At 42.1% G+C, this 72,089-nt stretch overlaps 1 protein-coding gene across 1 annotated transcript; it reads right to left on the bottom strand.

Moving 5' to 3' along the window:
* Positions 1-20,453: 20,453 nt before the first annotated feature.
* On the bottom strand, positions 20,454-62,612 carry LOC134226028 (putative odorant-binding protein A10). The gene is made up of 4 exons (XM_062706538.1): positions 62,135-62,612; positions 61,583-61,693; positions 24,909-25,197; positions 20,454-20,937 (listed from the first exon to the last, which is right to left on the bottom strand). Exons 2-4 carry the CDS (start codon positions 61,592-61,594, stop codon positions 20,798-20,800), a joined length of 441 nt encoding a protein of 146 aa, XP_062562522.1. The 5' UTR covers positions 61,595-61,693; positions 62,135-62,612; the 3' UTR covers positions 20,454-20,797.
* Positions 62,613-72,089: the final 9,477 nt, after the last annotated feature.

The following is a 72,089-nucleotide window of genomic DNA, read 5'->3' as shown; positions in this document are numbered from 1 at the left end:
ATACCATTCGTAGGATCTGGTTAGCTTTGAGTTCTGCGAATGTCGCTGCATTTTCGAGTGATATTAAGATCTGTATTGGCGACTTGAATGTGAAGATCGGATCCGACAACTCGAACCATGTGCACATTTTGGGACGCCATGGTCTCGGAGAAATGAGCGAAAACGAAGAGCTTTTCGCAGAATTCAGTGGTAATAACGACAAGGTGATCGGGGGATCGCTCGTTCCTCATCGACCGGTTCACAAGGTCACGTGGTTCTCCCGTGACCGCTTTACAGAAAATCAAATTGACCACATCTGCAACAGCCGAAAATGGAAACTAAGCCTTCTTGATGTACGTGCCGATATCACGCCTAATCATCATCTCCTCATTGGCGAAATATGCCTGCGCATTGCGCGGATTCGTCGGCTGGAGGGAACAGTTGTACGACACGACGGTTCAACACACGCCGACTGGAAGATGCCACGGTAAAACGATCCTTCGTTGATGAACTGGAGACGCGTGCTGCAGATATTCCAGAAGGTGGCAGCGTGGAAGGCCAATGGATCAAGCATGGCTTCATCGCCACCAGCGAGAACAATCTGGGCAAACTGCGCACCCAGAGAAAACAATGGATCACCGATGAGACCGGGAGGAAGATAAAGGAGCGAAGAGAAGCCAAAGCCGCGATAGAGCGATCAAAAACCAGAGGAGCCAAAATCTTAGCCCGTCAACGATAATCGGCTCTGGAGAAGGAAGTAAAACGCTCTTGTCGACAGGACAAGCGAGAATGGGCGGACTCTCTGCACACTTAACTCATTTCACAGTATTCGGTAAATTTTACCGAAATCTCAACAGCAGAACTGTTCGGATAATATTTCACAGATTTTTTGTATTTTTTTCCATTGTTCAACTGTCAAAATCACCGAAAATCAGTAAAAATATTTACCGAACAGTTCTGCGGTTGAGAATTCGGTAACATTTTACCGAATTCGGCGATTTATTTTAAGTGTGGACAGACGAAGGAGAGAGAGGTGCCGTAACCGGAAACATTCGCCTCCTCTACGATATCTCACGACGCTTAAGCGGGGCGAAGATGAATGCAACGGTGCCTGACCAGCTGAAACACTGGTTCAAGCACTTCGTACAACTTTTTCAAGTGCCAGCCAGGCCACCACTACCTCGGCATGATCTGCATAGAATCCGCGTCACGGCCAAAGCTCTAACACTGCTAGAGATCCAAACAACTATCCAAAGCATGAAATCGTATAAAGCCCCAGTTGTCGATCTCATCGACATAGGCGCTGTTATACGCTAGAGAAACATGGTGTGTATCAGTTGGAGAACACTCAACGGCTGCAGGTGTTCATCAACAGATGCCAGTGTATAAGTCGGGTCTGGTGGCCTCACCAGAGGCCGATAGCAACAGAAATTCGTGATCCGAAGTGGGGCTGGGTCGGCCACACTCTACGTAGGGGAGGAAACGAAATCTGTAAACAAGCATTAGACTGGAACCCAGCGGGACATCTCAGCAGAGGCAGACCCAGAGGCTCATGGCGGCGAAGCCTAAATAAAGGAATAAAAGAAGTCGACCAAAATCTGGCAACAGGTTAAAGCGATAGCTGGACAACGCTCAGGATGGAGATCTTTCATGTCGGCCTTTTGCAGGAACCATAAGTAAGGAAGCAAGTTGAAAATCGTACCCCGGCGGTTACACCCGGCTCTCCGCATGACACCTTCTAGCGCAATGTTGAACAACAGGCACGAAAGTCCATTACCTTGCCCGGCGCGATTCGAACGAACTGGAGTGTTTGCCCGAAATCATCACACAGTTGTGCACACCATCCACCGTTGCCGCCTTAAAATCAATGAACAGATGGTGCTTTGGGACCTGATATTCACGGCATTTTTGAAGGATATGCCGTACAGTAAAGATCTGGTCCGTTGTCGAGCGGCCGTCAACGAAGTCGGCTTGATAACTTCGCACGAACTCATTCACTAATGGTGACAGACGTAGCTACGATTTAAATTGAACTTCTTTGCTATTTGATATAAAATGAATCACACATCTCCAGTGCATTTGCTGAGTTCAAATTTTGTTTGAAACAATCGAGGCATGAAGGGTTATACATCGCGAGGGCTTACTTCATTAACCCATTGTATCTCATCCCTTAGAGTGCAATAAACCATGATTACAAAATTGAATAGCACTTCGCTTCACCCGGGCGGAAAAGCAGCTCCACATTGTTTTCCACCGCAAATAGTTAACGGGGTTCTTTTTCAAAAATCGTTTCATAAATTATAGTCCCCCCGCGGATGATATTCCTGTTCTGCTGTTGACGACGCCGATGCCATGGGAGACAACAGCTTTTCCCGGCAGTCGCGCGAAAACACAAAAAGCCACCACACAAAACCAAACGAAACAAAGAACAATATTCACCAAACCCGGCAACGATGCCGGCGACGAACATGCAGCGCGCCTTGTTCCCACATGTGTGTCACGCGTCGTTGGCACCTCGGAAGGACCTCCGAAGCAAGCATGGATATAGCTACAGGTCCTAGTTGCTGTTGCTGCGAACAAAAGAACCAGCGTGTGTCATTCCGATTGTAATGCTTTTTAGGGCGCTGCGGTGTGGTTGTACTGCGAGCTGAGAGTAACTAACCCTTCTTTGTATCGGCAACAAACAGAAGGGGTTTGTTACATTTTAGAAACCCGTCAGCCGCCACACTGCTGAATATGTGCCCACCAAGTTGCGCTGTTCGGTTTTCGTGTTTTCATGCATTATGTGTTGCTGCACATTTAAGGGAAAACTTTAGATCCATGGTTCAACATTAGAATCTTGATAGGTTAGATGAACTCATATGAATTTTTGAAAATTAAGGCAATATCTATTTCTTTAGGGTTGTCATGATCAGTGAATCAAAACTCGACCGATACGAACGTAAAACAATAAACGAGAGCATCCGACAAGGCTTATAATATTCCATGTGTTATATGTGTTTGTCTGTGCTATGAATATAACATGAGTAAATTAGTGATTATATTAGGTAAGTTGGGAAAAATATTTATGGAACAAATCTCAATAGATATATACTGCCGCTAACCGCAAGTCGAGCGCATCTGTATATGGCGTCCATATCCAGATGTGCTCGACTTGCGGTTAGCGGCAGTATAGCTTTCATTTTTTTTTCCATATCTTATCTGTTTGAAAGAACTTATTTAGTTGTTAACATGTTTCATAAAAACAGAACCATTTTATTCAAAGACAGTATGCGACACCCGGCTACCGCTCCACTACTGGTTGTGCCGCCTTCGAAAAACTCCTCCTTCACTTACGAATGATTGCCATAGCCTAATGAAGGAAGCACATGTTGACTGTTTTGCTTGTGCGCTGATGGTTTGAGAATGGGAACAAAATACTCTCAAGATGCAAAAGTTAAATTACTTCGTAGCCCGAGGTTGCATTCTTGCTTTTTGTTTCGAGAAGCTATGGCAAAACTATAGTCACGACTCGTTGGCTTCGCCTTGTTGGCTGCCTGAGTAGCGAGCTTTCCCCGCTGTGTTATGGCTTACAATGTTGCCCGAGGGAGTGCTTTTCAACTTTTTTTTCTCCAGGTGAAGCAAAAGAACAATATCTCCTTTTTGCTCACTGTGATGTGACATTGTTGTTGGTACTACCAGCATAGTTCGTTGTGATGGTAAGTATTTGTAGCGTGCCGTCAGAAAACAATTACATGTCATTTTCAATTTAACAACTGGTGCCGAGGGGTTTTCAGATTGAAATAACTAATTTGGAAAGTCAAGCATACAGACCTTTAGCTAGAAGAAGAACGATCGGCATAGATATTTGAAATATTGTTTTTAAAACTGATCCCAGTAAATATGCTTAACTTGACAACCCCACAATCATCCACCATTGAAATCGTAACTCGTTGGCCTTAAAACCACTGTTCACAGAAAACATCAAGACTGTATTCTTTCAGGTTTTCCATTGTACCAGCCGTGGAAGAATCCTAACGCTCTGTCCCATTGCACAATCCGTTGTTCAGAGAAGAAAAAAAAACCCGGTGGTGAAATGGCAAATGGATCCTCCTTTTACAGGTGTTCCTCGCTTGACTGACGGTTGGCTCATCTGCTATTCAGTGTTATAGTAGTACGTCGTACCACATCACCCTCATCGTTATCCCGGAAATCGTGTTCCCACGATGTACCTACCGAATGCTGTGGAATGAATTTTTAATGAAGAATGTTGCCTCTGTCTTTCGAAGTGGCACACGGTGACCGGGTTCCACGCGAAACACGGAATGAAATTCTAGAACAAGATTACGAAGCCGTGGCTACAGTTAAATATTGCGCATCAACCGATGCTGCTGAAGTACTCGGAAGCATTTTGTTGTTAAAATACCTCGCAAGACGCCTTCAAGATTTCTTGTAAATGACATGTGATGCGTACACGTGCTGCCGAGCAAAGCAACTTCTAGGAATTGGGTTGTATGTCACACTTGATTTTTTTTTTGGTTTATTGGTTTATTGGTCATAGTTTAGAAATTATTCGTATTTACAAAATCTTCTTAGCAAACTAAATTTAATTTAAAAATCAAGTCTCCTACATCAATAATATTATTACTTCCATTTACATGAGATATGTATTCACAAAATGCAAGTAGAACTTGAATTCGTTTTCGCCTATTAATACCGTTCAGGACAGGTCTAATAAACTGAACGAATGAAAGTTGTCTCCAACCATTCAGGATGCTGCTTATCTTGCGCTGTAAGATTAACCACCCGAGGACTTCAAACTTGTGTTCGAGTGTTTCTATGTGTTGGTTGTTGCAATGGATACAGTTCTCGTTATCTACTATTGTTGACTCCGTCTCGCTGATGTGATCTGCTTGTCTGCAATGTTTTTCCAAATGCGGGGCCAGTTGCTCCTAGTGTGATTTCGCTCAATTTTTGGGTGCTCTGTACGCTGCACAAAGTATCGATGGATTTGATACGCCGAAGGGTTCTCCCGAACGAGGTCTGGTAATTGTGATATGCTTGCTACAATTTGTCTGATATCGGGATGATCAATTGGAATCGGTCGGCGAGGGTTTGTTTGTATGATAAGAGAGCTGTAGAAAGGAATCGATTCCAGTTCCTGCAGGTGTCTGTTAGTTGCTAATGACGGACTTTTCAAGGCAACCACATGTAGATCAAGCCTTCCTTCCTCTTTGCTACGTGCTAATTGCATGATAGATACTCTCGACGATCCCATTTCACAGAAAGGTGCCCATTTTGGAGGTGATTTGAAGGTGGATGAAGCCACATTTGATGGGAAAATTTACCCACTTGCGCATTCCAGTTAATGGTCGTCATAAGTCGAATCGGATTCGCAAAAGTGATTCCCAAAATTTTGATAGAATTGGTTGTCTAAAGCCATGAAATATTAATTCTACCGCTCTCAAAACATCCGACATCAATAGATAACGTTTTGCGCATACAGGTATGTTCCGTTTTTATCAACACGGTCCGTGAGTTTCAGTTGATAAAATCGGAATAATTTTCTTAGACAATTTTTTTTTACTAAAATTTTGGTAAAAATGATTTGTAGCTGGTAAAATGTGAGATTTTCAGGTTCTTACATTTTTAAATGCTAAGGGACTGTCCATAAACCACGTGAACATACTAGTGAGAGGCAAGGGTTTATGAAAAGACATTGTAACTGTATATTGATCATCAATGGTGACAGGTTGAGGCTCCTGGTAAGTAAGGATTGCACCAAGGGAACGTCCATAAATGATGTTACGAAAAATTTATCATCATCAATCCCTTCTCCATTAATTGTCCGGCTTTTCGTATATTTTTTTTTAATATTAAATTTAATATTAAATTAAATTAAATAAATTGATATGCGTAGTCACGCTTTTAGAAACCCTCTCCTTCCCACTAAAAGCGAGACGTAATTTCTAGATATTCCCTAAGATAAGGTGGCATCTGTTGATAACATAACAATAAATTTGAAAATATTTGACTTCCTTAACCCTTTCGGGACGGATGGGTCATATATGCCCAGCGTTTGAGATTGGCTGTGAAATATCACCGAAGAGATCTAGGTCCCCAGTTTCTCCAGCAAAAATGTTCATTAGGATGTCGGCTACTCAGGAAAAAATATTGGATGTCAAGTTTGACTATACCCTGAAGACCTAGATATCCACAACCTTGGGAAGATTTTGCTTCTGACAGCTTGCAGATGAATCTAAAATATTTGGATCCTATACCACATTGTTTGATAAATCTGAACACTCAATCAAGTTTAGTAATCTTGATCGTTGAGACAGTGATCAGTTTTCTGGAATACGAGATGTTCAAGGTTTTCCGAAACGTTATCGAAGTCAGCCCACGGTATCTACCAAATCAACCAAGGCTTATGCAAAGTCTTCATCATCGGCATATACCCAATCCAGTCCAACAGGCACATTCGCATCATTTAAATCCAGTTTTCTCATTTATGTTTGAGGTATTCCAAAACGTTCCCAAGTTCAACCCAAAGTATCTACCGGACAACCAAGGGTTCTTGCAATGTCCTCAACATCGATATGAACCTGGTTCAATCCAGCTTTCCACGCTCGGTAATGGCGGCTTGTCGGTGTGTAAAAATCAATCGGTCACTGTACTTTTTGACACTAGCTGGAGGAAAACTCACTGGCGAAAAGGCCTTTTTTCCCTTCCCCTCACCCAGGAACGCCAGTGAGCTTTCCTCCAGCTAGTGTCAAACAGTACAGTGACCGATTGATTTTGACAAGCCGCCATTACCGAGCGTGGAAAGCTGGATAAGCATGTGCGCACCATGTAAACTTATTTCTTTTGTATTTGAGATGTTCAAGGTACTCCAAAATATTCCCGAGTTCAGCTCAAGGTATCTACCAGGTCAATCAATCAAAGTTTTTGCAATGTCTTTGGCATATACTATATCCAATAGGAATAATGTAAACACAATTTTCTGGAATACGAGGTGTTCACGGTTAGATCTGGTCCGGTCTAGAATATTTTCGGTTGGGAAACATTCTTGATTCCCTGGGCATAATGTTCCCTTTGTTTCATAAGGCATAATTTTCCCTTTGGCACGGCAAATGCTGGGTAAAGCGTACCATTGGTACTTCGCATACCTGAAGGAATAAAATAAACTCTATCTTGCGGTCCTTAGCCTCTTACCAAGCAACTCCTATCCCTACCTCCTCGTGGTGCTGGCAGGGATACGAGCAACCTTAGAGAACATCGGGTAACCAACCCCGGTAGGAACTATGGTCGTATGCTGACAGGGAAGGGGGGGTTTGCTCCTCTCCGGGGGTGTAAATCTTACTGAATACCCATGTCAGGATCGGCTCACAACAGCGTCTATTCTCCAGGTTAGGAGCGACTGAACATCGTCCGAGTACCAGCGAGGGACTCTAAGTGAAACTGTGCACCATGGTCCACCGGAAATAAGGAGAAATGGACCTCCGGAAATTTAGGGGGTTTGGTGTCAGGCCCTGCAAGCCAGCCTTTAAAAAAAAACATACGCAACGAACAATCAACAAGAGAGTACGGACCGAAACCATCGGCGAAGACCACTGCGACGAAAAGGGACTAGCGAACTTCATCGGGAGCACTCGCATACTCGCCGATGTACTCAAGGACCGTGGATTCGGCATCGTAGCGCTGCAGGAGGTTTGTTGAAAGGGATCAATGGTGCGAACGTTTAGAGGTAAGCATACCATCTACCAGAGCTGCGGCAACACACACGAGCTGGGAACAGCTTTCATAGTGATGGGTGATATGGAAAGGCGCGTGATCGGGTGGTGGCCAATCAATGAAAGAATGTGCAGGTTGAGGATCAAAGGCCGGTTCTTCAACTTCAGCATAATCAACGTCCATAGCCCATACTCCGGAAGCACTGATGATGATAAGGACGCATTCTACGCGCAGCTGGAACGTGAGTACGACAGCTGCCCAAGCCACGACGTCAAAATCATCATAGGAGATTTGAGTTTAGACCGACTATTGGGAAGTTCAGCGCTCACCGGCTGACGAATGAAAACGGCCTACGACTAATTGATTTCGCCGCCTCCAAGAATATGGCCATTCGCAGCACCTACTTCCAACACAGCCTTCCGTATCGGTACACCTGGAGATCACCACTGCAGGCAGAATCACAAATCGATCACGTTCTGATTGATGGACGGTACTTCTCCGACATTATCGACGTCAGGACATATCGTGGCGCTAACATCGACTCTGACCACTATCTGGTGATGGTTGAACTGCGCCCAAAACTATCCGTCATCAACAATGTTCGGTACCGACGACTGCCGCGGTTCGACCTAGAGCGACTGAAGCAACCTGATGTCGCCACTGCATACGCGCAGCATCTGGAGGCAGCGTTGTCGGAAGAGGGTGAGCTCGATGGGGCCCCTCTTGAGGACTGCTGGAATACAGTCAAAGCAGCCATTAACGACGCAGCAGAGAACAACGTCGGGTATATGGGTTGCAGACAGATTCTGGAGGAGAAGGACGCAGCGCGGGCGGTCGCGCTGCAGCAAGGTACCCGGCAGAACGTGGAACGTTAAAGACGGAAGCAGAGACAGCAGATCCGCCTTTTTCAGGAGAAGAAACGCCGCCTGGAAGAAGCGGAGTGCGAGGAGATGGAACAGCTGTGCCGTTCTCAAGAAACACGCAAGTTCTACCAGAAGCTCAACGCATCCCGCAAAGGCTTCGTGCCGCGAGCCGAAATGTGCCGGGATAAGGATGGGAGCATCTTGACGGACGAACGTATGGTGATCGAAAGGTGGAAGCAGCACTACGAGGAACATTTGAATGGCGCTGAGAGTACAGGCAGTGAAAGTCAAGGCAGCGGAGGAGATGACTACGTCAGTTCAGCGGACGATGGAAGCCAACCAGCCCCCACCTTGAGGGAAGTTACCAATCAAGCAGCTGGTAAGTATGGTATTGGAGCTGAGCTCATCAAGATGGTCCCGGAAAAGCTGACCACTTGCTTGCACAAACTGATAGTCAGAATGTGGGAAACCGAACAGCTACCGGAGGAGTGGAAGGCAGGGGTTCGTTGACGGCCGCTCGACAACGGACCAGATCTTTACTGTACGGCAAATCCTTCAAAAATGCCGTGAATACCAGGTCCCAACGCACCATCTGTTCGTTGATTTTAAGGCGGCATACGACAGTATAGACCGCGTAGAGCTATGGAAAATTATGGACGAGAACAGCTTTCTTGGGAAGCTTACCAGACTGATGAAAGCAACGGTGGATAGTGTGCAAAACTGTGTGAAGATCTCGGGCGTACACTCCAGTTCGTTCGAATCGCGCCGGGGACTAAGACAAGGTGAGAGCCGGGTGTAACAGCCGGGGTACGATTTTTAACAGATCCAGTCAATTTATTTGTTCGCGGATGACATGGACATTGTTGGCCGAACATTTGCAAAGGTGGCAGAACTGTACACCCGCCTGAAACGTGAAGAAACAAAAGTTGGACTGGTGGTGAATGTCTCAAAGACAAAGAACATGCTTGTGGGCGGAACCGAGCGCGACAGGGCCCGCCTGGGAAGCAGTGTTACGATAGACGGGGATACCTTCGAGGTGGTCGAGGAATTCGTCTACCTCGGATCCTTGCTAACGGCTGACAACAACGTTAGTCGTGAAATACGAAGGCGCATCATCTGTGGAAGTCGGGCCTACTACGGACTCCAGAAGAAACTGCGGTCGAAAAAGATTCGCCACCGCACCAAATGTGTCATGTACAAGACGCTTATAAGACCGGTTGTCCTCTACGGACATGAAACATGGACAATGCTCGTGGAGGACTTGCAAGCACTCGGAGTATTCGAGAGACGGGTGCTTAGGACCATCTTTGGCGGTGTGCAAGAAGACGGTGTGTGGCGGCGAAGAATGAACCACCAGCTCGCCCAACTCTACGGCGAACCCAGTATCCAGAAGGTAGCTAAAGCCGGAAGGGTACGATGGGCAGGACATGTTGCAAGAATGCCGGACAGCAACCCTGCAAAGATGGTGTTCGCTTTTGATCCGGCAGGTACGAGACGGCGTGGAGCGCATCGAGCGAGATGGGCAGACCAGGTGCAAAACGACTTGGCGAGCGTGGGGCGTATCCGAGGATGGAGAGATGCGGCCTCGAACCGTGCATTGTGGCGTCAAATTGTTGATTCAGTGTTATCTGTTTAGATGTTAACTAAATAAATGAATGAATCTCTCCCTATGTTGATGGTTTCATCAACCTTCAATCTATATATAGGGACACGGCAGGTATTTCCGTCCATCGTCATAGGGGCTAAAACCAACGAAAGCAACGTACATTTGCTAGAACTCTACTATAGCAGAACGTTTCTCCTGAGTTTACGATTTGGTACGTATGAGTTTTACAGAAAAGCGTCTCTTTTATTGGTTTTCGAGACTATGACGAACATACGAAAATACCTGCCGTGTCCCTATTCGAGCATTCTACATCTCAATAACCTCCCCATCTCGATGTGTTCTGATATTTTTTTCTGAAATGCGCTTGCGAAACAAACAACAAAAGAGAACCAACGACAAATCTTTGTTTTTGTCGGAGATAGTAATGACAAAGATCCGAAAATTTTTGTCAGCAACAAAAAAGAATACAATCTTGTTAACTTTTCAACCCGTTATTTTGTAGGATATTTCAAGAGCAAATTTCGGTTTTATGCTATCATAGTTTCTGCTTTTATGGAAATATTCGAAAATCGAACAATGATTACAAAATTAGCATTCTCGGAAATATCAGAGCATGCAAGGCAATTCTTGTCATATTATGTTCGGGTTCTGATAAAGGTTTGTCGCTAGGTGCGTTTGTCAGTTTTGGGTTTGGGTTTCACTCTCCTTATGTCGAAATGTTCAAATTTTAGAGCTACTAGACCATCTTTGGACAATAACAAACACATCAACAACAAGAAACGACATAGGATCTAGTGCCCATTTAAATTTCCCTTCCATTCTTTGATCTTTCCCTATCTCGATGGTCCTTTCGATATCGAGATGTGGAGAGGCGACTGTAATATCAAAAGATGAACTAAAAGCACTGTTTCAGTTTGACAGCTATTCTGGCCCACTATTGTCATGTGTAATTGAAAACGATTTGAATAAACACTAAACAGCAACGGAGATATGGGGTAACATAATTTTCGAGACATGTTGTTAAAAAAAAGGTTTTTGCAACTAGTATTTAATTACCATATACACGGTCAATCATTAAGCGTGCTGCAAAATCACAGTGCAGGTAACGCAGCTAAACCTGAACCACTGTGGTGCAGCCCAGCAACTGCTGTGTCAGACAGTTGCTGAATGGGGGATGGATATCGCCATCATAGCGGATCTTTACCGGGTACCCGCCAGGAACGATATGGACAATGGGGAAATACCCAGTTCAAGAGTTGGTGTCTTCGACACACGAGGACTTCGTCACTGCCAAAGTCAACGGGGTCTTTTTCTGCAGTTGCTATGCGCTTCTTTGATGGTCGATCAAGCAGTTCGGTCGTATGCTGGATTGTTTAACGGCTAACTTGATGGGGAAGCCATTCCACGAATCAACGGGGGCAGATCCTGCTGGAATCACTGGCCATGTTGGATGTGGATTTGGCCAATGTTGGTACCAAAAGTACCTACAGCTGGAACGGGGCCGAGTCGATTATCGACGTTACGTTCTGGAGCCCTGGCCAAACGAGTAGTTCGAACTGGAGGGTAGATGATGGCTACACTCACAGCGACCACTCACATCGACTATACGACCAGCATTCTGCGGACGGAAGAAGGGGCGAGGCCTAGCCCTCGTATGTGGAAGACATCGTACTTCGACGACGAGGTGTTTAAGGAAGCGTTCCGCCGCGAGCACAATACTCTCGGTCTGAACGGCGAGCAGCTGGTAACAGTACTCTCGCGTGCATGCGATGCCACCATGTCTTGGAAAGTCCACCCTAGGAATGGGAGGCCATCGGCTTACTGGTGGACTCAAGCAATTGCGAACCTGCGCCGCGCCTGCCTACGGGGACGGAAGCGGATGCAGCGAGCACGCACAGAAGGGGAGCGTATTGAACGACAGGTGGCGTTCGTGGCTGCTAGAGCCGCTCTGAAGACTGATACTAGATCAAGTAAAAAAGCCTGCTTCGAGGGCCTGTCTCAAAGTACCAACGCGAATCCATGGGGTGACGCCTATAAGGTCGTAATGGCCAAGACACGTGGGGCGATGGCCCCTACAGAGCGGTCTCCAGAGATGCTGGAGAGGATCATCGCGGGGCTCTTCCCACGTCATGACCCAAGTTCCTGGCCTCACTTTGTGGAGCTGCCAGGGGCCAAGGTGGCCGACGAAAGAAGAGTAACTGTGACGGAACTTGCGGGGATTGCACAGTCCCTTAGTGTAGGTAGGTCGCCAGGACCGGATGGTATTCCTAACCTGGCCATCAAATCGGCCATTGCTGAGGCTCCCGAGATGTTCAGATCTGTCATGCAGAGATGCCTGGACGAGGGAATCTTCCCTGAAGCATGGAAAAGGCAGAGCTTGGTCCTATTGCCAAAGGCGGGAAAACCACCGGGGGATCCTTCGGCATATAGACTAATATGCCTGCTTGATACGGCGGGGAAGGTGCTCGAGAAGATCATCCTTAACAGGTTGTTGATACGCACGGAGGGTGCGGATGGTCTATCGAGTAACCAGTTTGGCTTCCGAAAGGGTAAGTCGACCGTAGACGCTATCTTGTCGGTTACCAAATCCGAGGAGATAGCTATCCAGCGTGAGAGGAGGGGAGTTCGCTATTGTTCAGTAGTGTCTCTCGACGTGAGGAATGTATTCAATATTGCCAGTTGAGCATCTATTGCAGATGCGCTCCTGCGTTTTGGAATTCCCGAGTACCTGTACAAGATTCTCGGAAGCTACTTCCAGAATCGAGTACTGGTATACGACACGGAGGCGGGTCGGAAGTGCGTTGATATATCCACAGGGGTTCCGCAAGGTTCCATACTGGGTCCGGTGTTATGGAACGTCATGTACGACAGTGTCTTGAGGTTGAAGTTCCCACTCGATCTCAATTGTGGAGGAGTGGATGAGTTCCAGGAAGTTAGAACTGGCTCACCACAAGACTGAGGTGGTTGTTGTTAATAACCGAAAGTCGGAGCAACAAGCGGTGATAAGGGCAGGCAACTGCGCGGCCACCTCTGAACGCTCCATCAAACTCTTGGGGGTAATGATCGACGATAAGCTCAACTTTAGTAGCCACGTCAATTACGCCTGCAAGCGTGCCTCCACAGCTACAGTGGCATTGTTCCGGCTGATGTCCATAGCTCTGCGGTTTATGCCAGCAAGCGCAAGCATCTGGCTAGTGTCGCTCTGTCCATACTGAGGTATGGGGGGAAGCTTGGGGCACGGCCCTGCGTATTAACTGCTAGAGAACGAAGTTAGAAAGTACGTATAGGCTCATGTTCCTATGAGTTGTGAGCGCGTACCGTACCGTGTCGCACGATGCACTTTGCGTCATCACCGGTATGATGCCTATTGACATCGTTATCGATGAAGACATAGAGTGCTTCGAAATGCGCGGCACGAGAGGCATCCGTAGGACTGTGATGTTGGCCTCAATAGACAAATGGCAGCGTGCGTGGGACAGTTCCACTAAGGGTAGATGGACCCATAGGTTGATACCGGAGATAGATACGTGGGTCAAGAGGCGCCATGGGGAAATCACTTTCCACCTGACCCAGGCCCATACAGGCTATGGTTGCTACAGACGGAGCTACACAGAAGGTGACGCGTGGACTCGAGGAGTGGCTAGTTCAGGCGCAAATAAGAGGTAATTCAAGGGTTCGGAGTCGGATTCATGGGCCATACTGGTGCCCTGTGGTCGAAGTCGATCGTTTTATCGTACAAGTGGCCGCGCGAAGGACAACATGTCGTCGTCGCTTTCGCGGCGTCGGTCAACCTGGCGGGTTCCGAGCCCGAAGACGGAAAAGGGTCCTCGTCAAGGTTGGGGCAGGCGTAGGCACCGCGTCGGCAAGTACCTCTGTGTGATGGCGAATTGGCCCTATCGCAGAGAGGTCAATTTGGGGTGCACGTGGCAGCCGTGCACAGGGAAGCAGGCGCGAAGTCGACCCTTCCCACCTTCCGAGGACATAGAGCGTGGTAAGGCCACCTGGAAAGCCGGCAATGCGCTGGCACGATACCATGATGTTCTTCAAAAAAAAAAAAAGCGAGCCACGATGCTCGGTGCTGCAAGGACACGCAGCTAACCTCGAGGGTGCGTTTTACATCAGGGGAGGACTATTGAGAACGCTCACGCCGATGCTAACGCACTCGACGTTATAACGCAACATCGACTTCAATGGTGGTAACCTCACCACCCGTCGATCGTCGTCGAGTAACCTATCGGTCTGTATCGTAAACTCGCGTAGGAAACGAGCACCCCGACAACAAACACCACGCGTGAACCGCAATGACCTCTATATCTACATACGGAGGTCCCTGCAGCCCACCCGCTACGTTTTTGTTGTAGGGGTGAGCATGGTGTTCACTGCATCACAGTAGTCGCTACTGCAGCTGCTGGTTTTGTTCAAGATGCCACCAGCGCTGTAGTTTCGACATAATCTGTTCAGACGCTGTGTTCACCGCATTCCATATAACCTCTTCCCGACACATCCTCTCAACGAGGTTGTCCGGGGTTGTATTCATGGCATTGCATTCAACATCGAATCGCGGGCATACAAACATCACATGCTCTGCCGATTCTTCCTCACCTAAACATTCCGGGCACTCCGCACATTCGCGAACCCGAACCTATGCAGGAACTTTTTAAAGCAGCCATGTTCAGACAACACCCATGATAGGCTTCCTACTAATCCAATTCGACACAACCGGAATTAGCCTGTGTGTACAACGACCTTTGACTGCAGTGTCCCATGCTCTTTGCTCTTTTTTGCAACGAAGCTGCTCTCTTGACACGTCGCACTTGCACCGAGTCCCAGTCGTTGAAGCACTCCACATCTTCCTCCAGAAGTATGTCTATCGGCATCATCCCAGTAATGAGCCTCATAGGATATGGTGCGGTATGCGCTTGCAGCCCGCAGACACATAGGCCGGTGTACCATGATTAATTTCTTAACATTGCACCCGGCTTCTAGTGCTTTGGACCATGCTGGTACGCCGTATCGGATAATAGACAATGCTACACCCGCTATAAGCCTGCGCACCTGACTTTGCACCGCCGATCCGCTGGACATCATTCGCGATAAATATTTTATCGCCAATAAAGCCTTTTAGCATACATAATCGACGTGACGCGTGAAATTAAGCTTATCGTCGATCATGACGCCCAGATGCTTTAATGACCTCACGGAGTTAACTGTGCATGTCCCTACGTTCATCCTCGCTTGCTGCACCCCATGGTGATTATGCACCACAACAACCTCATTCTTGTGATGTGCTTACGCCAACCTACTTGAGTTGAGCCAATCTTCGACTCTGATAATCACGTACGAAGTGTTCAATTCAACTTCGTCGAGAGTGTCGCCTGTGACCTCTAGCATTACATCATCTGCAAAGCCTTCTTTTTTCACACCAGCCCGGGAGATTTAAGCGTAATACTCCGTCATTCATGATATTCCACAGAACAGGTTGGAGGATCGATCCTGCTGACACTTCAATCGTCGGTGTCGACTAACAATATCCTGTTCTGGAAATAGCTTTTCATAATCCTGCACAGATATCCGGGACTCTCAAGCGATGCAGGGAATCAGCTATAGCTGCCCAGCTAGCGTTATTAAATGCATACTTTACATCTAGTGTAATCAATGCACAGTAGCTAATACCTCTCCTATTCAAACCACGCGCTATCTTAGCCGTTTCCGGTCATCGATTTGCGATTCGGCTTCGCCACCACATCACTGGTGATCAATACATGCGAGTTGGCTGTTTTAGGAAAAAACGCCACAGCCAGCGAGTCGCCCCACACTCACGTCCCGGTTAAAACAAGTATACAATAGTCGATCGAATCCTCCTCCCGCCCGTCGGCGTCATATGGACCGTGCAGGTGGTGCTAACCTCCATCAGCACGTTGTTGTACCAATACGGCAGAAGAAGTAGATACAAGCCAGCCCGCTGTCGACTCTCACCGATCCCCGTTAGGTATCATCGGTACCGGATAGCAGTGTCAACAGTTGCAACGCCGCTGGTCGGCCTCAGCCCAAAAGCGTCTGGCAACGGCGTCGACGTCGCTCTCGGCCACTCAACCAACACCGATAGGCCGATCGCCCAGGTAACCCGACAGTGTGGAACCGCTGTAAGTACCTCAAAGCACCCATACCCACAAAAACCATTGAAACATGAAGTGTTAGAGTAAGATTAAAAAAGTGTTCAGCCTCACCACCATTCTAAGCATGCAAGAGAAATAGAAATACATTTGACGTCATTAGTAGAAACCGTACAGACTGCAGTCAGATAACCAGTAGTTTGCTAAGTAAGAGAGAAACGTTATGAACGAAAATATACAACTTACGCATGAAGATAGTTTTTAAAGACAATGTTTAAAAAAATCTAAATCTAGGTGTCTAATTTTATAGAAGGCTTGGAATAAGTTTCAAGGAATTGAGGGAATTATCAATAAATGGTTTGCCTTATAATCGAATTAATTACGTTGTTAAATTGAATATTTGGGAAACTGCTAAGATCGAGGAACTGAATTTCTGGGAAGATTTGGTGAGCCGGAAGGTTGGGTTATTGGAAGTGTTGGGAGCATTAGCTAGCAGGGCAAAACCGATCTAAAATTCTAGCAGTCGACTACGGTCATCTTTTTATGACTACTCTTCTGACAACTTTTTATACGCGGAAGTCTTCCGCGTGGCATCCCGCTTCAGGACGTGGATCATCTCGCCCTTCTGCGTTCTGTGGTCCTTTTGGCCAGTGAGATTTTTATCGCCCGCAAAGCCTTCAGAACGTCTACATAGCTCTTACCATCAGCCTTGAAGATAATTGCTTCGCCTCTGTCCTTCCCGCCATGACCATTGGAAGGTGTGACCTTTCCTCTACGGGAACTCCCCTTCTTGGCCAATGGCGCCTCTGCCACTTTTCGCTCCTTCTTGGACTTTTTGGGATTCACAACTTCCCTCCAGGGCAAGCCTTCCTCCCGGTGAACTTCGGTAGTACTCGTAGAAGGAGGAACTGGTTTCCGTCGTTTCTTAGGGCCGGCTACCTACTCAACCGTTTCCCGACGGATCTTAGTAGTCTTCTTCTCGTGCAATACCGGCTTGTCGCTAGCTCCTTTCAGGTCGGTTGCCATACTAAGCTTTGGAGTTGTTCCAGTAACAGCCATGCATCTGCGGAGTTCTGCAATCTGGCTTTTATGGCTTTTATTCCGTAAGGACTCGAATCTTCGACTCGGCTTCCTTCCTGGCTCACTGCCAACTCTTTCTCCTCGGTATGTTGGTGGATCTTTCGTTCCGCCTCCTCACTTGCCCCCAGCAAGGACTTCCACTCCTGCTTTGCCTCTTCAACCATGTTGCAGAGGGTCGGTCCTTGCTGTACTTCCCGCCATTGTCCAGAAAGGACATGATTACCTCCGTTACGTCTGTAATCACCTAAATTTTCTGACCTTCACTCTCCTTGTGACTGGTCATCACCCTGGTCAGGGTAGCTCCGTCCATATTGATCTCGATGGGCGGCTCCTCTGACCTGCCACGCTCTTCTGTATCGCCTGCCCCTGGCCTGTTAAGGCCACTTCGTCTGGCGAAGGGATCCACCCTTTCGTCAGATGCTTCTTCCTCTCCACTCAAATTTGTTTTTTTTTTGTTTGGTCGACATTTTGGTCCCACGAGTCGCGCGAAAAAATAGGTCCAAAAAAATATTAACATTAATTAGAAAGCTAGATTCTTTTTACTAACCCTGAAATTCAAGTCGTAATTAGTCTTCAGGAAGGCTCCAATTTCATTCAAATAAAAATAATAAAAATAAAACATTTGGCCGAAAGGGTCGTTTGGCCGAAAGGGTCATTTGGCCGAATAGGACATTTAGTCGAATAGTTCATTTGAAAAGTGAGAAATTAGCAATGAGAAGAGAGACGTCTCACTTCTCACTCTTCATTTTTCTCTTCTCACTGTAAAAAGTGAGAAGCGCGAAATGCGTAGTAAGACGTCTCACTACTCCTTCCGTACTACTCTCTTATCACAGTAAGAAGTGAGAAATGGGGAGTTAGAAGTAAGACGTCTCACTTATCACTCCTTCTTTATCACTTCTCGCTGTCAAAAGTGAGAAGCGCAAAGTGAGTAGTGAGACGTCTCACCACCCACTTCGAATGGGTCGAATTGGCCGAAAGGGTCATTTGGCCGAATGGGTCGTTTGGCCGAATGGTTCATTTGGCCGAATGGGTCGTTTGGCCGAATGGTTCATTTAGCCGAAAGGGTCGTTTGGCCGAAAGGGACATTTGGCCGAATGAGTCATTTAGCCGAATGGGTCATTTGGCCGATTTTTTCTCTTCACACTGCAAAAGTGAGAAGCGCGAAATGAGTAGTGAGACGTCACACTACTCACTTTGTGCTTCTCACTTTTTACATCGAGAAGTGATAAATGAGGAGTGATAAGTGAGACGTCTCACTTCTTACTCCCCATTTCTCACTTCTCACTATGAAAAGTGAGTAGTACGAAGGGAGTAGTGAGACGTCTCAATACTCATTTCGCACTTCTCACTTTTTACAGTGTGAAGAGAAAAATTCGGCCAAATGACCCATTCGGCTAAATGACCCATTCGGCCAAACGACCCATTCGGCCAAACGACCCTTCCGGCCAAACGACCCTTTCGGCCAAATGACCCAAATGACAGCGTTGGTGATGGTTTGGGGAGGGCCGTTTCCAGGTGTGGGAAGCTCCCACTGGTGCTCATCGATAAAAACTTGAAAATCAACCGCGTATTATAAGGCTATAAGACCAAGATTCTAGGGAAGGTTGTGGCCTCGGCACTTCGGGATATCTACGGAAATTATCATTACGTCTTTCAACAATACGGGGCACTGACCCACACTGCGAATATCGTCCAAGCGTGGTGTCGGGAGAGTTTGACTGATTTTCTCGGTAAGTCTTTATGGCCTCCCAGCCCCCCGGACCTTAATCCCCTGGAATTTTATGTATGGTCATACATGCTGGTCAAGCAGATAGCAGATGCTGGTCAAACAGAACATAGCATGAGCACTATGGATCAATTTAAGAAGCTTATTTGGAAGATCTGGGACGAATCAGAAAAGAATATCTAGCATCTTAATTTATTTCAACACATTTTTAAAGTGTATTCGAATTTATTGAACACCCTGTAGGTAAAAATATTTGATTATGCGTAACGCATTTATGTCTAACGGGGTATGGCAGATAATATTGGATGTTACTTTATAAAGATGGAGATAGTTTACTTCATGCTGAAGAAGAAAGCTGAGTGGACCGGACTTGTTATTGATCAGAACTGGTGTGCATTGCACTACGATCCAAGTGAAGGTTGGGATTAGTAGCCCTCAAATTTAGATCGATAAGTGTGTAGAAATGGACCCGAACCATTTTTACTTCCAGAATGACGTTAAACTAATCTGTTGTCTTGAAGACCAGTTTTTTTTGTGAATAAGCATTTTTGACTAACCAATATGCAGGAAAGGGCTACATTGACGTTTTTGAAATTTCGTTCTCCACGTGGTGGAGCGTCTTGCAAAATACTTTGATAGATAGCGTGTGCTATTTGTTTTGCACATCATTGAGCAAGTCAATAAATTGCATGTCACAGTATCCCAACATTATTCTGATATTTTCTACCAGTGGAATCAGTACTATTTGTGTATCAATGTCGATTTAGTGTATGATAAAACGCGTAACATTTGGCTTCCGGCCACTTTGCGACATGAGCAGTCATTGGAAGGAAAAGCGTAGCGAAAAACTAATCGTTTCTGCACGAGTGGGGTGGCGTAGGAAAAATCGAGATACCCGGAAGAGCTTTTTTTGTCTTGTAAATTTGTAAAACCTTGAAAAGCGGTGCAATTTGTGAATTGTTAATAGCGATAAATGTTCATTCTGCCGTGGCCGTTCCGACTCGAACGGAAGCGATCGGATAACATAACCATTCCTAGCGAGAAATAATGAGCCATTGAAGAAAGTGGGTCAGCGGCTAACGGGGAAGTTGAGAACTTTACGTTTCCTGAATCGAATGGTTATTTAGAGCAATGAAGGAGAAATATGCGCCGCTGAATATTGTTTTGATGAGCGTTCGCCGAAACGCAATACCGAACATATGGATTGGAATTGTTTTACTTGCCTCAATACAATCATAGTATATCCGATAGGGGTCGGTTTTCCGTTTAATTAATACATTATCCATGTGGTTAATCAGAACAGAACAAAGGAGCTGTGATAGACAATTGGGCAAAAACTGATCCTCTCACTAATCGGAGCAAACTCGCAGAGATTCATATCCAAGTGGTTCCGCTCAGCCGAGCGTAATAATTTATTATCACTTTGCCTTACTCCTTATCGCTAGTGAATTTCCACGCTTGAAATTTCCCTATTTAAAATGTTTTATCAGCTGCCGCGCCGCTGCTGCTGGTGCTCTGTCGTAATAAGTTCTGTGTCGTTTCCGACGGTTTTATTTTTTGCTCCTTTTGATGTTTCGCCATGCTAATCCCCGTTTCCAAAAGCCCCAGGAGGGAAAACTTCCACTAGCGCCTTCCACCCCACTTATTTGCGAAGCTCATTTTTTTTGTTTTATTTTGTACAATTGTTGGCATTTCCGTTTTGGTATCGAGAGCGTCTCTAGCCCGCATAGGTTTGCACCAGCTTGTTCCACTCGGCGGGAAAATTTCGCTGCAGATGGGCCAAGGTCTTTTTGATCTGAGTTGTCTCCGTCGGGGTGCACTGGGGGCATGCTCCTCGCAGCACGAATGGGGCCAAACCTGTGGAAAGTAAAGCGTTGTTTGAATGTAAGGATTGAAAACAAGCGTACTGAGTATAGATATAGGAGGATGTTTGATTGGAAGCGAAAGCAAACATTTTACTCGATAGTATATAAAACGTTTTGAGATGTCCGAAAATTCTTAATTTATTGTCTTGTGAATGCATTGTTTTATCTTTGTTCATATTGTTAGATTATCACAGAAAATTGTTTTACGTTTTTTCTTATGGTCAATTCCATTACCTTTGCTTTACCTTACCTAATAGTTAGGCTTCAAGTCCTAAGCGGAGGAGAAGAAATTAGCCGTAAGTCGTAATCGTTCACTTGTAATGTCTTAACAGGAGACACTTGCTGAAGGCATAATAGTTAATATGCATAACGGATGTGTTTTTAGGGTGAACCACTGACCTTTAGTAAATCTTATAAAATGATATTTATTTAATATTTCTCAAGTTAATTGTGAGGTCACTTTAAATTAAGATACCACTGTGTGCACCCTTGCAACGACCCTCAAAGGTGTGCCCCTTAATCATTTCGGCTTCAGTAAAAAGGTGAGATAATGCTGATTTTCACCATACATCGGTACTGAAGTTGAACGTATGTCTTCTTACGAGGTCCGAATTAAATTATGTTCAGAGATTTCATTTCATTGCATTTAGTATTTCGGAATCCAAGCATTCCAAAGAGCCTAAAATAATCAGAGTTTTTATATTATGAAATTTCTAAATTGGAATGCCCGCTCTCTTAAGGGTAAGGAAGATGAATTATTCAACTTCCTAACAGTTCATAATGTGCATATTGCCATTATAACAGAAACTTATTTAAAACCAGGACTCTCCATTAAAAGAGATCCAAATTATTTTATCTACAGAAATGATCGTCTTGACAGCGCCTGTGGTGGGGTCGCCATTGTCATTAATAGACGTATCAAACATAAATTATTTTCTTCGTTTGAAACCAAAGTTTTTGAAACCTTGGGAGTTTCTGTTGAAACAAATTTTGGACAATTTTCCTTCATTGCAGCCTACTTGCCTTTTCAATGCAATGGGCAGCAAACAAATTTGTTGAAAGCTGATCTTCAAATTCTGACTCGCAACAAATCAAAATTCTTCGTAATTGGTGACTTCAATGCCAAACACCGTTCATGGAATAATGCTCAAAGCAATTCCAATGATAAAATTTTATTTGAAGATTGTTCTGCGGGATATTATACTATTCAATATACCAATGGACCAACTTGTTTTTTTCCAGTCGAAATCCTTCTACAATTGATTTAGTTTTAACGGATTCAAGTCAGCTGTGTGGCGAATTGGTAATTCATGCTGACTTGGACTCCGACCGAACACCTTCCTGTAACGTTTGAAATCTCACAAGAAGCTATTTATAATCCAATCAGCTTCACTTTTAATTATCATAGAGCTGATTGGGATTTATTTAAAACGTATATCGATAAGAATTTTCTCTCGATACCAAAAGTGATATTCATAATGCTCTCGAATCTTTGACAAATTTAATTGTCGAAACCAGAGGCATTGCAATTCCGAAATGTGAAGTTAAATTCAATTCCATTATTATTGACGACGATCATCAGCTACTGATCCGTCTTAAAAATGTGAGGCGAAGGCAATACCAAAGAACTCGCGATCCCGCATTGAAAGTTATTTGGCGAGATTTGCAAAATGAAATTTAAAAACGTTTCGCTATTTTGAGAAATACCAACTTTGAGAATAATGTCTCGAAGTTGGATCCCAGCTCGAAACCCTTTTGGAAATTAACAAAAATTCTTAAAAAACCTCAAAAGCCAATTCCAGCGCTTAAAGAGGTAAATAAAATTTTATTAACAAATGGCGAAAAGGCTCAAAAACTCAAGACTCAAAGGCTCAAGACCCTTCGTTGGGAACTAATTTGGATGAAGCCCCGGGTGATGATGGTATTTTCTGCATACTTATCAAAAAACTTCCTGAGAGCTCTTTATCCTTTTTGGTTAATTTATTTAATGTTTTTTTTTCAATTGGCATATTTCCTAAATAAATGGAAAAACGTAAAAATTGTTCCAATTTTGAAGCCGGACAACAATCCAGCTGAGGCTTCTAGTTATCCAATCAGTTTGCTTTCTTCAATAAGCAAACTGTTTAAGAAAATATTTTAAATAGAATTATGGTTCATATTAATGACAATTTTATTTTTGCTGGTGAGCAATTTGGTTTTCGCCATGGGCATTCAACCACTCATTAGTTATTAACAGCTCCGAATTTAATTTGACTCAACAAATCTGAAGGATATTCGACTGGAGTTGCTCTTCTTGATATAGAGGAAGCATTTGACATTGTTTGGCATGAAGGTTTGATTGTTAAATTGATTATTTTAATTTTCCTGTGTACATTATTAAACTGATCCAAAATTATTTATCAGATCGCTCACTGCAGGTAAACTATCAGAATTCAAGATACAATTAAGTGTTGGAATTTCAATGGGATTGTAAAAACTCGTCTTATGACAAGTGAAGACATTCCACTAAAAAGTTCAAAATAATTTTCTTAACAAATAAATAAATATTTTTCCCAATTGTCCAATGGGTGAACACATCTATCTAACATAATAAAGAATTTAAAAATTAGAATGCTTCTGTAATTTCTAGAATCTATTTGAAAGTCCAATAAAATATTCCTTACTTAGCCATGCGGTAAGATGCGCGGCTACATAGCAAGAAGGTGGCTGAAGGTGGCTGGGTTCGATTCTCGGTCCGGTCTAGAACACTTTCGGGTTGGAAATTGTCTCGACTTGATATACGAATGCAAAAATGGTTACATGGCTTTAAAACCTCGGAGTTAAAAACTGTGGAAGTGCTGAATGAAAACTGCGAGGCGTCATTGTCCCAGTGGGGGATGTAATACCAATAAAAAAAAGCCAATAAAAAATGTTAATTCAAGAATGGATAACTCAGCGCAATTGCGATAAAATAACCACTTTTTCCATATTAAATCTAGCAAACATTACCATCCGATGTTAAAACATTCTGAATGATTTGTCTACTCTCTGCATTCCGAGTAATAAATCCTTCGAAAATCCCGTTGCTAATCCTGCCCTGTTCTATTGAAAACACAACCTACGGGATGACCGCACAGGTAATGAATTGCCCGCCCCTTTGCTGAAAGCCGAACTGCCAGCGCCAAATCGGGCAACGTGCCACGAACGATGCACGTTGTCAGGGAGCGACCACACCGCCACCGTCCAGATGCAATGAGTTCAGCAGCGGCGGGGCAGGGAGAGGCAACCCCGACAAAGGGGAAATACTCAATTTATGGAGACATTAATTTGAAATCTATTTTCGCTGCGCGTTTAACACCCTTGCTGACCGCCCGATTGGGCTGTCAACGCGAACATTACGCGCACGAAGGTGGACCAATGGCCCTGGTAGAGGACAATTATAATGGCGAATTGATCGATCGCGGTGTGAATGCGCCTTATGTGCAGCTCGCGCCGGGGCTGTCGAATAAATCGAACTGAAATAAGTTTGTCATTTTAGCACGTAATCAAGTCGGCGGCTGGTGGCCTCCAGTGAACGCGGGTTGATAGATTGGATCCGTGTTCACTGTTCATGCTCTAAATGAAACATAAAAGTTAATTACAACCCATTTGCGAACGAATAATGCGCAGCCGTATAAATAATAAACCACATTTACGGTGAAAAACGATTATCAAGGAGTTTTTATGTCATTTTGATGGTTCTTGGTGCTAACTCGGCAAATTAGGCTCAGTAGTTGTTTTTTCATGAAAGATGGTTTACGGTTATTTGTGGTCTTTTTCGTTTTTAGTTGGTTATCAGTTTTCAAACATGTTTCCCTTTTTGGATTTCTCTAGCTCTAGCGAGCAAACAATAGCTTTTGAAATCGCAAGTTTGAACCTTCATCTCTAGTTTACTCAACATACGTACACGCAATAAATGAATTCAAAACCTTCGTCGCTACTTACTTTTCAACCGCTTCCCCACCGGATCGCAGGGCACCTCGCCGAGGGCACACTTGAGCTGCCGCATCAGGTACCGCTTGTCGCTGAGTGCCTTTTCCAGCGCTTCATCGGAGACCTGTGATTTGCCCGTCGTTGTGCTGCTGCTGCTGCTGGCCGCTGTAGTCGCTGCTGATTGCGTCGTCGGCGTCTGGGCGGCTACTTGTGCGATGACCAACGTACACACCGCAAAGAGAGCCAGCATTGTGCAAACGGTGGCTGAGGTTCCGCGCGGTGCCGTTGACAGTGGGTTGACCTGCGTTGGGCAAAAGGGGAAAAATTGAAGAAACATGTAACACTAAGTGTACTTTTGGCGTGGGACTCTATAAAACGAGAAAAAAAAAACTTATTTCGAAATAAGACAACCCGAGTAGCAAGCCAAGTGCACATTACTGGGCGAAAACTAAGACGACAAAGTAGGGTAGTGTGGTCAATCGCGAGATACGGTTTGCGTTATGCTTCAGCTCTGTCAACTGCTGTCCCTTTGATGACAATTTTCCCTTAATGTAATGAAATTTGAACCCCTTCGATTGCGTTGGGACATCAAGAAGCAGAATTGTAACTTTCACAACTTGAAGACCGAGGAGAATGGTGCCCGCAGGGGTATAAGATTCTTTAATCTCTGCGTTCGTCGTTGGTATGAGCAACATGGTTTCGTTATTGTTCGTTGGAAAGCGTGATTGTATGTCGTTTTCCAGTTTAGAAGCATGTTAAATCGAGCACAGTCTAGAACGCAAGTTCAAGCTCTAAGGAAAATAAAAACAGATTACAAGCTTGGATACGATTGACAAATCCGCAAGCACTGTGCAGCAAATTAAAAGGTTACAGATACTGTAATAGTCATTGAAGTTTATGGTTTCTTTGCTTGTTTTGTAATATGGTAGCAACTTTATGACTCTACAAGAAGGAAAGGTAATTATATACAATTTGTCATGAGTAGTATTGTTTCTACATCGCTGTTACCTTGCTAGGAGAAGGTAGGGTTTCGGAACTTGTTATGTTCATGGCAAAGCTATCAGACACCCATCAGAAATGGATGATTGAAGAGGTATTTAGCAATGTCAACAACTTGATGGGTAAATGCAAAGTGGTGTGAGTGTATTTCTACAATTTCTTACTCCAAAAAAAGTTTCTCTCACTGGGAATGATATAGACGGAGGTTATCGTGTTGCTTAGGTTCTTAGCATAAAAGTTGAATGTGGTTGTAAAAATTATCTATCGTAAAAACCATTCGAATTCTAAGGGACACAGCAAACAGTATTGGAAATTCAACGACTTGTAAAAACGCAGTTATTGCCAATAAACGAATAAACATTTGATATTCATATAAATTGGATCGAATTGTACAGGCCGGCGTTTGAATTTATTTCGATTTACAATGACAGTAAGTTTGATTGAATATTGCAATTATTTGCTTGTCTACAATACTGCCCATGATCGCATATTAGTAACATTTGCATTTCGGTTGATTTTGAAAATCGTTTGTCAATCCTCCCCACAAACTCAAATATTCCCAACTTACCACAGATAAGCAAGATAGTAAAGCCTATTTTACTGTTGTGGGATTAGATGCAGTAAATTGAGCTTTCTGAACGATTCACAGGTTTTTACAAAATGAACAAAAATGCGAGTGTTATAAATATGCGATCATGGGCAGAATATGTGAATGAAAGTACATTTAATATCATAATATATTTTTATCTGTAGAGATTTCTTTCGAATTCGATAGAAAATATATTTGAAAAATTCGCTCCATTGCTAATATATCACCATGGGAAATTCGTTTGACTTTTCAATAAAAATCAGTTTTGTCGTTACTCCCTGGCAATCTGGAAAGAAACTTTGAGCCCCTAAAGGCGATTTAAAATTTAATTTCGATATTCAGAAAATTCGGAAGCAAATACCATGATTAGCAGAATCCTTTGCTTCTTTGAATTAATTTAATCACTCAGGCTGTAGATTCAATTTGCTTAGTATCAATAATAGAGTGAGTTCTTCAACCTTTCTTTCTTTGAAGGAAGTGGATAATTAAGAGGTTCCCTATTCATCCTGTTTATATTAATGCTCATAGTAGACCGTGAATACGTGATCCTCAACAAGGTTTTTTTTTCAAAACGGTGTCTTTGCAGAACGTAAATAACAAAGGAACTGGTCCAGGCAAGAATTGTTAGGGCAACAAGGACTGACATTATCTCCTTGAGAAAAGCTTGGTGACACCGCTTCGAAACGACGGGAGGGTTTATGTCCCAGCTACCTTCCGTCCCGGAAAACCGTAGCAGACTTTGGTATACGCCGTACTAATCCAGCCGAATGGATCACCCAACTAAAAGGGAGGATCCTGATACAAACAGACGCCAATCCGGCTTTTAACATAGCCTCACTGTGTCAGCACAGATAAAAATGGGATCAAAAAGGTAATTATTCCAATTTGGTTCGAGGGCAGCCCTAAGGAGGGCAAAACTCATGATGTTAAGAAAATTATTTTGATCTTTGTAATAGAATGTCTTCACTTGTCTTAAGACGAGTTTGTACAATCCCATTTAATTCCACCACTTAATTGTATCTTGACAGATACGTATTTCAACCTCAACAGTAAGGTCGTCTTCAGTGTCTCGTACTTGACTCGACTCGACAAAGTCCGTCGCTTGACCGTCGTCATGGTGCAACTCGATGACACTGTCAATGACGTCAATCGTCTAGACGCATGTGCAATGGAGTGTGGGTTCGATTCCCGCGTAAGGAGGAAACTTTTCGTGATCGAAGAATTCTCCACCGGTCCACTGGGTGTTATATGTCCTGTCCGTTGTCTAGGTGTTAAGTGTTCAGTCTGTACTACCTCTGGTCGAAGACGGTGTTCCTGTCTCCTTTGTCTCCTATCGAAATCACCAATATTTATATGGTTTAGCTATAGGCGTTACAGAAGCAGGAAAGAAAATTTTCGGATTGGAAATTTTCTCGACTTCCCTGGGCATAAATGTATCATCGTGTTAGCCTCATTATATGCAAAAATGGTAACTCTGCTTATAAACCTCGCAGTTAACAACTGTGGAAGTGCATGATGAACACTAAGCTACGAGGCGGAAATGTCCCAGTGGGGATGTAATGCCAATAAAAAGTAGAAGAAATTACAGAAGTTACTGTATTGTATAATTAGATGTTTCTACTGTTGATAACCTGACGATTACAAAAATACTGTTTTTATTTTGTTATCATTTGTTTCAAGGGACAATACTTTGCATAATTTGATCGATGATTATTTGCATTGTTCGGGTAATGGTGGGGCACCAGCATTTTTTGCGTAATTGATTCGTTTATACTTTGGCGTCAGTAGAAATACTTTAATTGGAGGCGATAATCAGTCAAGTGGGGGCAGCAGGGACTATGTCCAAGGGCTTGACGATCCCTTCCTAGGCCATCTGCGAGTTATGGTGCCTGCCTAGGATGTGGAGGAGTTTGACAGTGGGCTCTGTTAAACTTCATTAAAAAGCTGCATATATCCGCAAGTAGGCTCCGCCAAAGCGACCGTGTGCCGCTCAAAAGGCACAAGCCCAAGTCCAAGTGTTAGATGGGATGCTAAACAGTCCTGACACGACGGACCTTCGATGAAACAGGAGGTTTGCGCAAGCTCAATAAGCCACCTTTAAAAACAACCATTACGAACGACATAGAAGATAATACGACTCGATACAATCGACAACGACCTAGGCGACGAATAAAGGATCACGATTGGAAGCTTGGAACATGGAACTGCAAGTCGCTAGGCTTCGCAGGTTGCGACAGGATAATCTACGATGAATTACATCCCCGCAACTTAGACGTCGTAGCGCTGCAGGAAATCTGATGGACAGGACAGAGGTGTAGAAAAGCGGGCATCGAGCGGCTACATTCTACCAAAGCTGTGGAACCACCTACGGGCTGGGAACCAGCTCCAAGATGCCCAACGTGTGATTGTGTGGCAGCTAATCAACGCAAGGATGTGCAACTTGAGGATAAAAGGCCGTATCTTCAACTATACTGCCGTAATCTGAAAAAGTGACGTAACAGTCATTTTACAACATGCATGTTTTCCATTTTTCTGTTAAAGAGCTCGATGAGTAGTACTCGTTAACACCATTTTTGGAAAATGGCGCATGCGTCACAGGAAGGAGCATTCTATGCATAGCTGGAGCAGACATACGATGGATGCCCACCGCGGGACGTCAAAATCGCCATCGGCGACATGAACGCTCAGGTAGGAAGGAAGGGAATGTACAGACCGGTCATCGCACCGGATAGTCTGCATACCGTATCATACGACAACTGCCAACGATGCATAAACTTTGCAGCCTCCCGCGGAATGGTAATCCGAATCACTCTCTTCCCCCGCAAGAATATCCACAAGGCCACATGGAAATCATCTACTTAAGTAACGGAAAACCAAATCGACCACGTTCTAATCGAAGGTAAATTCTCCTCCGACATCACGAAGGTCCGCACTTACCGCAGGGCGAATATTGAACCCGACCACTACCTCGTTGCAGTATCTTCTTCTTCTTCTTATTGGCATTACATCCCCACACTGGGACAGAGTCGCCTCGCAGCTCAGTGTTCATCAAGCACTTCCACAGTTAGTAACTGGGAGGTTTCTAAGCCAAGTTACCATTTTTGCATTCGTATATCATGAGGCTAACACGGTGATACTTTTATGCCCAGGGAAGTCGAGACAATTTCCAATACGAAAATTACCTGGACCGGCACCGGGAATCAAACCCAGCCACCCTCAGCATGGTCTTGCTTTGTAGTCGCGCATTTTATCGCACGGCTAAGGAGGGCCACTCGTTGCAGTATTTCTGCGCTCAAAACTCTCCACGGAGTTCACCACGCGTCGGAATTGTCCACCGCGGCTAAAAATTGGGCGGCCACAAGACGGTAGACTAGTCCAAGACTACGCGCAGCAGCTGGAAGTAGCACTCTCAACGTAAGAACAGCTAGGCGCAGCGTCTCTTAAATAATGCTGGAGAGACATTCGATCCGCCATTGGAAGCACCGCAACCGCTGCACTAGGCACGGTGCTCCAGGATCAAAGAAACGACTGGTAAGACGGCGAATGTGAGCAGTTAGAGGGAGAGAAGGATGCAGGATGGGTGAGATAAAAACGGGCGCGGAACAGACAAAACTCGATTTTTTGGAGGAAATAGCGCCAGCAGGAAGATCGAGACCGTGAAGAGACGGAGCAACTGTACCGCGCTAATAACACACGAAAGTTCTAGGATAAGTTACACCGTTCACGTAAGGGCCATGTGCCACAGCCTGATATGTGTAAGGACAAAGCGAAACCTTCTTACAAACGAGCGTGAGGTGATCCAAAGGTGGCGGCAGCACTACGAAGAGCACCTGAATGGCGATGTGGCAGACAACGGTGGTGGTATGGTAATGAACCTGGGAGCACGCGCGCAGGACATAAGACTTCCGGCTCCGAATCTCCAGGAAATCCAGGAGGAGATCGGCCGGCTGAAAAACAACAAAGCCCCTGGAGTTGACCAACTACCAGGAGAGCTGTTTAAGGTCACTCCTGACGGAATCCAAGTTTCAAAGTGCTCGCGTTTTCGGGGGCACACCACTCGATACGGAAGCAACGTACAATTGTCATTTTTATTTTTTCACGCATGCTGCGACGCAGCAAAGCCAAATCAACAAAAATGACAGTTGTGCACCGCCTCCGCCTCCGCCTCAAACGCAAGCACTTTGAAACTTGGATTCCGTCAGGAGTGACCTCAAACACGGTGGTGAGGCACTGGCAAGAGCGCTGTACTGGGTAATTGCCAAGGTCTGGAAGGACGAGGTTCTGCCGCAGGAATGGTGTCGTGTGTCCCATCTACAAATAGGGCGATAAGCTGGATTGTAGCAACGACCGCGCAATCACATTGCTGAACGCCGCCTACAAGGTTCTCTCCCAAATTTTATGCCGCCAACTAACACCAATTGCAAGAGAGTTCGTGGGCCAGTACCAGGCGGGTTTTATGGGCGATCGCACCACCACGGACCAGGTGTTCTCCATTCGCTAAGTATTGCAGAAATGCCGCAAATACAACGTGCCCACAAATAATCTATTTATCGACTTCAAAGCCGCATATGATACAATCGATCGGGACCAGCTATGGCAGCTTATGCACGAAAACGGATTTCCGGATAAACTGATGCGGTTGATCAAGGCGACGATGGATCGGGTGATGTGCGTAGTTCGAGTTTCAGAGGCATTCTCGAGTCCCTTCGAAACGCGTAGAGGGTTACTGCAAGGTGATGGTCTTTCGTGTCTGCTATTCAACATCGCTTTGGAGGGAGTAATACGAAGGGCGGGGATTGACACGAGTGGTACGATTTTCACGAAGTCCGTCCAGTTATTTGGTTTCGCCGACGACATTGATATCATGGCACGTAACTTTGAGAGGATGGAGGAAGCCTACATCAGACTGAAAAGCGAAGCTAAACGGATTGGACTAGTCATCAACACGTCGAAGCCGAAGTAGATGATAGGAAGAGGCTCAAGAGCCACCCACCACGAGTTTGTATTGGTGGTGACGAAATCGAGGTGGTTGAAGAATTCGTGTACTTGGGCTCACTGGTGACCTTCAATAACGATACCAGCAGAGAAATTCGAAGACGCATCATGGCAGGAAAACATACGTACTTTGGACTCCGCAAAACGCTTCGATCGAATAGAGTTTATTAGACCGGTAGTTCTCTACGGACACGAGACCTGGACGATGCTCGTGAAGGACCAACGCACACTGGGAGTTTTCGAAAAGAAAGTGCTCCTTAGATGGGGTGGTGTGCAGGTGGCGGGCGGTACGTGGAGGAGGCGAATAAACCACGAGTTGCATCAGCTGTTGGGAGAAGCATTCATCGTTCTCACCGCGAAAATCGGAAGACTGTGGTGGGCCGGGCACGTAGCCAGAATGTCGGACAGTAATCCGGTGAAAATGGTTCGCGAAAAAGCTCCGACGGGAACAAGGAGGCGAGGTGCGCAGCGGGCAAGGTGGATCGATCAGGTGGAGACTGCGTGGTTGGCGACGTGCAGCCATATCTAGCTCTAGAGCGAGCTGAATGGAAAAGACTTTTGTGTACTGCACAGGCCACTCCGGCCTTAGTCTGGTAATAAATAAATAAACTAGTGCCACCTAATTGTAAAACACCCAAAAGAAGAAAATTCCATATTTGGGAATACCTTGAGTAGTCTAAAATAATATTGTCATATGTATAACCACCTAGCGGCCAAGTTCTAAACTAATCAATGCTTCAAGTCAAAACACATGCCTACTTGGATAAACTTTTTGAAAAGATGCAGTTCAAAATGGGTAGGATTTTCATACACAAGCAAAATAAGAATAAAAAATAGCTGTTTTTGGTCCCCTTTTCAACAAAAATCCCTCCCCGCGAGATATCTGCCCACCTATGGTCAAGGTAACGTTTGATAACGTCTTGAAGATGATTAAATTATCTTTCGAGACAGCCCAAAAAATCCAAAATTGGCCATACAATAAAAAAGTAACAATTTCAATTTGGGGTCAATTTGACCCCAGAGCACAAACAACGTAAGTTTTTTTTGTGTCGTTCAAATTAAATTCCTATATTGCATCCTCTTTTGATTCTGCTTTCGGTTTTATTGCCGTTAGAATTTGGAAGGCGCATTATTGAAAATAAATCGGTTCTTTTTAGAACCACCATTTTATAGAAGAGATGGTTGAGCCGAAACAAATGTTCTCCAAAGTGCATAATCGCTTGGGCAGAAAATGTCCGTCGGTAGCAAAACCTTGAGCACGCATCAGAGATAAACGCTGCAAAAACTAATTCGCATGGATGGCATCATTAGCAGTCAAGTGAAATATTCTGAAGATTCTGATTTGGTTTTGCTGCTGTTTGTGGTTGAAAAAGCACATTACTTAAAACAAATCGGTTCTTTTCAAAGCCATTTTTCTATGCCAAAGAAAGTTGATCAGAGAAGAAATTTCTTTAAAGTACGAAACACAATCGCTTAGTGACGGCACAAAGATCAATCGCAATGATTGCCTTACGATGATTTTATGGTCAAGTCTTGTACACAACCCTCTTAATTTCGAATTAAGTACTGTCCATTTAATTCCACCAGTTAATTTTCGTTATCTTTGCAGATACGTATTTCGACCACAACTGTGTGGTCGTCTTCAGTGTCTCGTACTTGACTCGACTTACATCTGGTAAAATTACCCAAAGGAGTATGATGATAAATCCGATCATAATGTGTTACCAACGCCAACAAATATTGCTTAGAAAAATATGAATAATTTTTGAATGGGCAGATGGCAGCTGCTAAAATGTTGTCTAATATGAAAGCAATATACGATACTGCCAATTCCAATACAATTCAACCCAATAACACTTAATTTTTTTGGTTTGATACGTCCAGCGCATCGATGTTTTAGCTATTGAATTATACCAGTAAATGAGTAGTAAGTCAAATTCACAGAAATTTCAAATGGTTATTACGTCAACGACGAAATCATGGGCAGGATATCTCCGAATTCTGGGGGGTGCCGTGGTAGATCTCGGCACAGTAGCGGTTAAGTAAGACAAATTGTCTGGCTAAATAAATAAAGAAATAAAAAAATCTTCGAATACTGAAATACTTTTTATTTGAAATACCTTTCCAAAAATAATTAGATTTGATTTTTGTTTATTTTGCCACCAGGGTGACCAATTTCAAAATAGGGAATCTAAAAAAATTGACGTTTTTGCAAAATAATAATGAAATTTTTACCACGTGGGTAAAAATAGATAAGTCGAGGGAGCAGTTCTGGAGATAATCTTTAAAAAAAATAAAAAGTCACTGCTTCGCCATTCAAACAACATGGTGGGCAACCATGCGTCTCCATGTTCGTTAGGTGAATATGTTGTGGATGGTGTTTGTATTCAACGTTTTTTTTATTTCTCAAACATCGTATCTCCAAAACGGCCGATGCTCTCAATATTTCGTATAATATGTAAAATTGAGAGAATCAATTTCATGACTATACCGTGCTGTGCCCTTATTTCGTTCACCTAAGACAATGCGCTATATCTAAAAGCTCTAAAAAATAGCCGTTTAGTATTTTGAAGCTGCAATTTCCCCACATAGTGTCCTTTTCTATATACAATTGAAAATAAAATATGTTGGGATGCATTCATAGACTTAGGCTCCACTAGTGAAAACAAGATTGGCCAATTATGTGGTCCTAAATCCAATCATCTGAAATGGCATTGTTCCTAATTCCGTTCATTCGTGTTCCTAATTCCAATCATCCGAAAACATTTGATTTCTTGGAGATGCTAATACCAGGCATCATTTTTCTCACAAATCCATATTTTCATTTATTATAATATTGCAAATAAAAAGCTTAAAATGTAATTCTAAATTTAAAATACAATGAATGATATTTCGTTAGTATAGCCAAGTTGACTGTTTTTCCGTTTGTTTCACGTACCATTCTAGATATATTCAACATGAACATTGATGCTAGCTGCCCAGTTGCATAAGGTACCACAGAAAAGGACAGATACGATTTCTTATCTGAGTTTTACACCTTATCCTCAACGTAATTTTGACTAGAACCTGGATACTAGGCCTTTAATTCTGACCTGAACCTTCCAAAACAATGTCTCTGTTTGTTTGGAATTGTTTGTACCACTGTTTCGTTCAAATTGAATATTCTTTAAAGTACCGGATAACTCTACTTCTACGAAGTATTCACGGATTTCGGTAAAACATAACCCTATCTGCAGCTCTGAGAGGGCAGTGTTTATTATATAGAAATTCGGCAAGAAATTTCCGGATAAAGCTTTTAAACAAGAATGCCGCAATTATGGATTGTGCTGTTTAAAACTGTCTGTATTCTCCGGAAACCCTTTCTTAACATTGTCCAGCATTCACTTTATAAATCATCATTAACCGATTCAATACGGATGGGTCATATATGACCCAAGACGAAAATCAGCTGTCAAAAATCAGTTTTAAGAGATAGAGCCTTGCTTTCTTCAGCAAAAATGTTCAAAATTAACTGGTCCATCCAGAAAAAATATTGCATAGGTCAGGTTACGGGCCATACGATGATCTAGAGCATCCAAACTATCCTTGAGTTGTAATTTTGATGTTCTTAGGATTCAACACCAAATTCTTGTTGAATAATTATAATTGAAACGTTTAACGATGAAATCCTGCACCTGCCGAGTGGTACAACAGATCTTTAACAATATCTACGATACTCCAAACCATCCTTGAATTCAGATCTTAATATTCAAATCGATCAACATGAAGATTTTCAATGTCTCAACTATTTTTATGAGTTAGAATAGCTCTACGGGACATCGTTACACCATTACAGACAAACTACCGAATTCGTTCGACATCTACGACACTCCAAACTATCCTTGAGTACAGATCTTAATATTCAAATCGATCAACATGAAGATCTTCGATGTCTTCATTAGTTTTATGAGTTGGAATAGCTCCAAAATACCTCGTAACACCATTACGGACACACCACAGAATTCGATCAATATCTACTACACTGCAAACTATCGTTGAATTCAGATCTTAATGTTCAAATCGATCAACATGGAGATCTCCGGTGTCTCAAATATTTTTATGAGTTGGAATAGCACCACGGGACTTTATTACACCATACCCAGACAACCAGAATGCATGCATAATAGAATTGTTTTTCTGTTATGCGATGCCTATGCGCACAAATTTCATCGCTTACCAGTCGCGAAAACACTGTTTACGTACAAAAGTGGAGGCGATATATGTCTGTGGAAGAACTTCTTTCCTGGGGTACCAAACGGTGTCAGAGTGAAACGGATGAGGATGGAGGTACAAATACCGTCGCGTGATAGATAACGAATCTACACTTGTAACTTTCCGAAGTCCAAACAAACAAGTGGCATCGAGCGAAGGAACTTAGCAAGAAAAACGAACAGTTTCATACAACGCCGAACAACAGAGTAAAGAGATGGACCAAAATCGCAACGATACGGATACAGACAATGAGAACGACCATTAGGCACACATCGACCCACAATGCGGGACCACGGCAAAGAGACGGTTGTCGACTGGAACAAATGAATCGAACGAGGCTAGATGCGAACAAGATCGGAAGAGATCGTGTAGTGATGAGGGCTGCGTGAAAGAACTACACTACAGCGGAGAAAATCTTCCCGAATCAGGATGGAAAGTATATAACACAAGATCGAAGAAAAAATGAAATGTATTGTAGCGTAGCAGGGATACTTTTTGATTCGGCATGAATGCACTCCAGCGGTATGAAATGCCGTTAATAAAAACAAACAAACCATTACAGACAAACTATGTAATTCGATCAATATCTACGGCATTCCAAACTGTTCTTGAGTACAGATCTTAATATTCAAATCGATCAACATGAAGACCTTCGCTGTCCTTATAAGTTTTATGAGTTGGAATAGATCAAAGATATCTTGTAACACCATTATAAACACACTACAGAATTGGATCAATATATACGACACTCCAAACTATACTTGAGTATAGATCTCAATGTTCGAATCGATCAACATGAAGATCTCCGGTGTTGCAACTATTTTTATGAGTTGGAATAGCACCACTGGACTTTATTACACCATTACAGACAAACTACAGAATTCGCTCGACATCTACGACTCTCCAAACTATCCTTGAGTACAGATCTCATTATTCAGATCGATCAACATGAAGATCTTCGATGTCCTCATTAGTTTTATGAGTTGGAATAGTTCCACGGAATTCGTTAAATATAAACAACACTACAAACTATTCTAGTACAGATCCTAATATTCAAATCGATGCACACGAAGATCTTCGATGTCTCAACTATTTTTATGAGTTGGAATAGCTTCAAGATACCTCGTAACACCATTTTAGACACATAACAGAATTCGTTGAATTTCTACGACATTCCATACTGTCTTTGAGCTCAGATCCTAATATTCAAATGGATCAACAAGAAGATCTTTGATGTCCCCACTATTTTCATGAGTTGGAATAGCTCCACGGTACCTTGTAACACAATTACAGATATACTACATACTTCGCTCGCCATCTACGACTCTCCAAACTTTCATTGAGTACAGATCTTAATATTCAAATCGATCTGCAGATCTTCGATGTCCCTACTCGTTTTATGAGTTGAAATAGCTCCATGGGACTTCAATATATCATTACAGATACACTACAGAATTCGTTGAATCTACGAAATTCTAAACTGTCCTTGAGTACAGATCCTAATATTCAAAACGATCAACATGAAAATCTTCGATGTCTCAACTATGTTTATGCGTTGGAATAGCTCATGTATGGTATCGTAGATATTCTGGAAAGCTTATGATTTGTATATACCGGTGCAATGATGTCCCATAGGGCTCAAACTAACATACAAGCTCAAGAACCTATGGATTACTCTGTTGATCTTGTAGACCTCCAATACTTGAACTTAATAATGCTTTGAAGTACCGTAGAAATTTTGGGAATATCATAATTTTCATATGCTGGTGTAATGATGTCTCATGGGGTTTCTGCAACTTATACATAAGTTAAGTAGCCGTTGAATCAATATGATGGTCTTATAGACCCCCAATATCTGAACTCAAGAGTGGTTTGGAGTACCGTAAATATTCTGGGAAGATTGTGTTTTGGATAAACTCGTGTAATGATGTCCCATGGGGCTTCACCAACTAACACACAAGCTATGAATCACTCTGTTGGTCCTGTAGACCTCTAATATCTGAACTCAAGAATGATTTGGAATACCGCAGGAACTCTGAAAATGTTGTGATTTGTGTATACTGGTGTAATGATATCCCATGGGGTTGCTCCAACTATCACACAAGCTCAGGACCCTATGAATCACTATGTTGGTGTTGCAGACCTTCAATATCTGAACTCAAGAATAGTTTGGAGTACCGTTGATCTTCTGGTAACACTGCGGTTTGATAAAAATAGTTCAATTATGTCTCAAGTACCATTTCCAACTTCATATTAGGATTGAGGCCCCGTAAAACGCTTTGTTGTTTATGTAGATCATCAAGATCTGAACTCAAGGAAGGTTTGGAAGCCCTAAAAGATCTCACAAAAATTATTTGCCCCCTTATTTCAACTTTTTTATGGTTTGCATCTGTTTTTGAAGCAGTATGTCCAAAATTTATGTTGAAATTTCGAGTAGAGTTGTTAACGGAATTCCTTTCGGTCTGCCGGCTTGCGGGATAGAATTTCAAATGTTCACCATTCATATGGCTTAATGTACGATGTACCTTTTCTTGCTCATAGATTATATTCTCAAACACGGAATTTTACGGAATCCATCCTCCAAACCCAATGAACGGAATAAGGAACGAACAGATTTAGATGTACCCTTATTCCGGTCAAGATATTTTTCACTTTTCAGCATTTTCTATCGGGAAAATACAGGCAACAATTTAGTAATACGCTATATTGTTACCTGTTTTGTCTTGTTATGCTGCTGTGTTTGAAATCCAGGGCAAATTTTCACTTAAAAATGCTTAAATATTATGACAGACGTTCTTAGCAAGTGGGTTAATGAAAACAGTCAAAATGGCGCTCGTAGTGACGACCAACAAATGTTGTTTAAATTTTCATTATTAATCTCTAAAAATGACGCTGGTTTTCGTTTCATTTCATGCATACATAACCATAGAAAAGTACAAGGATATTTTTCTGTTGGTTTTAGACAAAAACTCTTTATTATTTATCATTTTGTCTTGCGTGAACGGAATTAGGCGCTGATTGGAATATAGGCACAACACGGTAGATTGAAAATAGGTAAAGTATTTCAAAAGTTTCAAAATCTAGAGTATTTTTTCTCTTCATTTTTTTTTAAATAATTTCTATATTATAATATACAATATGATTATTTTAACAATATCGGACGTATCTAGGTTGTGAGAGGGGGGGTTGAAAAAAGGATTGTTTTGTATATTGAAATTTACATATTGGCTTGTACATGTCAAATTCATGAATGCAAATAAATATATTACTGTTACATTCATACAAAATATAATTGTTTGAAGAAACATGAACGTTCTGGATTTAGAGGGACTGAAGTAGGGGTGTTCTATATATTTAATCTTACTTCCATGAATTAATTTCCACGAATTGATCGATTGTAAATTTAGCTGTTGCATTTTAGACAAAATGTTCAGATTTGCCATTTATGTCAATTAAAAACTGACGAAGCAACCGCAAATTCGACAGATGTAAACGAAGCCTTGCCATCAAAAAACGATGTGTTTGGGTGCATTAGTGGAATAGCAGAATTCGCTCTTAATTGATAAAAACGACGATATAAAAGAAGTATAAAGGCTCCCCCAGACCTAAGCGATTTCATCGCCGCGACGGCGACAACTATTCGCCGCGATTTTATCGTTGGGTCGCTGCTCTTTTTACGCTTCCATACCAACGGCGATAGAATCGCTGTCGCCAAGCGATAGAATCGCGTCGCGACTGTCGCATCGCGTGTGTTTGGGGAAACCTTAAGGCTTTTTGGATCATAACAAGACAAAAACCAAATTTTTTGCAATTCCTGATCATAATACCTGGTTTACAGTTGGCGTTTGAGTGATAAAACGGCCTACTTTTCTATACCGATGACATGAGTGCTTTAATGAACATTATGCAACTCAAATGGGTTGCATAATAGTAGTTTGTGCAACTAGTTGCAAAAAGATGATTTTTTCAGCACGAGTTGTACGTTTATCCGACGAGGCTTGCCGAGTTGGATAAATACTACGAGTGCTGAAAAAATCGAGTTTTGAAACGAGTTGCACACGCTATTTTTTGCAATGACGAAAAATGGGCTTTAATATGATAACTCTGAACCAAAATGGTACTGTCTGATTTACGTTTAATGATAAATCTGGCCAAAAAATCATGTTGCTGCAGAAAACAAACAGATTCCATGTTATCGTGACATATTGAATGCTCGACATACCATATAGCGATAGATAAATCTGTCTTTGGGGAATTTTGATGTCATGTCCATTAAACTATTTCATTTATTACGCGACACAGAGAATACACAATTTGAACACTCACCCAAGCTAATTGAGCAAAATGTGGTCATGTAAGTATTGTTCCAATGCTGGTTTTCCATTATAGCACCCAAATGAGTGCTATAATGAACTTTATGCAACCCATTTGAGTTGCATAATGATCATTAAAGCACCAATTCCATTGGTATGGAAAAGTAGGCCGTTTTATCACTCAAATGCGAACTGTAAACCAAATATTATGATCAGGAATTGCAAAAAAATCCATTAAAGCACTCATTTGGGTGCTATAATGGAACAACAGCATTAGAACAATAATTACATGACCACATTTAGCTGAATTTGCTTGGGTGAGTGTTCAAATAGTGCATTCTCTGTGTCACGTAATAAATGAAATAATTTGATGGACATGACATCAAATTCTCTAAAGGCAGGTTTATCTATCGCCTTATGGTTTGTCGAGCACACAATGGGGCACGATAACATGGAATCTGTTTGTTTCTGCAGCAACATGATTTTGTGGCAAGATTGGTCTTGTTAAGTGAATAAAATTGTACCATTTTAGAACAGATTTATCATATTTAAGCCTATTTTTAGTAATTGCAAAAAATAGCGTGTGCAACTCGTTGCAAAACTCGATTTTTTCAGCACTCGTAGTATTTATCCAACTCGGCAAGCCTCGTTGGATAAACGTACAACTCGTGCTGAAAAAATCATCTTTTTGCAACTAGTTGCACAAACTACTATTTCGTCACCTAATGCAAATGCGAAAAAGGGGCAGAGAAATATTGCCTTCACCGACGTTGTGAACGACCATGAGTAAAACAAGTCAAAATGCGTCATCAGTACCGATGGCCTAAAGGATTTTATCTTGCAAAATATCCCCCTTTATATAAAATCCATAATTTTGGATTGCGATTCTGTCACCGTTAGTAAATGGAACATTGCCTGCAAAGATCCAACAATAGAATCGCGGCGACTAGTTGTCGGCGTTGCAACGATGTAATCGCTTAGGTCTTGTAGAGTCTTCACATTGTATCCTAATGAAAATTGGGTAGATCGGGCAATGGATTCAAAAGTTTCATTGTTTTCTATTGAAAATTGAGTAGATCAAACTGTGGGCTCAGAAATGATGAGGAAAATGCTATTTTTGTACAAAATGCGTGGAAATATTCTAGCTATTTTTATTTGCACCTATTCTCAACCAAAAAGATGCATTCAAATGGAATTCCTGACTTATCATTCATATTGAAAATGGGTTGGATCGAACTATGGACTCCAAAGTTATGGCAAAAACAATACTTTTCCATAATACACCCGAAAGTCCTGAATACCGCTAGGTGGATTACTCAAGGTTTTTCCTACATAACTTTCGGCTAAACAACTGCAAATAAAATAAAACATAAGTTTTTCGTTATTTAAATGCAGATTTTTTATTCCTGGTGATTCGATTATCCGGAGTGAAAAAAATCGGATAATGGATTCCGACCTGTATCGTATATTGGTTATATATATACATATGAGTAATCAATGATGAATCGGTTTTGAGTTTGCCGTGCTGTGAACCGCTCCATTTCTGATGGCTGATGTATACGTGATGTAGCTATTCAAAAAGTGTACATATATAATCATTGACAACAAAAGTGATAAATGTACTAGGTAGTCGATTCAAAAGTATAAGATTGCTAATTCGTTCGCGTGAGTAACATGTAGGTTACTTCGACCTGGCAGCCAAAGTACCGGTACTACAAGTGTCAAACCGATGTTCGTGATGAAACAAAACATGCACTACAACAAGATGCATAAATTATGGCCAATTGAAGCTTGTTGAAGCATAACTTGGACAAATAATTTAATTGACTACAGCGCCACTAGCGTTCTAGTACTTATGCTTCTACTGATGTAGGTACTCGAGTCTATCACTTTCTAGAATTCTTTCACGAACTGGCTGTGAATGTGTAGACTAGACTAGAAGGAGATAGGACGCAAATTGATGTAGCCACCTGCACCGAGCCATCTCGATCATTGAAGAGATAGACGATATGAAATGAACATGCCTTTGATTCAAAGCGGAGAGATTGCCAAGTTGCAGGCATACGGAATAGACGCTAGGGTAAAAGTTCCGATAGACGCTAGGGTAAAAGCTCCGATAGTCGTGGGTGTTCCTATAGTTGCGGTAGTGCTGTTTTTACACAATCTACGTATTTAACGCAGCAACCCATATAGTCTATGAATTTGTTTACCTGTCATTACACGAAATACAGCAAAAGAGGTTGAGAATTGCATCAAAATTGGTAAAGTATCATTAAAATACCATTTCCTTTTCTCTGCTTTGCACCAATAGTTGCGGTAGTGTTCCTATAGTTGCGAGTCCCATATGAAAACAATGGGATTCGCAACTAAGCATATGCGGTATTTCGAAAAATTTCGTTTTAGGTGGTTCGAAACGAAATTCCGCGGAATTTCGCGGAATTTGAGCATGGCGAAATCTGATTTTTTGATTTCGTTTCGTTTCGTAAAATTACAAAAAATTCGCTAGAAAAACTAGCTTCAAACGAAATTTAACGGAATGCCGCGGAATTTCGAAACAAATTTAAACTTAAACCATACTTTATATTATCGAAAATTTTGGCTGCGCCGCTGAACAAAATCGTAAAGTTGTTTTCAAAACTTTATGTTGTACAATTTGTTCTATTAATTCTTACTACATAACCCTATTCTTAGTCGACAAATATGCATGTAGTTTTCTTCTATAAAACGTCTTCAGTGTTTCCATGATTAAAATTTAAATTTTGTGATATTTTTTTACTATTTGCACAATATGAATATGGAATTAATCGTGTTGCTGCTGGTCATGGGACGGCAGCTAGTCCGGGAGAACGCGAAGTGATACAAATCTACCTCGCGTAGCAGAAATTCGTTTAACTAGTGTGCAATCGAACAAGTATGGAATCGATAGTGTTGATGCTGATCACGCCAGCTAGTGTGGGAGAACGCAAGCTGATAAAACTAATGTCTGCATCGAAGAGCACAAAATTATTTAGTGCGGAATCGATCGTATTGTAGAAGATTATTAAACGAAGCACATTGGTCTTGCATTGGATTGATCCGAAACACAGTTTTCGTCTTCTTGTTTTCAAAATAACTTCGTTCACAATAAATATTTTGTCGCTTACCAAGGGGTTTCACGTGAATTACCTTCTCAACTAACCAACGATTCCTTTCCCATAGCGCTCACGGAGATGCAGAGCATTCCTCGATCTCTTATAACAATGAGTGTAAAACTAATTGTAAAACTAATGTAAAACTAACTCTCCTAAACCTAAATTCACTATAAGCATCGTTTTTGGTCATGAATTGGAAACTCCGAAGCAAGTATACAATAAGAATAACTTTTTTGTATCGCAAGAATATTATTTAATTGGTAAGCTGTGCATATTTGCTGTTTCTCGGCCAATCATGATTAGCAACTACGATGTGTACTGTTAATCAAGCTGATAAGCTTTTCTTTGACTATTTGCACAATATGTAAGGAACATTGCAGATTTGTGGGCATTTCTAGATCTTCGCATAGAATTTGCAAAACAAAAAAATCCAGTACTGGTTGAAAGATCATTAAAATTGCTGAAAGTTCTTTACTTATGATTGCTTTCAGCTTATACTGACCATAACAGCTGTTCTCATATGCCAAGGACACACAGAAAATAGCTCAGTTTGTCTAGCTGATTGTATATAAGACTATGGGTCTGTGAAATTCAATCTGAACTACATATCTTTGTGCATTTTAGAAAGGTGCACAGGATTCTTCTAGTGAGCAAATGTATGCTATATATGTAGACGAAGAATGAGAAGGAATAAATTTTGGCTGATATGCCCTTTTCAAATGTTGGTCTAGTAATATCAGTTCTCTATCTACTGTTACCGAATATAGTAACAATGGACGAACCATCGGCATACTTGCATAACATGTATATACATAGGAAACAATATCGAGGCGTTTCACCTAGTTAAAGTGTACCCACTGTCCTATCCCCTCTCCCTATTTCGGCCCTTGGAGCAAAATTGAAAGAAAGACGGCAACACCATTTCCGCTATACCGAAGCCGAACGTCGAAGGAGGGGTGCAGAGAAAGAGAAAATCGGGGGAGCCGAGCGAAAGATCGTGGACTAGTCGAGGAGTCGTATTTTGACTGTGATCGGGTACAGACCTCTCGATTGACCGGAGAAAAGCTGTAAAAGAAGAACGTTTCCTTGTGAAACGTTGATTTAGCGAGGTCTTAGTGTGCCGGTGAAGGGAGCCTAGAACGTCCCGAATGTTGAAGAGTGTGCGCGGTGAACGGCTGATACCCGTCCGGAGGATTGTTTCCGATAGAAAAGCCCGTAGTGCGTCGTGAGTCCCGCGGAGCCGAAAAAAAACCTCGACTATTTCTCAAGCTGCCTCCACGTGCTAAACGCTACCGTCTCGCCGGCTATCTATCCCACCGAGCTGGGAACAAACCTCGAAGAATCACCAATCGTCGCAGTTTTCAACGTCGCGGCTCATTCCGCGGAACCGAGACAGAGCTTCGACAAACCGCCCACGTGTCCAACATTTCAGCCTCGTCGGCTTCCGGCCCCTTGGGGCTGTGAAAGAGCATTAGGAAGAATCTCAAGCCACCGTCTTCGTGTCCAACGCTCCAGATCACTGGCGGCATCCCCGTGGAGCCAAGAGTGCTTATACATACCGCCCACGTGTACAACATTTCAGCCTCGTCGGCTGCCTGCCCCTTGAGGCCGTGAATGTGTATCAAAGAGAATTTCAAGATCCCCCCCTTCCCACCCCGTCTACGTGTCCAATGCTGCAGATCACTGGCGGCAACTCCGCGAAGCCGAGAAAAATCTTCGACAAGTCACCTATGTGTTCAACGCTGCAGATCGCTGGCTGCGTTCCGGACTGGAAAAAAATCTCGAACTAACCCTCAAGCTTCCGCCCACGACGTGTCCAACGCTACGACCGTGTCGGCTGCCTACCTCGCGGAGCCCGAAAGACAACACAACGAATCATCGAGCCCTCTCCTCCCACGTGTCCAAGACTACAGCCTCGTCGACAACCTATTCAGAGGACCTGGAGAAGCATAGTCGCTTCAAACTACCAACCACTGTCAGCCCGGTCAACAATCCACTAGCGGGTCCGGGGAGGAGCTCCTTCAAACCCCGTTGCAGGTACCGTTGAGTACCCAGGTATGTCAAAACGCCTGAGCATGACAATGTCGACCAACTTTGTAAGGCCGCAACCCTTTCTTTCTTCCCACCAATCCAAAACCCAGGAATATCAAATGAAAAATAAAATATAATTAAAAATGTATATTTAAATCTTCGGTTCTTTCAAACGCTATCCCTATGTGCATGCAATTGCGTCGAACTCTCGTTGTATTGTCCACTTCCCTTCGCTATTCCGTCGTGTATCACTTGAGCAAGTAAAGGTAAGCCTGAGAACCCCAACGGTGAGCTAGCTTGGGACGTGTGGACGTTCACTGCATAGACGGCGGACGTCACTGGCAGTTACACTACGTATACGCCTGGCAGATGTGGATACATAATAGAGTATATAAATAAGAAAATAAATCTAAGCATTCATTTTCTAATTTTGACTAAGTCAATACTATAAAACCACGGGAACACACGCTCCACGATGAATTCCTTTGAAAGCGGCACAAATGCTGTGGTATTGCCTTATCGCCAATGGTATATGCGGCGAGAATGTGGCGATTTATCACAGATTGCCTCTTCTGTTATTATGGTTATTATGGTCGCAAAACAGTTATTCGACTTCGAAAAGATGAAATCAGAATTACGTACATAATGTAAAACCAATTTAATAAAAATTCCGCGAAAAAAAAAATTAAATTTCGTTTCGTTTCGAAAAATTTCGAATTAAATGAAACTTGATTTCGTATCGTTTCGAAGTCTCGAAAGAAATCTATATTTCGTTTCGTTTCGATCCGAATTAACACAGACATTTTAAATTTCGTTCCGTTTCGTTTCGTTAGGAAAAAGAGTGTTATCGCATACCCTTATTCGCAACTATAGGAACACGAATTAAAAAATACCGCAAACAATTAAAACACTGCACCAATAATTGGAGGTACCATTTTAGGTAACAATGATGGATGCTGCTGCAATCAAGACCCCTTTCGGATCAAATATAATTAATAATCTTCCATGTACACCCTTGAGGTAAGTGAAATGAAGTATAAGCTTGGTGTGAACCAACAAATAGTGGCTTAGTTCCTCCACTATTGGGTCTTTTACCCTACTAATGATAAAAACGTCGGTAGAAGGTACCAGAACGCGGAACAGCGGAGTGCTGTTGCAAGATTGATGACCAGGATAGCCAACATCCGACAACAACAACGGAACCGCAAGCGCAACCAACATCGCAACTTCTGTCAGCTTGCGGCGAGCGCATACACTCCTCCCACAATTATGTATCATTTTTGTGTTTGACATTCAAATTTCTAGCTTGATATTAATAATATAACACCGGACATATTTTTGTGGCATAAAAACACTTATTTTCTAACATTAATTGCTTTTCAACCCAAAAACAGTGGTAGTTTTGCGCATTTGAAAACTAGCTGTTGAGCATCTGTAGAAATATCAACATTCTTTGGTGGCTTCACAAGAAGTGGTTCCTTCATTCATAAGCTTTTAAATCGTTATATTTTTCATATCAAAGTGAAAAATTGGTTCTTACACCAAAGTTAAGGTATGTTTTTCACAAATCACACGCAGTTTACTTCATTTTCACTTTATTCCATTAAAAGTTGAAGAATATTAAAGTGATCCATAATTGTGACCGAAAACGAGTAGATTCTCACAATTCGGGATCACTGTCCATCGAAGTATTTTCCTGAATCTAGTGATTCTCACACACTGCCGTGTGTGCCAACTGCCAATTCATAGGTCCACTTAAACTACCGAGATCTGATATAGACGAATCTGTGGAAATCCGTCGAAATTGAATTCCAATAAGATTCAGTTAAAACCAGCTATCATTGTTTCTCTGGCTTTAGCATCTCATTATAGCGTATCTTCTTAAACTTGCAGGAAACATCAAAAACGGATGCAATACAATTCCGAAGCTTTATAAAAAGCAGCATTCGATGTTCGAAAAAACGGAAAAAATCCGTAAGGCGGCAAACCTTCGCCAGGTTCCTTTCACAACGCTGCAACGTCATCTTAAGTCACCCCTAAGAATATCAACCCTAGGCCATCAACAGTCTTGCAAGCAAATGAAGAAATTCGCTTGGTGAAATGGAGTTTTCTTTCGGCGATCACCTGTGAAAAAATTATTTGCTGCAAAATTATGTCCGTTCTGAGTTCGGAAAATAACTTTTATCGGTGGCTGATATCAAGACACGCTGTAATAGAAAGTTATCCATGTTCAAACGGTTCTATGAGTTGAAGATGCCCGTTAAAAAAAACTATGATTGATTCGGAGCTTCAATCCAAATTCCAATCCAGATCGGCTCACAACAGCGTCTGTTCTCCATGTTAGGGGCGGCTGATCATCGTCCGAGTGCCAGCGAGGGACTCTAAGTGAAACTGTGCACCATGGTCCACCGGAAATAAGGAGGAATGGTCCTCCGGAAATTTAGGGGGTTTGGTGTCAGGCCCTGGAAGCCAGCCTTTAAAAAATCATAAGCAACGAACAATCAACAAGAGAGTACGGACCGGGACCATCGGCGAAGACCACTGCGACGAAAAGGGACTAACGATTGGAAACTCGGTTCGTGGAACTGCAAATCTCTCAACTTCATCGGGAGCACACGCACACTCGCCGATGTGCTCAAGGACCGTGGATTCGGCATCGTAGCGCTGCAGGAGGTTTGTTGGAAGGGATCAATGGTGCGAACGTTTAGAGGTAATCATACCATCTACCAGAGCTGCGGCAACACACACGAGCTGGGAACAGCTTTCATAGTGATGGGCGATATGCAAAGGCGCGTGATCGGGTGGTGACCGATCAATGAAAGAATGTGCAGGTTGAGGTTCTTCAACTTCAGCATAATCAACGTCCATAGCCCACACTCCGGAAGCACTGATGATGATAAGGACGCATTCTACGCGCAGTTGGAACGTGAGTACGACAGCTGCCCAAGCCACGACGTCAAAATCATCATAGGAAATTTGAACGCTCAGGTTGGCCAAGAGGAGGAGTTTAGACCGACTATTGGAAAGTTCAGCGCTCACCGGATGACGAACGAAAACGGCCTACGACTAATTGATTTCGCCGCCTCCAAGAATATGGCCATTCGTAGCACCTACTTCCAACACAGCCTCCCGTATCGGTACACCTGGAGATCACCACTGCAGACAGAATCACAAATCGACCACGTTCTGATTGATGGACGGCACTTTTCCGACATTATCGACGTCAGGACATATCGTGGCGCTAACATAGACTCTGACCACTATCTGGTGATGGTTAAACTGCGTCTAAAACTATCCGTCATCAACAATGTTCGGTACCGACGACCGCCGCGGTACGACCTAGAGCTACTGAAGCAACCTGATGTCGCCATTGCATACGCGCAGTATCTCGAGGCAGCGTTACCAGAAGAGGGTGAGCTCGATGGGGCCCCTCTTGAGGACTGCTGGAATACAGTCAAAGCAGCCATTAACGACGCAGCGGAGAACAACGTCGGGTATATGGGTCGAAGTCGACGGAACGATTGGTTCGACGAAGAGTGCAGACAGATTTTGGAGGAGAAGGACGCAGCGCGGGCGGTCGCGCTGCAGCAAGGTACCCGGGAGAACGTGGAACGTTATAGACGGAAGCGGAGACAGCAGACCCGCCTTTTTCAGGAGAAGAAACGCCGCCTGGAAGAAGCGGAGTGCGAGGAGATGGAACAGCTGTGCCGTTCTCAAGATACACGCAAGTTCTATCAGAAGCTCAACGCATCCCGCAAAGGCTTCGTGCCGCGAGCCGAAATTTGCCGGGATAAGGATGGGAGCATCTTGACGGACGAACGTGTGGTGATTGAAAGGTGGAAGCAGCACTACGAGGAACATCTGAATGGCGCTGAGAGTACAGGCAGTGAAAGTCAAGGCAGCGGAGGAGATGACAACGTCAGTTCAGCGGACGATGGAAGCCAACCAGCCCCCACCTTGAGGGAAGTTAAGGATGCCATTCAACAGCTAAAGACCAATATATCAGCTGGTAAGGATGATATCGGAGCTGAGCTCATCAAGATGGGCTCGGAAAAGCTGGCCACTTGCCTGCACAAACTGATAGTCAGAATCTGGGAAACCGAACAGCTACCGGAGAAGTGGAAGGAAGGGGTGATATGCCCCATCTACAAGAAAGGCGACAAACTGGAGTGTGAGAACTTTCGAGCGATCACCATCCTTAATGCCGCCTACAAAGTGATCTCCCAGATCATCTTCCGTCGTCTGTCACCATTAGTGAACGAATTCGTGGGAAGTTATCAAGCCGGCTTCGTTGACGGCCGCTCGACAACGGACCAGATCTTTACTGTACGGCAAATCCTTCAAAAATGCCGTGAATGCCAGGTCCCGACGCACCATCTGTTCGTTGATTTCAAGGCGGCATACGACAGTATAGACCGCGTAGAGCTATGGAAAATCATGGACGAGAACAGCTTCCCTGCGAAGCTTACCAGACTGATCAAAGCAACGGTGGATGGTGTGCAAAACTGTGTGAAGATTTCGGGCGAACACTCCAGTTCGTTCGAATCGCACCGGGGACTAAGACAAGGTGATGGACTTTCGTGCCTGTTGTTCAACATTGCGCTAGAAGGTGTCATGCGGAGAGCCGGGTGTAACAGCCGGGGTACGATTTTCAACAGATCCAGTCAATTTATTTGCTTCGCGGATGACATGGACATTGTCGGCCGAACATTTGCAAAGGTGGCAGAACTGTACACCCGCCTGAAACGTGAAGCAACAAAAGTTGGACTGGTGGTGAATGCGTCAAAGATAAAGTACATGCTTGTGGGCGGAACCGAGCGCGACAGGGCCCGCCTGGGAAGCAGTGTTACGATAGACGGGGATATCTTCGAGGTGGTCGAGGAATTCGTCTACCTCGGATCCTTGCTAACGGCTGACAACAACGTTTGTCGTGAAATACGGGCCTGTGGGCCTGTGGAAGTCGGGCCTACTACGGGCTCCAGAAGAAACTGCGGTCGAAAAAGATTCGCCACCGCACCAAATGTGTCATGTACAAGACGTTAATAAGACCGGTAGTCCTCTACGGACATGAAACATGGACAATGCTCGAGGAGGACTTGCAAGCACTCGGAGTATTCGAGAGACGGGTGCTTAGGACCATCTTTGGCGGTGTGCAAGAAGACGGTGTGTGGCGGCGAAGAATGAACCATGAGCTCGCCCAACTCTACGGCGAACCCAGTATCCAGAAGGTAGCTAAAGCCGGAAGGGTACGATGGGCAGGACATGTTGCAAGAATGCCGGACAGCAACCCTGCAAAGATGGTGTTCGCTTCCGATCCGGCAGGTACGAGACGGCGTGGAGCGCAGCGAGCGAGATGGGCAGACCAGGTGCAGAACGACTTGGCGAGCGTGGGGCGTATCCGAGGATGGAGAGATGCGGCCTCGAACCGTGCATTGTGGCGTCAAATTGTTGATTCAGTGTTATCTGTTTAGATGTTAACTAAATAAATGAAATGAATGTTATGCTGAAAACCGCGAGAAGATTAGAGTTTATTAGGCAAAGATATTAGCTTTTTACTGGAGTGTTGTAGGGGTGAATGTATTTCTTTTCAAAGGTAAAAGAAACGAAATTTGCTCAAACCCCACTTCAGAGAAATGCTAATAACTTAGCCGGGCAAACTCTAATCTTCTCGCGGTTTTCTGCATAACATTCTGTATTTAATTCTACAAGAACTGAATGAGTATCATAGGTCTTCATCGTAAGTTGTGCCGTCCAACTGCAATTCACTGTTTTTGGATGTTTCTGCATACATTTTTGAATATAAACTTCCAACGAGTTTAGCACCGCCCAAGCGTTAACCGATTTGGCTTATATTTTGTCCAAAGCATCAGGGCATCAAATAGATCCGAATAAGAGGGCGGCCCATCAAAAAAATTGAAAAAAGTTTTTCCCATACTAATTTGAGCCACTCTTGTCCTCACATTGTATCCTAATGAAAATTGGATAGATCGTGCATTGGACTCAAAAGTTTCATTATTTTCTATTGAAAATTGACTAGATCAAACTTCGGGTTCAGAAATGATGACGAAAAGGTTATTTTTGTACAAAATGCGTGGAAATAGTCTAGCTATTTTTATTTGCACCTATTCTCAACCAACAAGATGCATTCAAATGGAATTCCTGACTTATCATTCATATTGAAAAAGGGATGGATCGAACTATGGACTCCAAAGTTATGGCAAAAACAATACTTTTCCATAATTCACCAGAAAATCCTGAATACCGCTAGGTGGATTAGTCAAGGTTTTTCTTAAATAACTTTTGGCTAAACAACTGCAAATAAAATAAAACATAAGTTTTTCATTATTTAAATGCAGATTTTTTTTCTGGTGATTCGATTATCCGGAGTGAAAAAAAATCGGATAATGGATTCCGACCTGTATCGTATATTGGTTTCATATATACATATGAGTAATCAATGATGAATCGATTTTGAGTTTGCCGTGCTCTGAACCGCTCCGTTTCTGATGGCTGCTTTAAAGGGTAAGACGGTATAATATGCCCCCCTAAGGCAAAACCTTGATAACTTTTTACTTCGCAACTTATCCAAACTTTGTGTTATTTGGTAGTGCAAGAAGTCGCAAATTTTTATTGCCCGTAAGTAGTAATACAAAAATATTACAGATAACACGTAATAATGCTTTTTTGAAAAGTCGTGAAAAAATGGATTTCAAAAAGTGCCTGGGCAATACGCCCCACCTCAACCAAAGACGTTCCATAGCCCTTCATTAGTATTTTATCACTCCCATAATAAAAAGGTTACAAATCCTTATGTGCTTGACAATAAAAAACCAACATAAGTCCATTTAGTCAGGTTTTAATTACATTTCAATAATTTCCATATAATTTGGAAGCAACTGCTGCAAGCTCGCCGCGCTTGTGTCCAGTTGGTAAGGGCATATCGTCCTGCCTACACTGGGGCGTTTTGGCCAGTGAAACATATTTTCGAAAATCGTTACGTTTTTGAAGATGGAAGCAATTTTATATCATATTAACCACTAAGAAAAGTTATTTTGTTGCCCAACTGAGTGTTCCCGTGCAAGTTTTGCGGACAGTATGCTAGCGTCGCCCCAGAATGTTGAGCAAAAAACACGAAAAGTTACATCAAAACTGCAACTTTTTGTATTTTGCAATTTTTTTAATTATGTGGTACAAAACAGAGCATTAGTGATTAATCATAGATTTAATCATGATTAATGAATAATGGGTTCATTTTCATTTTAATTCATTTATTTAGTTAACATCTAAACAGATAAGACTGAATCAACAATTTGACGCCACAATGTACGGTTCGAGGCCGCATCTCTCCATCCTCGGATACGCCCCACGCTCTCCAAGTCGTTCTGCACCTGGTCTGCCCATCTCGCTCGCTACGCTCCACGCCGTCTCGTATCTGCCGAATAGGAAGCGAACACCATCTTTGCAGGGTTGCTGTCCGGCATTCTTGCAACATGTCCTGCCCATCGTACCCTTCCGGCTTTAGCTACCTTCTGGATACTGGGTTCGCCGTAGAGTTGGGCGAGCTCATGGTTCATTCTTCGCCGCCACACACCGTCTTCTTGCACACCGCCAAAGATGGTCCTAAGCACCCGTCTCTCGAATACTCCGAGTGCTTGCAAGTCCTCCTCGAGCATTGTCCATGTTTCATGTCCGTAGAGGACAACCGGTCTTATAAGCGTCTTGTACATGACACATTTGGTGCGGTGGCGAATCTTTTTCGACGGCAGTTTCTTCTGGAGCCCGTAGTAGGCCCAACTTCCACAGATGATGCGCCTTCGTATTTCACGACTAACGTTGTTGTCAGCCGTTAGCAAGGATCCGAGGTAGACGAATTCCTCGACCACCTCGAAGGTATCCCCGTCTATCGTAACACTGCTTCCCAGGCGGGCCCTGTCGCGCTCGGTTCCACCCACAAGCATGTACTTTGTCTTTGACGCATTCACCGCCAGTCCAACTTTTGTTGATTCACGTTTCAGGCGGGTGTACAGTTCTGCCACCTTTGCAAATGTTCGGCCGACAATGTCCATGTCATCCGCGAAGCAAATAAATTGACTGGATCTGTTGAAAATCGTACCCCGGCTGTTACACCCGGCTCTCCGCATGACACCTTCTAGCGCAATGTTGAACAACAGGCATGAAAGTCCATCACCTTGTCTTAGTCCCCGGCGCGATTCGAACGAACTGGAGTGTTCGCCCGAGATCTTCACACAGTTTTGCACACCATCCACCGTTGCTTTGATCAGTCTGGTAAGACATTATTCTCAAAGTTGGTATTTCTCAGAATAGCGAAACGTTTTTTAATTTCATTTTGCAAATCTCGCCAAATAACTTTCAACGCGGGATCGCGAGTTCTTTGGTATTGTCTTCGCCTCACATTTTTAAGACGGATCAGTAACTGAAGATCGTCACAATAATAATGGAGTTGAATTTAATTTCACATTTAGGAATTGCAATGCCTCGGCTTCGACAATTAAATTTGTCAAAGATACGAGAGCATTATCAATATCACTTTTGGTATTGAGAGGAATATCAACATCAAAATTCCTATCGATATACGTTTTATATAAATCCCAATCAGCTCTATGATAATTAAAAGTAGAGCTGATTGGATTAAAAATGGCTTCTTGTGAGATTTCAAACGTCACAGGAAGGTGATCAGAGTCAAAGTCAGCATGAGTTACCAATTGGCCACACAGCTGACTTGAATCCGTTAAAACTAAATCAATTGTAGAAGGATTTCGACTGGAAGAAAAACAAGTTGGTCCATTGGGATATTGAATAGTATAATATCCCGCAGAACAATCTTCAAATAAAATTTTACCATTGGAATTGCTTTGAGCATTATTCCATGAGCGGTGTTTGGCATTGAAGTCACCAATTATGAAGAATTTTGATTTGTTGCGAGTCAGAATTTGAAGATCAGCTTTCAATAAATTCTTTTGCTGTCCAGTGCATTGAAAAGGCAAGTAGGCTGCAATGAAGGAAAATTGTCCAAAATTTGTTTCAACAGAAACTCCCAAGGTTTCAAAAACTTTGGTTTCGAACTAAGAAAATAATTTATGTTTGATACATCTATTGATGACAATGTCGGCGCTGTCAAGACGATCATTTCTGTAGATAAAATAATTTGGATCTCTTTTAATGGAGAGTCCTGGTTTTAAATAATTATTCTGTTATAATGGCAATATGCACATCTTCCTTACCCTTTAGAGAGCGGGCATTCCAATTTAGAACTTTCACACAATTATTTGGATCCATTGAAACGGAGTCCGATAACAATTTTTTGTGTGTACTTTATACCAACCTGAACAGCTTCAGGAATGGTATTTGCTTTGAACATTGCATCAATCATGTGATGCAATTGTTCAGTTAAAAAATCAAAATCGGAAGCAGTCAGGCTACCTGAATCGGCAATATGACCGTTATTTTCCATTGGGACATGGGTATAAACCTCATTTTGAGAAGAGAGATTTTGTCTACCAGCAGCGATGTTTGCATACGTAGGTACATTCGAAAAATTGGAATTTACTGAAGTGCTTGCTACCCGTTGACGAGCGGCAAAATTTGTTTGTGAATTGTGGTGGGTATGAATTGCTCGACCGGTAACTGGTTTCGAAATATGAGCGTTTGAAAAATTTCTACCCGTCGAATCTGGGATCCGATTGGAAGTTCCCGTCATCAATTTTGCATAAGAATTCAAAACTTTTTTTGCGTGAAGGGCACTCCCAGAAATTGGATTTATGATTGCCCCCACAATTTGTGCATTTAAATTTATTGAAATCTTCTTGGAATCTTCTTCACTGGGGAGACCTTTCAAGACGACTTTGAAAAATCGCTCAGTTTTGTCGTCGTACGTGAAGAATTTATGGCGCTTCTCAGTTAAATACGGAAGAAGACGTTTGCGATCGTCAAAGGATCCCGGCAAAACGCGGCAGTCACCCTTCCTAGCAATCTGAAATGAAACCTTGATCCCCTGAAGGTTACTCAAGATTTCATTCCGAAAGCCAGAAAACTCGGCAACAGATACCACAATTGGCGGAATCCTTTGTTTCTTCGCATGAATCGAATCACCTGGGCTAAAGGTAGATTCGATTTGCTCAATTTCATCATTAATCAAATCGAACTGATTGCTCGTGTACATTAATTCATAACTGCATCGAAGTTATTTGGAATTTTAGTTTGTTGCGGAAAACTTTTTACAGATCACGCTGAATCAATTTAAACATAAAACATAACATAAAATAATTTGATAAATATTTTTTATTCTAGCGAACCTGACGAGCGATGCAGAGGCATCCACAGAATATCAAGAAAGCAACTTTGAAATCTTGTGCTTTGAAGATGCTCTGAGTATGTGTGGGTGAAAATCTAATCTTGATTAAAAAAAACCCAGATTAATCCACCTAGCGGCGATGATGCCTTTCTCGTGCATCGTAAAATGTACTGAAAAAATCACATAGGAAAGGTCAAAAAAGCACTTTAGGGAGATAGATCGCATATTTTCTATCATTTTGCATGTTTTTGCATTAATTACTATGCATTTCCACCATTTTTGAAAAAAAAAATTTTTCGATTTTAATTTTTTTTCCAAGGGGACCCTTGGCAAAAAACAATGATTTTTCAATAATTCCGAAATGGGTCAATTTTCAATAACAAACAATGGGACCGCATTCCCTGTCGAATGCAACTTGTTGCGAGTAAATCGGGTAATGCTAAGTTCCAAAAAGTGTGTCTACAAATTTTGTACACATACACACACACACACACACACACACATACATACATACACACAAACAGACATCACCTCAATTCGTCGAGCTGAGTCGATTGGTATATAACACTATGGGTCTCCGAGCCTTCTATCAAAAGTTTGGTTTTGGAGTGAAATTATAGCCTTTACGTATACTTAGTATACGAGAAAGGCAAAAAAGACCACATCGTGCTTTCGTGCTGTGCGGTTCTTTTCTCTCTTTGCGTAAGGAAGTTTTTAATACTACCCGTTGCTATTTTAATTTTAACAGTGCTTTTCAGCGCTATTTGTACCCACTGATCCCGTTACGATCTTTACTTGGACCCGTGCCTTCGTTTTACGTTGGACCCGTTTGCGGAAGTAAAATTCCGACAAGCGGTGGTAATCCTGCAGGGACACCGTTCAATAGGAGAAGAAACAATGTCAACATTAGATTTAGAAGGAATATCTGAAGTCTCCAGCTTCCTTCTATTTTTTCCGCGCTTGGGCAGGACGGTCTTGAAACCTTGTTTCTGTGAAGGAAGTGGAGAATTCAGAGACTCCCCCTTCCTCTTGTTTTTGTTAATACTCATTGCTGAGCGTGGAGACGTGACCTTCTAAGAGGTTTTTTTCCAGAACGGTGTCCCTGCAGGATTACCATCGCTTGTCGGAATTTTACTTCCGCAAACGGGTCCAACGTAAAACGAAGGCACGGGTCCTTGCAAAGATCGTAACGGGATCAGTGGGTACAAATAGCGCTGAGAAGCACTGTTGAAATTAAAATAGTTTCGGGTAGTATTAAAAACTTCCTTCCGCAAAGAGAGAAAGAACCGCACAGCACGAAAGCACGATGCGGTCTGAATTCGTTTAAATAATAATCCCAAACCGTTGTGTGTAATGCAATCTTGTCATCAACAATAACGATCACCTAATCATGTAAACGAAGCGGTTGGTACGAAAGGGTCCCATTCTATGGCTTAATTGTGAAATCAAGTTAAGAATTATTACTCGTTGCAAGAAAAATTTGGATTAGTAGAAAATCCAAACCGCATTGAACGGATATTTCCCTAGTAAATGATCATAGACAGCTATGCCCAACTATCGTAACATTGTTTACTTTCAATGTGTCAATCAGTGAAATAACTACACGAAGTTGACCGAAAGAAATATTTAAGAAAATGCTAAACATTATTGCTTTTTGCATTGAAACTTTTCGTTTCATCACTGAAACCATTGACACTTGTCTTCAGCGACTGCTTCCGCGATAGAGCATTTTCACATTTTATTCACTCATACATCTATATTGCTGTCAAAATGTGCATTTGACAATTACATTTTCAGCTAAAAGCTCTATTTTTTGACACCGGTGCACTCACACAACCAATCGACATCAGTTGTCAAAAAATCAGGAGTACCAACTTGACCACTATCTCCTTGTCGCCGAGTCTGGCGCTGAGTGCTCGGCGCGGAAACCCAAAGGTGGGAATAAAATTTTGGGGCTTATGCGCAATAACTCAATCGCTTCTACTATCGAAAATAGTTCAAATCCTTTGTCCCCACTAGGACATTACCGCCTTGCAGCTTTGTATTCATTTAGCTCTTCCACAGTTATTAACTGCGCGATTTTTAAGCCAAGTTACCATTTTGCATTTTTATGTAATTTTTGTAAATTATGTAATTTTATGTAACACGATGATATCTTAACTCTATTCGGTAGGCATGTCCTATCACCCTAGGAATAAGAATTACGAGCTTTGTGGAACGACAGGAGGGATAGAATTATTGAACTAGTTACACTGTCTCTTCACTGTGTTTCTGGGACTTTTTTAAATTTGAAAAGGCAGAGAGGTTATTTGCTAGAATATTTAATGCTGTTATGCTATCTCAAGTTATGATCACTCTATAATGAGAAAATGTCAAGGAAAATTTGCATACGGATTAGAGATATTTTAACGCAGCCAGTTCCGACCAATATCGTATTCGTTGATCGAATTGATATTTGCTATACATCGGTCACCCTTATGCTGAATTACAAGCTCCAATTTTCTCATTGTTCGGATTAGGTAAGCGCAAAGCTTTCCGAACTTCACGCCACACCTCCTAGGAACAATAATCTGTTCAAATGCAGAACAATCAACTTGTCAAACACGTATTTTCAAAACAAGGATTGAAATCAACGCATTCTTTGTTACACTTCTTCCTTGCGGGTGCTCATTGCGCGTTATTTCCGCGGAGCCATCCAAATTTTTCTTTTTCTCCGTAATAATTCTCGTATGAATTTTCAACAACGCTACACAGTAGGCCTGGCTGCTTTTATATTTAAACTGCATTTATGATGTGACATAAACATTGACAACAAAAGTGATAAATGTACTAGTCGATTCAAAAGTACCTATAAGGGTGCGGCCAGAGTAGACGCGAAGTGAGATGCGAAGCGAAGCGTCCATACGATTTGACAGCTCCTTATTATTGATTGTTATTCCTTCGCCTGTAGTTTTCGCGCGACGTCGCGTAGACGCGTCTACTCTGGCCAGCACCTAAGATTGCTAATTCGTTACTGTTCGCGTGAGTAAAATGTAGGTTACTTCGACCTGGCAGCCAAAGTACCGGTACTACAAGTGTCAAACCGATGTTGGTGATGAAATAAAACATGCACTACAACATGATGCATAAATTATGGCCAATTGAAGCTTGTTGAAGCATAACTTGGACAAATAATTTAATTGACTACAGCACCACTAGCGTTCTAGTACTTATGCTTCTACTGATTAAGATGACCATATGAAATTTTCCCAAAGGAGGACAGTTTCTCCAAATCGTGCCAAAAAGGAGGACATTTGGTTGGAAAAGGAGGACATGAGAAAGAAAATAGCAAACACAAATCTTCCTGTATTTGATATTGAATTGACTGATTTTTTGGGATGTCGAGTCAAATACGACATACAAGCTTATTCTCGAACTTATTAAAATTGAAAAAAATGAGAGAACGAACTCACCATCTTATAGTGAATTTCAATTGAACAAGCTTCAACAAATTTTAAAAATGGTGAACAAATGGTGAATAAACTAGCATTTGGGGCAGCATTGCACAGAATTTTAGCAAGAAAAACTGACATGTGATTAATTTTGTATGACTTAACTATCGCATGCAATTTGAAACGATAAGCAATAAACAAATAATGGTATATTACTTAAGACACCTAGTAGACCTGCGGAGATTATTTCTTGAATACAAATAAGTTCATGGCATACGAATGGATCTAGACACGGCTTACGCAGTTTACTGTATGTCCACAAGGCTTTCAACAGTTGTTTGTAGAAATTCAAAAATGTTTTCAGAGTGGTTACAACTACGGAGACTTTCATGGCGACTTTTAAGCTTGGTGGGTGTTATTTTCTCTCCTTAGCTTAAAACTAATATTCAATATTCTGTATGTGAATACATTGAGACACCAAATACAATTCCCCTTGAAAGGAAAATGGGCATTTAACTTTGATTCACTTTTAAAATACATTGTCATTTTCCTAGGAATGAAAATTAATTACATTAAAACATTACTCACAATTTTGGCAAAATATCCTTCAAGTGTTTTAAAACATTATTTTGATTATTCTAATTCATTCATCTAATGTTTGTTATTTTCATTGATTGAATCAAAAACTAGATGGCAATGTTCCAAGTTGGAAAGCAATAAAACGCAAATGTATATCTACAACCGTACGTTTCATTTGCGAAAGGATCTCTGTTGTAATATTTTCTTCAGCGATAACAAGAAAAAACTCTTCGGAAATTAATGTCTAGCATTGTTAATTGTTTCCTCAAAATATACAAAAAGGAGGACATTTCAGGGCAAAAGGAGGACATCCGATTTTTATCGAAAAAGGAGGACATGTCCTCCTTTAGGATACCATATGGTCACCCTACTACTGATGTACTCGAGTCTATCACTTTCTAGGATTCTCTCACGAACTGGCTGTGAATGTGTAGACTAGACTAGCACGAGATAGGACGCAAATTGATGTAGTTACCTGCACCGAGCCATCTCGATCATTGAAGAGATAGACGATATGAAACGAACATGCCTTTGATTCAAAGCGGAGAGATTACCATGTTGCAGGCATAAGGAATAGACACTACCAATGATAAAAACGTCGGAAGAAGGTGCCAGAACGCGGAACAGCGGAGTGCTGTTGCAAGATTGATGACCAGGATAGCCAACATTCGACAACAACAACGGGACCGCAAGCGCAACCAACGTCGCAACTTTTGTCAGCTTGTGGCGAGCGCATAGCCGCAGAGCATGATGTCACAGCCGCTTGCGAGAGAGATCCCGCCGTCGAGAATGTTCTCGTCAGAGTAGGATAAATCCGCCGTCGGGGACTATCCAAATCGTTCGCGATCACGATCGAGGCGGGAACTTAGCGGCTCAAGGGCACTGAGCATCACTTACAGGAGAATGCTAGATGCTAAAAAGACATACTGTGAAACGAGTCCAGGAGAACTAGAAACCACGATACACAAGCTGTTTCGATGTCAACGAGTCTGTGACATCTGGAGGTTCCAGCGAAGACAACTACTGAGCATCGAACCCAGACTAGTAAGAATTGAACCAGAGGAGTTTATTTACCCAGAATTGAGAAACCTACATAGTTGGATTGTATTATAAAACAATTTGGTGAATTTTTGAGTTATCGTATAGAAACTCATGAAAATGTTTTAGGATTGGACAACTATATATTTTATATTAACATTAGCAACTAAGAAACAAATATAAAGTAAAAAAAATGTAAAAAAAAGAGTGCACGACTTTGGAGCCGAAGGGCTCATAAGTTAAACAGAACATCGAAGAGAGGCACCGTATAGCGTATCGTCTATGAAAAGGAGTACTTTAAGTATTTCCTATCCCCCAGAAGTAATACTGAAGGGTAGTCTCGGGGGAAATTATGAGATATATCCTTTATATTGCTTTGTTTTGTAAATGCAGGTCAACGTGCTTTAAAAAGCGTTTTATTCCCGAATGATTCAATTTTGTGAAACAGTTTGAAGAAATGATAACAGCTGCAAATATTAATGCTTGGAAACACAACCAACTTTTCCAGGACATTAGTCAATACTGGCTGTGCATGAGCCAAAACATAAGTCAAGATAAAGGGTTTTACATTGGTCACTGTTGATGTGCTTAAATTGACATGGATTATAAGCTTATAAAATAACATTTAGAAAAAGATTCAATTAAAACTAAAGGTTATCAAAAAACAATTTATAGTAAACTTTAACCAATTTGGAAATAATTGTTGTTTCGTTGTTTACTTGGCAGCCCTCAGGTTATTGAAGTAAAATTTTCCCAGAAAACAACAACCTCGCGACAACACATTTAATACGCTGCTTTAAAACAGGCAAACTCGAGTTGAAACTAGTCAAATCCGCGGATTCCAAGAACTCATAATAACCCTCGACACAACATTACGGCAAGACTATTCTTGGAAAATTATGCCGTAAAGACATTTGAAGTATCGCCGCAGTGTTCACGATTACCGCAGCTGTGGCTACAGTCGTTAAATCTTATGACTCACGCGTCACTCCACATCGTGTAACGGTTATTACTTACTTTTGAAAACATTTTCTAGCGATGCCTCCCGTTGAATTCTTCCTCCGGTTTCGAACCACCCGCTTCTGGATCCAACTCCAACAATAACGACGCACACGTGACGATGAGTGCCTTCACGATGGAGAAGAAAAAAAAGCACACGTTTCTTCACTATTTTTGCCTTCACTCACCACCAGGATCAAGAACTGACGTAGAGCTTTTTTTTTTCTCTTCGGCCCAGTTGCCCGGCCCGGCGAAGAAAATAGATTTGCTTCAGTGTAATCTAATAACACTGTGTTAAGGATGGTGTAATTGTAACAAACTTACTGACAGTCATTATGGACATCAGAGAAACACATTTCAATCTTGATACAAACGCTGCGAAAAGTTGAAGTCATTGTTATGTATTTAAAATGGTCAGAGTAGTGACAATGAAGAATTTAACGCAATTTGATAACAACCAGTATCACGCAACATTTAGAAGGCTTGAAATATCTGAAATGTGTTTCGATGATGCATTTGCCTAAATGTCCTACAATAAGTCGCTTAGATAATTCTGAACCCATGTAATACCGTGTAATGGACGAACGAGAAACGCGCTTCTCCAAGCGTTACAGAGCACCCTCTTGAGAAATTTTGTTCTTCACTATGTTCACTCAATTTAACCGATTCCCAGTTTTCTCCGCCAGAAGAAAGAAAAACTGCAAGATGCACTTTGCACGACCTTCCAGCAGCCAACGAACGGCAGCAGCTTCCACTCGCACCCAAACTGATGATGATAACGCGCCAAAAGCGTCGTGGTAATGAAATTTCCACTTGGACGGAAACTTTTCCTATTTTTCGTCGCGAGGGAGAGAGAAAAAATTCCCAAAGACCGTAGTCACGACACGGAGCAGCACAGATTGGAAACTGACATCCAGCAGAGCGACACCGAACTTCGAACTGGGGCTCACAACTTTGTAAATCACAGCAGCGTCGGAAAAAAAAGAACCAGGCAGCTGGCGCTTATTGCGCCTCCTGATGGTGGTGGAACAAATTGTGCACTTGCTTACCCCCTACTAAGGTACCTGTAACTAAATTGAAACCCGAATGGAGCGTGTAAAGTAGATGTAGACGGCGGCGGTGCTGACGGCGACAACGACGACGACAACGGCGGCGCACTTCGTCGGTTGACTTAAAGCCGGAGACTCGGTCTGGGTGTCTGGGTCTACCCGTCTGCGGTGCCGAATCACGCCATCATGCTGATGCCAACAGTCAACAGACGAGGGTGGGGTACTTAATTTAACCGCGTGGTTGTACCTGGCGTTCGGTTGCTTACTCAGTTTACTTCTCTTTGCTGATTTTTACTTTGGTTACTTACTGCAGCAGGTGCATAGGCGTAGTCTTTCCATCATTAGTGGCATGTTTCACATTCTGGTTAAACTTTTTTGATTCTTAGATTGAAATGATGTGAATTTCAAAGGCAAGAATTTTAACGAAATGTAAATGGACACCCCACGTTTAATTCGTATTTGAATGATAAAATTATAAAGTTTTCACCATCATAGAAATGAATGACATGATGAACATCATTGCACTTGAATGAATTGTAATAATGTTGACTGTAACACTCATTTTGATGCTGTTGTTGTGGGTTGGCAAAACATACTTTTGCATATAAACAATAAAGACTGATCCATAGAAAAATGAAAAACGATCCGTAAATAACATCTGAATGTTCCATACCCTAAATCCATAACCATAAATCACCATACCACCGCTACCATAAATCCATAATATAGTTCAGTAGATTCCATAAAGAATATTTTTTCGATCCATAACTAAGCTAAAATTTAGCAATTAATAGGAAAATATGTTCCATTAACATGGTCAAGAAAAACAACACAATTCTTGCTATTTTCCTATGAACGTATGACAAATGATCCACAAAAAAACTATATTTTGAGCCATGAAACTGCAAATTTTCGCTTTTTTATCGTGATGATGATCCATAATTCTGGCCAAGCTGGGGCATTTGATTTGAAACTTGAATCGGGATTTCGGCCAAAATATAAAGGAAAATACACCTCCGTCACTCATTCGATCTGGTAATTGGTTCTGATTGCTCGATTGAGCTCAGAATTGCAAAAAGGGCAGTTAGTATGTTACAGAACAATTCCACAGAAGATTGTATAATGATTATTATTAGCTTTCGGCTTATTTATTAGGAGCTAGATTGTGTATTCTTGGTTTTATTGATCGAATTATTTTGGCTGAATTCCCCATACAAACTTCAAATCAAATTCGCCAGCTTATGCAACAAGCGATTGAGCTGAAATTTTGAGACATTGATTTTCTCACCCAAATTCGACAACTTTATGTTTCCTGGGCCAGTCTACTCTTGAGTTTTCACACAATAATCTCCGGAATTTCCATGATTATTCTTCAGAATTTAGCAATTCTACGAAAATCTCCAGAATTTCTACGAGTAATGTCTGAATTGTATTGAAAACTGTTCGGTATTTCAATAGATTCTTTTTTCATGAATTTTAAAGTAATTCTTTGGATTTCCACGGGAAATTCTTTGTATTGTATATAAGAAATTCTTCGGCAATTCTATATGAAATTGATAAAAACATAAGAAATTAAAAAAGGCTCGTTTGGCCGAAAATTATTCGGTGAAAAGTCATTTGGCCGAATAACACGATAAGCTGAAAGTCATCTAGCCGAATTATATTTGGCATAAATACCTAAATGCTTGTGCGGAATGGTTATACATCGAAAATGGGTTGACCGGAAATCTCATTTGACTAAAGCGACATACAGACACACAAATCGACTGGTAACTGGGTCGAAAAAGCTGTAATCCCTAACAGGTTGTTTGGTCGAATAGGTCGTCACGACGAAAATGCCGTTGGGTCTAAATTGTCGTTTGACAGAAAAGGCTATTTGGTTGAAAATGATATTTGTCCCCAACGGGTCATTCGGCCAAATGTCAAACTGGTCGAGTAATATAGTAAAAAATATCTACCCGTTTAGAGAAATGCCATTTTCGGTCAAATGGTCAAATGGTTTTGGCCAAATTACCTTTCTGACCCTAGGACCATTTCGGCAAATGGTATTTCGGTCAAATGATCTATTTTGCTACAGTTTTTGCCAAATGACAGAAGGACAGTTTTCACCAAATGATCAGTTCGGCCGATAGACATTTTCGAGCCCCAGCTCGACTAAATGACATTTTCAGCCAGACAAGTTTTGACTTAATGGTTTGTTGTTAAATGTTTGGTAAAACACGTTTAGCCTTGCAGCCATTGGCCAAATGGCCCGTCCCGTCGTTGACGGAAAGTATTTGTTAAAATGCCAATTGGCCATATAACACCCTAGGCCGAAAATCATTTAGCCAAATTGGCGTTTGTCCGATACGGTTACTATCAAAAATATCATTTGGCCGAAAGCAACATACAGCCGAAGGGGCGTTCGATTGGTTATTTTGGCGAAAAGTTGTTTGCCCTAACAGGTCATTTCGCTGAAAATGCAGTTCAACCGAAAAATTCTACCGAGATTCCCACGGAAAATTCTGCGGTCAGCGGCATGACAATTTTTAAACGGCGGCGCGCCGGTCCAAAAATATCGGCAGGGGCGGCGTGCTAAAAGTGCACACCTCTAGTCACCAAGTATGAGAGGGTTTAAGTGATAAATTTCAATCAAAGGAAAAATCGCTCTGGTAAAGTGAAAAAAACAGATTATTCCACCTAGATATGATAGTGCCTTTCTCGTGCATATATGGTCGGGGTTCAGCCAAACCGCACCAAGCGGCTTTTTGACTGACTTGTAATATTTTGTTCGCACAAGGAAAACGGGAACCATTTCATATCAATTCATAGGCATATTTGATGTATAATGTCCTTAGTTATGGGGTTGGGGGATATTCGATACGATTTGAGATCAATTAAATCCACTAAATGAAAGCTTGGGCAAAAAAATGGAGATTTTTTGTTGGCGCTTGGTGTGTTTTGGCAGAACCCCGACCATATAAAAGTGTAATTTGGCCATAACTTTTGATCCCATAAATCAGGCCGATTTTCAATTGGAAACAATGGGGCAGGATTCTTCGTCGAAAGCAATTTGTTGCGAGTTTTTAACGCATACTCTTTTCTGGATTTTGTTTTGTGTTTTGGCCATAACTACTGAGCCTATAGTCCGATTTATACAATTTTCAATCGTGAACAATGGGATAGAATTTTCCGTCGTCACGTAATAAAATCCGGTCGAAAAAGTGATACAATCGAGGGTAGACGAAAACGGGGAGTGCCAAAATCGGGTCAACACTGTAATAGGCTAGGGCTATTGACTTCTCCAAATAAATAAAAGTGTGCGTGATTCCGCAGTATTACTTACTCTCAACGTGTTTGTGATAGTTTTTCTGCAACTGAATTACCAGTCACTTTTATTTTACACATCCTAGAAGTCAATAGGGGCTCGCATGGACAAGCTTGGTTGATTTCCGGTATGAAGTTCTTCTTAATCGGTGAATTTTAATCATATTGAATTTAGTAAATCAAAATAATAAATCAAAAAACAAATGAGGATCCCTTGAAACACAATAAACCAAGAACTACAGGAAACTAGATAAGGTGGATGAGACAACCATGGAACAGTTGTGAAAATCGCTTAAAAGACGTCCGGGAGCCTGCTGTTTGGAATCATAATCGCAGTAATCGACATGTTAACCAAAAACATGTAGGGGGAATGACGGCTTTGGCAGGTTTTGTTCTATTATTGTCAGGGGGGTTTTTTATGACTGATTATACTCAAATTTGACCTAAACATTCTTTGCATATCAAAGAATATTTTGACCAAATTTTATAGAATTCGGTCGACAAAAACCCCCCTGCCAATAATAGAACAAAACCTGCCAAAGCCGTCTTTTCCCCTTCTTCCCAACATGCAACTAGGTTCAGCTTTTCCTTAATTCAAGCTCCATACAAATGCTTGAACACTTGTTCATTTGTTTAATAAAACGGATGTGATGAAATTTGCAAAAAAAAAGTTTAGTCAGAAAATAGATCATCTTACAAATGTACTATGCGTCTGCATATGCTTTCATGCTTATATCATGCAGAACAGTTTTTAAAATCCCTACCTATCGTTTCGTGAGAAGCCCATTATTGCCCGAAAATGGGGACGTCTAGATATCGTAATAACTCAGTCGGGGAACTGTTCCGTTTTCCATCTCACTGAACATATGTAAGAGATTTGTTTTTCCCTTGAGTGTTAGTCGTGAAACTTTCTCATCGGTTGAAAGCTTCACTGACTTTCAAATGCTAACGCGCCATCTTCACGTGAAGCGAGAAACTGCGTTGCTCGCGAAAAAAATATATAGATTGAGTTCCACCAGGGGGTCTCATTGATATTCCCAGTCAGATGGATTAAAAATGTTGGTAAAAGATAGGCACAAAAAAAAAACAAATCGTATGGTCAAGGACATTCCATCCTAAAAAAAACAGAGGAGGAAAAAAGAAAGCCTCAAATAGCGTTAGGGAAAATGAGATGGCATTTGTCTTCAACAGCATCCGATACAGAGGTATTGTTTGAAGAGATCAAAAGAGTGGGATCGAGTGATATGAGTCGGGGTTTTTAATTCAATTTGGTGGAAATTGTTGGCTGAAGCAGTCGTTTACGAAAAGTAAAATTAGCTAAATATTAAGCCTTTGTCGGATTAACATTGTGCTCAAGTTATTGCTTTTTATGAAAGTAAGTGTCGAAACAAGAGTTAATACTACTTCAAATTATTGTATAGCTAATAAATGATTTATAACTAGGGTATATAGAATCTGAGAACAATTAAACCAAATTTGTAGCAGCGTTAAAAATTTAAAAAATCTGGATTAGGTAAGACATTCGGCACATGTTCGCAATGGCATATTTATTAAAGATGATCGTTTTTATTACGCGTTGTTAGGTCGAAACCCCACCTTACAACGTGGGTGTCAGTTCGGAGTGGCCACGTGGATAGCTACCTCTTTCGGTGGTTTACTACAGCTAGTGACTGTGACAGTGGTCCAAATCCCTACCGTGGAACGGTAGATCCGGGGAACTTAACGAAGCGCTTTTCCCAGAGCCACCAACGAGCTTCGTACCTCGAAAGCTAACCACAAAACATCGCCGTCTATCTTGGCGCCACCACGTGGTTGGGTGTGCAAACCTCTGATCAAGTCCGGTGTAACGGTAACCCTTCAACTCGTCGCTACTGTCGTTAGGTAACGGTCATGCGAAGCTTTGTGAGAAATTTTGGAAAAGCCCGGTGACGAGAGACGCCTACCCATACGCGAGGCGCAATCTGCGTGCACGGCGTGCACGGATCGAAACGAGATCGTGAGGATAGTGTACGAGTGCGATTCCTACGAACATAGCGAACACGTGCCATGATCCAGCTTACCACATAACAGACAGGTTTGCCTAGTTCTAAGACAAAAAATTGTAACCTAGAGAAACAGTGACGTCACTAGCAGGCAGGGAACAAACAGAAACGAGAATACATGCTGGTTGCCTACATCTAGAGTTTTGTAAATTAGGCAGAGGTTCTCAAGCTAAAGTTGACGTTTCCAACAAATAGAGTGCTGGGGAAGTTTTTATAGAAATCACACCGCTGTGGGAGAAGAATATCCTCTCATTATTTTGTAGTTTCCGTTAGGGACCCAACGTTTTAGGCCGTTCGTATTGGGAATGCTAATGTGATTCGGGTGTTTGAGCCTTAACAAACCCGCCTTGTAAAGAGTCTCTAGCCGAGTGCTCGAACAGCAACAGTAGCCTCTCCAAAACGAGAGTGGCGCTTAAGCTGCTGATTGTCGGTAGCCCAAACCATTTCGTTTCACATATATTCATCTCATCGCAAAACAAAGTAATACAGCACCAATCTCGTCGCTAAGGGTATGCGATAACACATTTTTTCCTAACGAAACGAAACGAAACGAAATTTAAAATGTCTATGTTGATTCGGATCAAAACAAAACGAAATAAAGATTTCTTTTGAGACTTCGAAACGATACGAAATCAAAGTTCATTTAATTCAAAGTTTTTCGAAACGAAATATTCGGCCTGAAGTTGCTTCGTGAAGGTGAATATTTTATGTTCTGATGAGAACAGCTGTTATTGTCAGTATGAGCTGAAAGCAATCGTAAGTAAAGACCTTTCAGCAATTTTAATGATCTTTCAACCCGTTCTGGATTTTTTTTTGCAAATTCCATGCGAAGATCTAGAAATGCCCACAAATCTGCAATGTTCCTTACATATTGTGCAAATAGTCAAAAAGAGCTTATTTGCTTGACTAACTGTACACATCGTAGTTGCTAATCATGATTGGCCGAGAGACAGCAAATATGCACAGCTCCCCAATTAAATAATATTCTTGGGATACAAAAAAGTTATTCTTATTGTATACTTCGGAGTTTCCAATTCACGACCAATAATGATGCTCGTCACGTTTTTATAGTCAATTTAGGATTAGGAAAGGAAAATTAGTTTAACACTAAGAATGGGGTTATGTAGTAAGCGTTAATAAGAATATTGTATAATCGGCTTTGGGACAGAATGTCGAAAGACAAAAGGTCGACGGACAAAACATCGAAGAGACAAAAGGTCGATGCGACAAAAGGTCGAAGGGACAAAAGGTCGAAAAGACAAAAGGTCAACGGGACAAAAGGTAGAGGGGACAAAACGTCGACGGGACAAATTGTCGAAGGAACAAAAGGTCGAAGGGACAAAAAGTCGAATGGATGAAAGATCGAATGGACAAAATTTAAAAATCTATAATTATGTATACATGAAAAATACTAAATATACGACAAGTTTAAAAACATCTTTCTGAAAAAAAAAATCTAGCTGTTACATTTCCCAGAGATTTCTCCTTCTTTATTTCATGGGCAGTTCTTCAACCAATTTACATTGAATATTCAGCAGCCAGGGTGAGAATTGTATGATTTTGATTAGTTCTCGGGACGAGAACTAAAAAATTAATACTTGTTAGATCGTGCTTTTGTAACACGTGTCGCTTCGAGTGCATGGTTGAGTGAAATACGTTGGTTTTGGTATCTTTGATTCAGTGTCGTATAATTAATTATTTCGTCAACGCGACTTCCTATACATTCCTTTACATTACATTCCGTTGTCGATCATGGAGAATCAGAAGATTGTCAGTCTCTTGTATAAATGTGTGTAAAATTCATTTTCCACTCATCATCATGTATTAGATGGGGATGTTATTGGTTTAATTCAACGTGACGTTGTTATTGGTTTTAATTAAGAAATAAACACTGAAGCATGTGCACAAGGACTGGACTTAAGCCGTACATAACAGTTTACAGTATGCACATTATTCGGTGATTCAACCGTACGAATCATTTTAATTCACACTCAACCATGCGTGATGTTGTATTTATGTACAACATTAACGAAAAAATCTCTCTCATGGTACACAGCATGAACGATCCTGCATTAGTGTTCCATTATATAATCATGATTGTGCATATGTAAGCACACGGAGTATTCGAGTGATAGGTGCTTAGGACACCCTTTGGCGGTATACAAAAAGACGGTATGTGGCGGTGAAGAATGAACCACGAGCTAGCCCAGCTCTACGACGAACCCAGAATCCAGAAAGTAGCTAAAGCCGGAAGGGTACGATTGGCAGGGCATGTTGCAAGAATTTCGGACAACTACCCTGCAAAGATGGTGTTCGCTTCCGATCCGGCAAGTACGGCGTGAGCACAGTGAGCGAGGTGGGCAGACCAAGTGTAAAACGACTTGGCGAGCGTGGGGCGCATTCGAGGATGGAGAGTTTCGGCATCGAACCGTGAGCTAACTTCGTTGCTGACAGGACTTTGTGGAATTCTATCGACGTTCCCATTGGTGTCAGCATTTTGGAGTTGGCAACATCGAGGCGCATCAGTAGAACCAGGCGAACGATATCGAGGGCGGTCATCGAACCTGTACCTACCGAGGTAGTGCAGACTTAGCATACTTGTAATGTAGTTAAGTTGAAGACAATAAATCAGTTGGTTGTGAACAGTGAAGGTAGTTAGACGTTTAATTTTCTTAAAAGAACTCCGTGTTCTCGAATTATTAGCTCGTGTATTGTGGCGTCAAATTTGTTGATTCAGTGGTTTCTGTTTAGATGTAAACTAAATAAATGAATGAATGTGCTTATGCATATTGCATATTGGTGGTAGAGTTTTGTGTAGAAATTAGAGGTTGTGGGTTCAAGTCAAGATTGAGCCATCGTTATCACGAACAGTCTGTAGATCGGCTATCTGAATCGCTCATAAAGGTATCTTAGATTACATTTTCCTTGTGCTGAATTTGTTGAGAACATGGGCCAATCTGATCCTTATTTGGCCAAGTGTCACCCCCGATGACGGTACTTACATCATAGTTTTCCTTTGTATTGTTCTCAATACTATGGCTTTTTTATTATTTTTTATTTTAACCAATTTTATAATTTCGACCTTTTGTCCCTTCGACTTTTCGACATTTTGTCCCGTTGACCTTTTGTCCCGTCGACCTTTTGTCCCCTCGACCTTTTGTCCACTCGAACTTTTGTCCTTCGACCTTTTGTCATAGATTCGTTTCAGTTTAAATTTGTTTCGAAATTCCGCGGAATTCCGTTAAATTTCGTTAGAAGCTAGTTTTTTCTAGCGAAATTTTTGTAATTTTACGAAACGAAACGAAATCAAGAAATCAGATTTCGCCATGCTCAAATTCCGCGAAATTTCGTTTCAAACCACATGAAACGAAATTTATCGAAATACCGCATATGCTTACTCGTCGCTTATTTTTGCTAACACGCGTGCTCACTGGTGAAAAAAAAAATCACAAAAATAAGAAACAAACCAAATTTCATTTCATTGCTTTGTTTTTGATGGAATGGAAATAGGAGCTATGGGATGAAGTTCCGAACCGTTCCCCTACTTTAACTTTTAAGAACATGCAATCATGCGCATATGCAAGGGACTTCATCGCCGTTAAAGCGATGAACCTTGTTGACAAATTGAATATCTTTCGGATGCTTGATTTGAGCTGGTGCTATCCCATAAGTCAAGGCTCTCACTCAACCCTCAACCCTCACTTCGTTTTACGGCATGTGACGTGAAAATAGTTAACATTATTGTTTTAAACGGACTAACGCCCTATTTGCTCTATTAAACTATTTTTGTGTCTTCATTAAAGAGATAAATTAAACCCAGCGCCGTAGCGTGTGGTTGGCCAGGTTGGCCCCCGCTAAGGGCGCCAGCCTGTTGGGGGCGCCAAAATCCAGAAATATGCTATGAGAAATAAAACACTCTTATTAGTAAAAATCGCAATTCATAACAAAATTACTATAAAGTCCGAAAGGCTATGGAAGAAATATTTTTAGATATCTAGAATTCCACTTCATCATGTCAACTGAATGAGACGAAATTTATCAACACTGCAGGTCTTAGTTTTGACCTCTAGTTGTTTTGAAAACCTTGAAGTTTGATATCCGGATTGGATTAGTTCCATTGTTGGCTAC

Source organism: Armigeres subalbatus, chromosome 3 (assembly GCF_024139115.2).
Source record: "Armigeres subalbatus isolate Guangzhou_Male chromosome 3, GZ_Asu_2, whole genome shotgun sequence".
In the NCBI taxonomy this organism is placed as follows: Eukaryota; Metazoa; Arthropoda; class Insecta; order Diptera; family Culicidae; genus Armigeres; species Armigeres subalbatus.
Note: the sequence above shows the minus strand (reverse complement) of the source record. Positions and strands in the feature narration are given on the sequence as shown.

Excerpts from the sequence above, each read along its gene's own strand:
- LOC134226028 (XM_062706538.1), bottom strand. Across the intron at positions 20,938-24,908 it reads GGTGGGGAAGCGGTTGAAAA|GTTTGGCCCCATTCGTGCTG; the intron begins GTAAGTAGCGAC and ends TACTTTCCACAG.